The 72,089-nt window shown below is 32.2% G+C and overlaps 1 protein-coding gene across 1 annotated transcript; it reads left to right on the top strand.

The window, feature by feature from the left end:
- The first annotated feature begins 23,736 nt into the window (after positions 1 to 23,736).
- On the top strand, positions 23,737 to 57,423 carry LOC106708411 (connectin). The gene is made up of 3 exons (XM_014499910.2): positions 23,737 to 23,777; positions 53,853 to 54,914; positions 56,817 to 57,423. The coding sequence occupies exons 2-3, from the start codon at positions 53,864 to 53,866 to the stop codon at positions 57,326 to 57,328; spliced, it is 1,563 nt and encodes a 520-aa protein (XP_014355396.2). The 5' UTR covers positions 23,737 to 23,777; positions 53,853 to 53,863; the 3' UTR covers positions 57,329 to 57,423.
- Positions 57,424 to 72,089: the final 14,666 nt, after the last annotated feature.

Genomic DNA, 72,089 nt, shown 5'->3' with positions numbered 1-72,089 from the left:
AATAATCGATAAAATAGGAAAATAATTATATTTTGTACTGAAATTTTAAATCGAAAGAAAACTTACATTGAAATCAAATATTACATAGATCCCTTTTTCTTTTATTTGAATTTTATTCACAAAAGCCTCCGTCATCAAGAGATGACATAAAAAGTGATAGATAGCTTAAGGCTTTCGATCTGAATTTCCAATATTTTGTGTGTAATCTATTGAATAAATCTTATATGCATCCGGTCCCTCGAAACCTAATATAATTTTATATCACCGAACATTTGAATGATTACTTTAGGTTAAGAAAACAAGATAAAGTCAAGTATTATTTTTAAAATTATTTCAACGTTAGGTTTCTAGGTTCTCTCTCTTCCCAGTATTCGTTCTTCATTTCATATGGCACTGACATACCTATTTCTATCGATCGAACTCACAATATAAGAGTATACGTTTTACTTTTAGGGTATATAACATTTTATAATATCATATCAGTTACACGGCTTAGGAAATTGAAAAACGATAAACGATATTCATTTGTTCATTTCTGCATGAAGAGTGTTAATAAGATATGATGTTCAGCTGAACTTGGAAAAACGACGACGGAGATATTTTTCAGTGTTATACGTTTCTCTCAGTTGGAGGAATTTGCCATGATTACCACGCTTGGCAGGCGGGTTGGCGAACGTAGTACTTCTCCACCGTTTTTATAAGGGACCTAACGTGACTGAGAAGAAGAAGAAGATTTCTCTTTAACACGAGTTTCTCGCTCAAGGAAGTTTTCAATCGGGACCGGACATTGACTCTCGCTTATAGAGTTTTTTGGCTTATTTAGGTTCAACTGTAGTTATTTATTGTCACATTAAATTACTGAATTTTGTAACCGCATTTTCACTATTAGTGGCCATTACTAAAACCACTCGATTAACGTAAAACTCACACAATAAAAACCTACATCATCGTTAATAAAAATACTTTTATGTTAATGTTTTCTTTTATGAATGATAAATCGTTGTACACTTACAACCCTTTGAGACGACAGGGAGGTTCTTTGTTACCTTTGTGGTTAACGATCGAAGTCGATAAAGTCGAACAATGTTCTATAGAGTCACATTATATAGTAGCGTACTACAGCCCATTTACCTTTAGTGTAACGCCAAGAAATATTTTTCATGAAATTCCACTGCTGTGTCGTTTTTAGTTCATAGTTTTGTCTCTGTTTCTTTAAAGAGAATAAGGTTGATACTATGTTTTGACGTACACGCACGAAAAAGCATGACTCATTGTCATGTTCCGTCAGAGACGAAATCGTAAGCGAGAGCGCGGAACAAACAATAGAAAAGCACTATCGGCCTAAGCTTTTTCAATGGTGTTGACATGTAAAATTATAGTACGTAAACCGATTTTTTGGACAACAATTTTTTTTTACAAATTTTTAGGCAAAAGAAACCCACAGATCTCTAATAATGGTTTTACAAATATGACGTGTGAATAGTTTAATGGGTTTGAATTCGCCTTAAGCTTATAAAATTTTAAATTAAGCAAGTAAAAAACTTTGAAAATTAAACTTATTATAACACCGCCCTAAATGTTATGCTACAAGTTAATTGAGTAAGGAATTACTTATGAAATCAGATCGAGGAAATCAATCTAGAGATAAGATATTGGCTTAGATAGAATAGTACTAAAAATTCTACTTACGGAAGCGAGGCTCAATAGAGAAGAGAATTTTTATTTTCATCGTTTCGTCGTCGCAGTTACAGCGAGGGGATTTTCAACTCTTTGTCTTTTTTTTTTTTTCAGCAACTTGCGTCGGCATAACTACTTCTCTAGAAGCAGAAAAATAACGAGCAAAAAACATCTTTCGAAGTGTACTTTAGATTTTTAAACCGAACCGAAATAAGGTTTTGGTTAGTTTAGACGAATCAAGTGGGCTGCGGTTTTTGGTGAAATATGTACATGAAATGGTTACGTCATAATTATTTTATAGAGTAACTAGTTATCGCCCGCGGCTCGATCCGCGCGGAATTAAGAAATAACTTGATATGTGTTCTTCTAGACTGTTTTCTATATCTATACCAAATTTTATCGAGATTTGCTGAACATTTGCATTTATAATATTAGTAAGATGGAAACAAGTTTATGGTAGAAAGAAGTCAGGAATAATAATTGATAATATTCATTTAAAAATTGCACCATTGGATATCTAATTTGCCTATGTCTAAGTGAAGATAAGTCATCTATACATGTTAAAAAAATTGAAGTGTCTGAATGTAATTTCGAAAAAAAAACATATTTCGTACACATGTTGATCTGTTTGCGTTATTAATAACGAAAAACCAATTTTAAAATTTTTACTGGACTTATACAGGAACGCTGATTACTTATTATTTTTTTTAATCTGCCCTGTTAAAGTTGCGGCCGATCGCTAGTTTACTCATAAAACAATTTTTTAAAGTATAATTATGACTCTTTTTTATTCAATTTTATAATATTTTTCTAATTAAGATGTACATCTTTTTATACACGATACTGATTTCATTTACATTTACTTGATGTATAAGAATCATGTGAATGCAGCTGGGTAAACTGATGTTACGCTAATGTTGCGAGACATTAATGAAAGACATGTCGGCGTAGTGAGCTTGTATAATTGAATGTGGGAATAATCACGCTCAAACTGATGGCCGGTGGCTTTAATTTTATTTACGTGCAGATTTTTATTTATTTACTTAAAACACATTTTAAGCCTCTATGTATGTATTCTTTATTATGTAATTTAGATGTTTTGTAATTAATGTACTCAGTTGATAAATACGCAACTAGTTTTATTATTAATATCGCTCTTATTTCTCTTCTCATTTGTTTATGTATCGTATATAGTATATGTATTTATGCATAGTAAAAGTCCGAAAACTGATCGCTACATAAAAAGAAATAATCATAAAAGATTTTTACCGTTACTGATCTATTTAGAAGGGCAACGGTACTTACACTAAATTGAATATTATTTTCAAATTATCCACGCGCAGATAATATCTTACTTCTTTCTAATAATATAAATACAATGTAATACATTATATTGTATTTATATTATTAGAAAGAAGTATTGTAATACATTATAATTACAATGTAATAAATATAATATATAAAAATTGGATGAATGTTTGTTTGAAGGTTTCGGAACGTCTCCACGGATCTTGATGAAATTTAGCACAGATGTAGAACACAGCCTGGAAGAACACATAGGCTAATTACTAAGTTTGTTTAATCCCGCGCAGACAGAATCGCGGGAAACAGCTAGTAAGGTATAAATACAGTAAAATAAAAAAAATCTTAGTACAACAAAACATCGGAATGATATACAAACAAGCCGATCAATTTGGAATTATGCTTCCAATTACAATTTAGCGGCGTTGATGGAAAAACTTTTAAGGAGTTCCCGAATACGCGAGAAGAGTTATTAGTTTACTGTCAGTCCAACGGCCACCGGATAAACTAGTTTCGTCTTGTGTCGGACTTTTATCAAATTTATACCGAACATTATCACGAAGAAATGCGAAATAGGGATAACTTATTTTTTGTCATTTCGTCCTATCACAACAGAAATCATAATAAAATCGAAAGGTGAGCATGTTTTTGATGTAACAAAAAATATATAAACGAGATGTCTGAAACCTTTTGGAATAGATAAAGCAAACAAACCAAGTTATCATTTTATGCAATCATATTGATATTTTAATACTTTTGCGACTAATTTTTTAGTGATGACTTATGTATTCTAATCATTCTCATCATCATCATCTCACTAGTCTTATCCTACTAATGTGGGGTCGGCACATAAGGTTGTACAAACCTTAAAGTTTTGGCTAAATTTTTTACAACCTCTCTATCATCAACCCTACTTGAGAGGAATGTATACAATGACACTACTTCGGTTTTTGATAATAACATTGCCAAACTACTGTATCTTTGGAATCATACTGTGGCATACTTTAAATCATACTATGACTGATCATATTATCGTTGCTTTTTAATTGATACTAAAAGTAAATTTATTGAAGTATTATAAATAAATTAATGCGATGTGTCGAATCAATTACTTTCGTAATTTTAATCAATTTAATGGACACCGAGACTATTAAAGGTATGCGTATCGAAAGCGGCTGCTGTCTACAACTGCCTGACGGACCATGTCACGGCTACCAGCCACGCGTCATTTAAAAATATTAAAATCATGGCTTATCCATAAAGCTTTGAATAATTTTTTGACTAAAAAAATAAAATAATTTGTGTATTCATTCTTTTTCAGTCAAATGATTTAGTTTAAACAATTTCTGATTTAATTAATTAATTATTTTAATTTATTTTTGAATTTTATGATAATGAAACAATTATTTGGTTTATATTTTATAGATTTGAATCTGGATTTAAAGATTGTCATCTTATTATTGATTTTATAACTTACTTTACATAAAATTGTAATGTATTATATGGTATTGAATATAATATTATAATAAATTTATAGTTCAGTTAAATGAATTGCCGATATCACGTGTTACAAGACTCGCCGAGATTAATAGATTATCTATCGTATGGCTGTCGGTATGCTTAATTAGTAGCCTCCGCCCATCTATTGAGATTAGCCGCTATGTAGTTTGTCAATGTCACTGACAAGCCTTTTCGACATTTAGCTAACTTACGTCGTTACGAAATGCTCATAAGTAACATAATATATGTTATATGTATAAGCATTATTTAATGTTTTCACAAACGTATAACGCTACGTGTGATAGTAGATTGTAGCAAAGTACTACGCCGTAGTAGTTAATCGTAGCTTTGATTTCATAACGTTTTATGGGGTTACTTACAAATTTTTAATATTAAATTCTAATGGTTTGTATACATATATTTTTTTTACAGTGGTAGATCCCGCAACAACAATATTTGTTGGGTGCACGTATGGACCGGGTCGACCGGAGAAATACCAAGACCACACAGAAGACAGGCGTGAAGTGGAGGCAATTCCGCGTACAGTCTAATCAGTGTGGTGCCGGAGGCCTAATTTTAGTCCAGGTTCCCTTCCCACACTTTTCTTATAAAGAAAGGATGGGAAGGGGAAATGAATTTGACGAAGGAGGGAACGCATATGAAGAGGATATATCCTCTTTCTGTGCATCTCCTCCTCTGTCGATTAAAGGTAGGCAACGCATCTGCAATTGCAGATTCTATGGGCAGCGGTCGCTTAGTTATTTAGGCAGATCCAGGTGACCGCTTGCTCGTGTGCCTTGTGATAAAAAAATAAAGGGCCCAGTTATAAATCATATGCGATAAATTATTCACGAAAGTCAATTTCCAATCATATTTATTTATAAAGTGAATAATTAGTGCATGAAATTTTCAATTATTTTCAAATTTAACAGCTACTAACCAAAATTGACTTGTGAAATATTTCGATTGGTTATATTAAATTGTTAGCGGAACAAATATGCAATAATAAATTGCAAACTAAATTGAATGATCTATTAAAACGCATAATACGAAACATTCCATTTCTAATGAAATTATTGCTGAAATTGAAATTTCATAATGTTGATTGACAGAATTTACATAGAATTATTCACCAATGCTTATTTACGATTCAGTTTCATTTCAGTATATGTTAAAATTATAGCATTATTTAAATAGAAAATTAATAATCAGTTCTCAACATTTACTGGAAATACTCTATTACTGTTTTGTTTTATTATTTTAAAAGTATGAGCAATTTTAAAACATTACGATTTTTTTTATTTATAATTTTAGTTATTTTTAAGTGAAAGTTGATTTTTCTGATATCGCCGACAAGGCGAAGCGACCGCTGCCCATAGACATCCGCAATTGCAGATGCATTGCCTACCTTTAATCGACGGAATAGGACACTCACAGAAAGATAATAATTCCCATTTCAATGCGTCCACTCCTACATCAATTCCACCTTCCCTTCCCATCCTTTACTTATAAGTTAAGGGTTATATGAAAAGGTTGTATAATTTACTTATTAATATTATACGCTTCAATCAAACTGATTACAGTAAACCTTTCCTGTTAGAGGCTTTACATATTAATTTTGGCTAAAACACTTTCCGTAATATTCAAAATTAATTTGGGACTGGTTTAAACAATGTAAAATTACCGTACGTTGTAATAATTAAGATTAAGTAATATAAAATACCCAACTTACAATCTCAACAGCGTACCGAACTAAATATGGATCTTCCTATTTATTATTTTTACATCATATTAAAACTATTTTAATAATAACTATTCAAAGAGTATTGGATAGATATAGAAAATAGATTACAATTTAACTACCAATATCCTTAGTAAAATTTATTTAGCAAAATTTCATATCTGACTAAAATAATTCTAAACTAGACAGACATCCTTGATGTTGACTAGTCTAATAGCTGAATGCATTTCCCTTATCTAACTGAATGAATACGTGAATAGTATCAATTCTCTGATACGCCGTTGCTCGTCACAAACGAACGTCGATATGAATATTTCGGACTACTGATCCGGAATAGAAACATGATACAACCCGAGGGTCTTTATGTCCATCCTATTTGTATGTAATATAGGAAAGTTTTACTACAAGTTGTTACTACATTGATATTAATCAAAGAAGTTGCATTTCAAGAATGTTTTCCCTCTCTTTGCCTATCTCTTCTAATCGTCATTTCCTTAACTTTATTCAGATGAAACTATTTTTGTATATAATATATAGAGTAATAATACACTTGAGTTTTCCGAAAAATATCTCCAATTGCATTTGCTTAGCCCATTTTTAACTAACAGAACAAGGATATTTCTTTATAAAAACAGAGTGGGAAGGGAAAATGTACCAAAATTAAGCGTCCGGCAAGCACACTCATTAGACTAAACGTGGAATTGCTTCCACTTCATTCATATTCTATCTTCTTGCACCCAATTATTGTTGTTACGAGATTTACCACTGTCAAATAATACAATAATAATAAAATACAGAGTAAGCATAGAGTACTGGTCCACCAACATCTTTATAATTTACGAAGTTTAATTTAAAAATATAGATTTTTCAGTGCAAGCTCGTAAATAAAGTAAATTAAGATTGTTATGTTAAACGTAAAAAGCCTCTTTACGTTCTTTTGACATTATTTATAAGAGCTGTTTTACGTAATAAATTGTTTTTGATACAAATAAACACTTATTTAGTTGAGTGCTGTTTCCCTAACGTCGTTTATTAACGTCAACTCTGTAAGATGTGACGGCGCAAAAAAAATTCATGACACGACACGGTTTATGCTAAAGCCTAAGTGCTTAAGTTGCTTTCTTGGAAATATATTTTGATAAATTTAAACATTATTAGAATTTACAGCGGAGCAGATATTCATACTCAAGATTGTTTTTAAATATTTAATCGTTAATTTTTGATATAACTCAAATAAATTATGTTAGCTATTACACTGTTTTATTTTAACAGTTATTTTGGGAAAAATTAAGCATCTAATGACATTTTACTTAAGTAAAATACATCCTCGACTGTACAAATAATATGAATAGGTAATATTACCTAATTTAATTATGTGAAGTTGTATGATCTTATCTCTAATAGGTCATTTGTGTTATCAGTTGAAGCATGCAAATTATATTAATTAGATTAGCGTCCAGTCATTCCTATTAGCTGTCTCATTAACTAATGTCTACATTTATGTTAACTTGCTATATCTATTTTACATAAATAATACCTTGTAGTTGTTGCTCGTGAATCCATCCACGCGGAATTAAAAAAGTATTTAATAAGTAGCCTATGTGTTCTTACAGACTATAAGTATGTTCTACATCTGTGAAAAATTTCATCAAAAACCGTTGAGCAATTCTGGATACTCGTCTTAGTCATGGAATGATCACGTTATATCTTATTTTACTCGTACTATACGTATGCATTATATTTAATGTTTTAAATGAGAATGTTTAGATGGATGAATGAATGGATATTTGTTAGAAGGTATCTCCAGAACGGCTCAACGGATCTCGATGAAATTTAGCATAGAGATAGAACATAGTCTGAAAGTATACATCGTCGACTTATTAAGTTTTTATTTTGTAATTTTGCACGGGCAAAAGCTATTTCTAAATTATTACTGAACTACCACTTGGTTTAATTAAACAATGTTAACTAAGCAACTCTGTGAAGTGCGCCCTGTCCGTCTTTGGTCCAATTATTTGCTTGTAAATGTACTTAGTGTGTGCACTTGCCCTGTTTAATTTGCCTTATACCAACACAGTTTGTGAACGACAGAATTTGACTACGAAGTTTCTTGTGTTTACTTAGTGTATTAAGTGTTTAAAACATTCTGTATGTATTATTATTCAAATGTTTGGCCACAAATACAAATTAAACTATGTAGAAGGTGAATAATCTAACGATACTTTATTATTTGGCATTGGAAAAGTTAATAGACCATAATATAAGAACTTGACACTTAAATAACGTTACCTTAATTTTAAAATGCCAACTCGACTGACTGTGTGCTATAGCGCCATCTAATGGCTGCATTTTAAAACGAACATTTAAAGTTTAATATTTTTAATTAAAACTTAGTAAATTGTATTGTTATAAGAAACTCTTTCTTATTTTATAATATACTCGAAAAAATTAAAAAAATACTTGACGAATCAAAAAAAATTTGAGAAAGAAGTAGAACTTCACTAATTGAGATGTTATAACACTCCGAAGAAGAAAACGAATCGAAAGCCACTCGTGAAAATCGGTATAGTCATTTAGTTTTTAGAACGTCACAATGGAATTTACATACATACAAACCCACTTACATAAAACAAAATTATATACGCGCGAAAAACATTACCCTCTTTGTCAATCGGTTAATAAAGAATTACACTGCGTTTACAAAGTCTAATGATATCGATATTATTAACATTTACATAGTTTTTAAACTTATAGCAATTTTACTTAGATTCAGAAACGCTGTATTTACTTTATTTTTAACATCATACTAATATTATAAACTAGCTTTTACCCGCGACTCTGTCCGCGCGGATAAACGGGATAAAAATTATCCTATGTCCGTTTCCTGGTTCTAAGCTACCTGCCCACCAATTTTCAGTCAAATCGATTCAGCCGTTCTTGAGTTATAAATAGTGTAACTAACACGACTTTCTTTTATATATATAGATATAGATGGATGAGAATGTTTAGATGGATGGATGTTTCAAGGTATCTTCGAAACGGTTCAACGGATCTTGATGAAATTTGACAGATATGTAGAATTTAGTCTGGAAGAACACATAGGCTATTATAACAGTTTTTCTTTCCGCGTGATCGGAGTCGTATTCGACAGTTAGTAACTGATACGTTCAATACATTATGTTACATGCATAGTTTTATTTACAAATTTAACTGTTAACCAAATTTTAACAAAACGTTCAATTTGCTAGTGGAACATTTAATGTATAAAACAGTTAACCGCCTCGTGAAAGTGTTACTTTTGTCTACAAATTGGTGTGTTAATTTAGTTTTGTATTTTTTTTTTGTTTTTGCTGTGAATGCTTTTGTTTTCACGGCAAGTGAACACGGAGTTAACTGGAATAGCTTCGGTTACATGGCGCTTATTTTATGATTGTATTTCTAGTAACTAAAATAAAGTATTATATTTTTTTTTTACTTTTTTTAATATGCTAAAACTAAGTAAAGGTAAAAATTAGTATCGTAATCTATATATATAAAAGAAAGTCGTGTTAGTTACACTATTTATAACTCAAGAACGGCTGAATCGATTTTACTGAAAATTGGTGGGCAGGTAGCTTAGAACCAGGAATACGGACATAGGATAATTTTTACCCTTTTTCTATTTTTTATTACGCGCGGACGGAGTCGTGGGTAAAAGCTAGTCTTAAATAAATATTTGTCTATTTTTTTTTTGAATCTTCAAATTTACCGTGATTGTTTTGAAGAGAAAAAATACTAAACCGTTTTGTTATCTTTCATAAACATCTCCACGACTCAATTACTAAAACATAAAACGAAGATCGTTGTTCTCTTTACATTTGCTACAGCGTAGCATCAATAACTTGCTACGTCGTAGCACTCAACAAGTGCTACGATGTAACGTCTTTTTGTCAATCGTTTTGTAGTAAATGTTGTCTAGTTTTGCTTGTTTTAACTTTCAGTATTTTAATTAAGGATTCAATGCTTATTTCCTATTTAGTCTTTCGATGCGAAAGTTTAGATGGATGGAAGATCTCGATGAAATTTGCCATACATGCAGAAAATAGCTTTTTTTTTAATTGAAAAAGCTAGCGCTTGACCACGATCTCACCCGATGAGGTGATGATGTTGTCCAAAGATGATACGTGCTAGCTTTGTAGATGCCTATTCATTCTACTTTGAAGGCCCCCAAAAGGAAGCTTGAAGCTTGGAAGAACACAAAGAGTACTTAATAACTTCTTTTTTTCAATTCTGCGCGGCCAGAGTCACGGGAGACAACTAGTTAATTATATTTGTCACTCACATTTTTTGTAAAAGCAAAAACTTTGCTCAGTAAAATTTAGTACGTACATTAATATTATGATAAATTCATAACTGTAACGCGAGGAACATTATTAAAAGCACCTTTAAATATAGGAGTAAAACAAAATTACATTGAAATTTACGTCACGTTACGGAAGGCGACATTACAAAGTACAAGTTAAATGCCTCGCTTCCAAACGAGAAAGCAATTTTGTAATCTGACATTTAAGTAAATACGAGAAAGATATGAAAGATATTTTAATATGGCTCGCTCAAATTGTACTAAAGAGCTACGATTATTATACGAAAACAGATGTACACATTTTTCATCTACATAAACAAAATAACCGCTTATTTTGCCTTTTAGAATTTTCTCTGATTTTTTTAATACTAAAGTATTAGTACTATATTGTAATTATAAAAAAATACTATTTGTGAAGAAAAAAATACGCTTAAATTTTTAAATTAGCTTGCAGTGTAATAATGTTACTGGTTCTAGGTTTGATTTCCGAAGGAGAAAATGATTTGTAAAGTAAAGATGTATGAAAATTGATGATACACATATCGAAAAAAATTTGCGATCACTAGCTGTTTGATTATTGTTTAAAAGTGTATATTTGTTAAGCGCAATATTTTTTTTAACTACAAAGGCATAATAAGCCTGTAATTTGATTTTCTAAAATATATACCATATGTCGTTTTACCTGATAAAGATATATTTTGAAATCATAATCAACTTTTGCTAATTAAATTTGCAAACTGTTTTTGATGTGTGTAATATTGGAAAGTTACGTAAACTTACCTACCTACCTAAGCGATACTACTCACGTTTTTTTACCTATAACTAAAATACTTAATAAATTTGTAAATTTATCCTAAATTGCTTAGGCACAGCATGAGTAAGTTAATGGATACTGTTAGGCAATTTAACCGCATGTGGTTTATCTGCCCATTACTTTATTTACGGGTAATATGCTATATTTGTTATTTATTATATACACGGGGGGAATTCACGAAACGCAATGCTCATAAAACTTATCACACATGAAACAGGATTCTTATATAGTTTAATGTCGTGGAAACAATTTAAGTAAAACACATTACACTTTTTGTATTAATCTTATTATATTGTAAATGCGAATTTTTAGATGGATGAATGGATGGAGGAATGTTTGAAGGTATTTCCGGAACGGCTCATCGGATCTTCATGAATGTTGGTACATTTGTAGAACATATTCTGAAAGAACACATAGGCTACATATTATGTTTCTCTTTTTAATACCGCGCGGACGGAGTCGCGGGTGACATTTAGTTAAGAAATAAAGAAAGAAAGAACATTACTGGTATGGGTGTATTAATGATCTTTCTTTAATAATACCACCGTCGATTATCTTACAACGACAAAGTTGCCCCATTTACATCTACTTAGCTGCGTTAAGCTTGATGTCTGACTTGGCGCTGTAGGTGAGATCGTAGACGCAAATGACATCGTGTTAACGAAACGACAGCCAATCTCCAGTCTCGTGGCGTAACACGTTCCAAACTTTAAGCTAATTTTATTCGTAAATCTAACTTTTAGCCGCGTCTCTGTTTAAGTAATGTATGTATTCAAACTTTAACTTGATATTTCTGTTGCCTATCATGTTGTCATAAATAATTTCTATTACTAATAACATATGTAATAGAGATACAATTTTATTTCTATATTTCATGGCTGGATTTCTTTCAGTTTTAATGTACATGTGCGTAGAAGACAGAACAATTGTGCTACTTACTAAATTCCTACAACTTTAATAGACAACCTTTAAAACCGTTCGAGGAAGTGCACGCAATTAGGATAAAACTTACTTCTTGACTGATGTAAGGAAACGCAGTCAACAGCGCGCAGTGAGCCTACTTCATTTAAAAGCTTTAATGTTGCCCATTTGAAAGACCACTTTTGTATAAAATATGGGTTACGGGGTCTATCGTTGTATGGAATATAAAGTCATATGAAGCAAGCGGAATAACTAGCACGATGTTCATCCATGCTGCTTACTTTTGTACTGTTTTAAAAGTATTGTCTTTTAAGGTTTTTTTTATTTTATTTCATATAAGTAAACGCAAGAATTACAACATTGCAATCTGTAATATTTATTAATATTTTAGATTTTTTGTATCGATCAAGCAATGTATATTTCGTTATACATTGCTTGTTGATTGATGTCACCGGCACAAAACCCTTTCAGTCGTCAATCAAAAATCGACAATCCATTGTTCTTGTTTATTGTCCATGAAGGATGTACAAAAAAAAATATTAATGATTAATCTATTGGTTATTTTGAACGCAAATTAATTCAAAAATTTTATTTTAAATATTTTTACGTAATACAAAGATGGTATTTGTTGCAATTTTATTTAAAATTTTATTAAAATGTCTCATGAATATTGTTTACAAAGAGAGAAATGTAAAGCTTTAATACTATACAGAATAATAATTTATTATAAGACGTACTTTACGATAGTTTCAAGAACATTATTTATGGTAACCATAATTACGTTGTCACTGTAGGTGGCGTTTTCTGTAAATGGCCTTTGTTACGGACGGCATAATGCCGTTGTCTACGCTCCACCGAGCCTTTACTTGTATTGTCAAAGTTTCATAACTTTAACAAATAACTTAAAGCAAAGTAATACTATTGAACTCTTTATTAAATTATCGTTTAGAAGCTGCTGTTTAGAAAAAAAGAAGAGATAAAAGCTTTATGTTAATATTCTATTAAGATTTTGTACTTTTATCTATTACTTGCAACCGCAAACTTGAAAATGTGTGCAATACCATGAAACACGGAAGACAGGCGTGAAATGGAAGAATTTCCTCTTTTCGTCAGTAAAGTGTGTGTACCGAAGTCTAAATCCACACCTTATGAAATAAGGATGGAATGTAGATTTTAGCCTGGAGACAGGACTTATAGGAAAGAGAAATACACTTTTCCTGTACGTCCCTCTCCTTTGTCCATTAAAGGTAGGAAACGCACCTGCTAACTTTTAATTTATTGTTTGAACTTGGTTGTGTGCAGTGCACTTCGCTATTATGGCGAAATTAGGCGTCCGATTTAACGTTTACGTGCCACTTTTTATAATAAAAAAAAACTTGAGAGGTGTCAAGGGACACCCGGATGGAACGAAGTTCCTTTCGATTAATTAGTGAAGGAACCAATGTTGATTCTATGAATAAAAAACTTAAGTCTTCACAAGAAGTACATTTTATTTCTATGAATTTTCGTTATATATTGTCACGTCGTTGCCATGGTGAAGTAGCGCTCATTCGTCGTTAATATACTTACTATAGCAAAAAGTGTCGTGACAACTTTTCGTAAGAATTTTTTCCGTCTAGCCCCCTTTCACAACGCGCGATAAAGAACTTCGTTCCAAAAGCAGTCTAACTATATTATTTTATCAAGGAAATCTTTCGAGTTTAACGTCTAAAAGGTGTGAACATGTTATAGTGTACTGTAGGACACTTGTCTTTTACAGTATAGCTTTTGGATGTAATAACGAAACTCATATTAAATAATATTTAAGCTCTCTGCTACGGGTTACGTTCATTCATTTTTACTCCCATATGAATTTTATGCTTAACAGAGTATTCAACGTCCGTTGTTACATTGAAAATTCGATTCTAAGTTATACGAATAAAGTTTATTTTGCCTTGTATGTAGAATGCAAGCTTGGAATACGCGCATTATAACTTACGCTATAAAAATGAATGTAATCCCTAGTTTTGCCATATAGAGTAATACTAACTTTTTATTTTCATTTACATAAACAATACTCATTTAAATTTTGTTCTTTAAAATGAAATTTAAAACATACTTCAAAATACTTTTTGCATCAAAAACATGTGTGGATGAATAATATTAAAACTGTTCAAATATTAAAATGGATTATATAATCAAAAAGTTAATTTGATTAACCTGAAGTAAAAGTAGTGTTTTTGGTTAATTTCTCCTTCATGGATGAAATACTTTACAATAAAGAAAGTTTTTTTTTTATTTTCTTAAAATAAATATATTATTAACAAAGTTCTTTTAGCCTGGGATTTGTTGTTAAATGCATTTTTGTAAGTTAAAAAATTTCCAATTCAAACAAAAGGAAACCATTCAAAGTAACTCACAAACAAAAAATGACAGAACTAATAAAACACTACCAAACAATATATTTTTGTAGATTATGACGCCTATTGTGTTAGAAAGGACAGAAGTATGTCGCGGCAATATATTATTTTATCAAACATTTCTTTCGCTCAACAAAATTTGAACGATTCACGCAAAAGAATGACGAGTCCACCATTACTTATTCGTAGCGTCGTCGCTCGGTCTGTGACAATACGTCGCCAAATAAAATAAACGACAAAACCACAATGTTAATATGATTCCTATCTACTTTTAAGGAAAATTTCTTATCTACTCTTCTTTGTTAGGACAAAAGAAATACATTTTCGCACTCGCCGTCATTTGTTTGTTATTTATGTTGGCGTTATTATGTTGGCTGAATATATGTTTGTCTGTTTTTACAGGCTTACGGCCACGTTATTGTAACATTTGCCGAATTCATGCTATGATAAAGAGTTAGTAGAAGATAAATATAGTGATTCAACACTATTCTGTGTTTGTTCATACTTTTATTATGTATGTTATCACCGATCATAGCATCAGTATAAAACAGTAGACGCCTACAACAACAACATCAGTTGAACGAATGGGTCGGTCGCCCATTGAAATACCACGAGCATACAGAAGACAGGCGTGAAGTGGAAGCAATTCCGCGTCTCGTCTGATGAGTCTGGCAACAGGCCTAATTCTGGTCCTCTTTCCCTTCCCACCATTTTCTTATAAGAAACGAAAAGGAAGGTGAAGTGTATTTGATGAAGGCTAAATGTCCTCTTTCTGTGCGTCTCCTCCTCCATCGGTTATAGGGAGGTAATGTACCTGCAATTGCGGATGTCTATCGACAGTGATCGCTTCGCTATTACGGTGAATCCAAGCCACAGGTTCATTAGCCACCTTATGATATATAAAAATAAATTGATGCACCAGTTTAGTTTCTTTTTAAAATATTTTTAACATGCCAAATAATGTATGTTTGTTTAACAATTTTGTACCTGTTTCATTCACTAATCGATCTGTCATTCACATCTGTAACGTTTCAATGATTAATTACGTTCCGCGTATGTTCCCTTTATTCACTACATTGTACAAATACGTGGTACAGATGAAATAAAATGAATGTTTAATTGATTTTTTTTGTTGTGCTCAATTTGTATTCTTCTTTCATCAACAATACATTTATTAATATTGTACTGTCAAGATAAAAATGTTTTATGTGCCAGTATTTTTACTTATAAGTTTTCTACGTTTTCTATTTCTTTTAACAAATGGTTACATTATTCATTATGTACTAAAATAATGGTGTTGAATGATATTTCGTAATGCCTCTATACACCTAATTCGCATATTTATTTTTATTTATAATATTCAAATATGTAATACTTTAATGTAACATTATTGGACATGAAAATTAAAAAGATAATGAAGTTTTTTTCTAATTTTATTTTACTGCTTTTTTAATTGTACACAGTATTGTGTAATTATGTCTGATAACATACAAGTTTTTCGGAAATGAAAACTCACGAAAACGATGTATTGTTTATTGAAATAATAGTTCACTTTAAAAACAAAACACTGTCAGTGAAATTAAAAACGTCGAAAGCAGATATCGTCTGTTCTCCAATGCTTTGCCGCTTCGATCAGAATCGAGAACCTTTCATTGAAGTTTATAATATTCATCCTGCATTTATGTGGAGATTTTAATAATTTTATTTATATTTAAACATAAAGATCCATTTAATTTAAACAATTTATAAAATAGATGATAAATTAATATTATATTGGAAGACATTTGAGTTGTTAAATTAATTAAAACACCGACTTAACCAGCGCCACTATCCTAAATGTTAGGGTACTAGATTACAGATCTTGCGATCTTGGATACGAATCCCATCATAAGTCTATTCTCGTGAAACATATCTTAGCACAAGATACGATTTGCTTACCTGTATTGTAAAGTAAAGCAAATGACCCGCATTTGTTGATTATAAAGATGTATGCTAGTCCTAAACTGGTTCTATAAGTTACTCGTATTTCTTTAGTAAGAAATACAAAAAATAAGCATTCCGTTTGAAGCTGAAACTGGTGCAATTCCAGTCTGTGAATAGTTGCAGTGAAATTAAAAAGCGCCAACAGCAGGCTAGTTTGCTGATACATTTCTGACGGCGTCGATTGAAATCGAAACTGTATGTTTCCCTTTTACTCTTTTCTATTAGTATTTGATGCGGAACTGTACTTAAAATAATAATTTGTTGTTTGAACTCCAAACTTCTTTCTGAATTCCAAAATTCTTGGTAAACACTCAAATTTAAACATATCTAAGACTAGTTAAAAAATCATCTTAGGACTGAAAGAAATCATGTTCACTTGATACAAAATTTTAACAATCTCAATATTACATTTAAATTCGCAATTTTAAAATATGTACTTTATTATAACGCAGAGTATTGTTAGCCTTTACAAAGTTAGTTTTAGTCGCGTCAAGAGAATTTTACCCTCTTGTTTTAGTTGCGTCATATTTCTGTTTGAATTAATTGTTCGTAATATTATTGTTATAATTTATCACCTGCATTTACTAAGCATTGTGTCGTTTGCATCTGTTATAGCTGTTGGAATGATTGGTTGCGTCACACGTACGTTGTTTCAAGCCTAGAATTTCAACTGTGAATATGTTGATGAGAGCGCGGAACCATTTTATTTGCGACTCGTTAATTGAAGTTTTATTTTGTTGATCGCTATTTTTTTAAACCAGTCGTATTGAGTTAACACGTCAATTTTGTTTTTTATATAAAATAAATTGTTTCGATTAAGTTATACGAGATTAACTTATACTAAAGAGGAGCGTGTGTTCAATATTTTTGTTAGTATCTTACTGTTTTAATCCTAATCTTTTATTCAAATCTTAAACAATCAATCCTATCTAGTATTTAGTGGTTTGTTTATTTATTCTAGATCATTCATATGCACTGCGCGTTTGAAATTAACTGCCGACATTATGACAGCGTCACCATAGGCGGCATCTCTGACAAATGACTTTTGTTACGGACTGCAGCGGGCGGAGTCATTGTCTTGCTCCCCGGCGCGACGTGTAATTAAGTGTCTAGATTTAATGTCTAATATACACTAGAATAAGAACATTACGTCACTCCAACAATGAAATACGAATTCTACTATAATTAGTGTTTATATTAGATTGATTAGTTATGGAATTGATAATTTTCAGGATAATAAAAAAAAATGTTTATTAATAACACAGATTCACTTGTAATTTAATGTTTAATGTATTTTTTGGAACGAAGTTCCTTATCGCGCGATCTGAAAGGGAGCTAGACGGAAAAAATTCTTACGAAAAGTTGTCACGACACTTTTGGCTATAGTAAGTATGTTAACGACGAATGAACGCTACTTCACCATGGCAACGACGTGACAATATATAACGAATATTCATAGAAATAAAATGTACTTCTTGTGAAGACTTAAGTTTTTTATTCATAGAATAAACATTGGTTCCTTCACTAATTAATCGAAAGGAACTTCGTTCCATCCGGGTGTCCCTTGACACCTCTAAAGTTTTTTTTTTTCATAACTGAAGTAATTATTAATAGCTTAATATCGTATATTTCGTGGGCAGAGGCCGGTATAACTCGACCTCGAATATAACTCGTTAATCCACTCACCCTAAAAGGGTCTGAAACTAGTCAGTACCTACACCGAAATACACGTGTGTTAAGCCGTGATCTATAATTAGTGTAGAATAATGTCTCATGTAGTCATCATTTTAATAACTTACGTATACGTATTTGTAACCGTGAGTTTCTGAGACCAAAATGCCCGTTAAAAACATATTGTTATCCGTGTCTTATCAAAGATTTTGTTTTTTGTTTGTAGATGTTTGTCATTGAAAACTATTAAATTATCTATTTTATCAGAATATTAAATAAATCAATAATTTAAATTAATATCATAATAAATAATATATCAAATATTATCATGTAAATATGCAAAAATAATTGTCCTATTAGTTAAATTCTAATCCAACTCAACTATCCAACTTTCAGGACAGATCTGACTTTGCTCAATTTGCTTGTTATCAGAGAGTTAGAGGGATTTTGAGAAGCAATTAGCAAACAGTAGAGTTTGATATATATTCCATGCTTGTGGTAAAATAGACGTTTAACAACTGAGTTTTGCCCTTTCTTATTTCACTCATACTATTCCATTTTATCAATAAAACATGTGAGTGGGTTTAATATCTGTTAAACCATTGTGAGAGAATATACAATCTTACTTATATCTTACTTCTTGCTAATACGAGTATAAAGACGAAAGTTTAGATGGATGGATGGATGTTTGTTAGAAGATATCTGCAGAACGACTCAACGGATCTCGAATAAAAGTCTGGAAGAACACATAGGCTACTAATTAAGGTTTTTTTTTCTTTAAATTCCCGCGGACGGAGTTGCAGACGACAGCTAGTAAACCATATAGTTATTTTAGATTAGAAAACAATTGACAAATCCACGCTTAACAATCTGTGATATCTCTAATATATAAAATTCTCGTGTCACAGTTTTCGTTCCCGTACTCCACCGAAACGGCTTGACCGATTCTCATCAAATTTTGTGAGCATATTCAGTAGGTCTGAGAATCGGCCAACATCTATTTTTCATACCCCCCCCCCCATTTTTTAACTGCGCGCGGACGGAGTCGCGGGTGACAGCTAGTATTAACTAAAAATAAAAAGCACCTTCTGATTGTATTATGCTTGTACTGGTAATAGGATTAGTGAAGTCTAAATGTCAACATACGAAGTAACGTTAGATTTGACAAAGGAAATTAACAGAGCTGTAACTGTTCGATACATTGCCTTTGTTACTTCGACGTTTAAACAATGTGGCTTTGAATTCGTTAAACGTTTGATCAGTGCATTATCACGACCACACAGAAGACAAGCGTGAAGTGGAAGCAATTTCGCTTTTCGTCTGATGAGTGTATACAAACGAAGAGGTAACATAGCGTATTGAGTTTTAATACAGTAATTTATTTTGTATTTTATTTTTATTATATTATAAGGTAACAGATGAGCCAGCGGCCACCTGAATTCACCGACATAGCGAAGCTAACGCTACTCTTAGCTTAGTTGGAGCACTTAACATAAATTTTTATCCATCTCCAACTACTTAAAAATTTGTATATCAAAAATGTATAAAAATACTTCAAGAAATTCCAGTAAGAAATTTAAAAAATATTTGTTTATTTTCAAAATATTCACACAAAGAGCAAAAACAAGTTTTTAACTTTATCTTTTGTTTAAAGTTTATTACAATGCCTTGTTTTGGGTAAACAAATAATAATATTTTAAACAATAGACTAATCTTAGAGCATTAGTATTGTTTCGAAAACACAAAGGTAACAAAGAACATTCGCAAAGTTTGAATTATATGAATTGAAATTAATAAACAGTAATTTGTAATATTTGTGAAAACTGCTAAAATTAATGACTGTCATAAAGTGGTAGATTAAAGGTTAACGCGCATTGCTCCTCGACGCTGCGGATTGAGGGGGATTTATATCTTTATCCCGCGCCATCCATCACGACAAGGCAGCGACTAGTGCCGCGGTAATCGCGAGGCGAAGCTGCGCGGAATGGGCGAAAAATTGACGAGTCGGCGTTAACCTTGAAACATGTGTTAAGAATATTAAGTGGCGATATTAAGTCTGTCTACCCGAATGTATATGTGAAGATAAAATCACACCCTTAGATACTTTATTTACACAACAATATTCAATTACATCATTCTTCCGTTACTTACCATAATGTGTATTATTTATAAAGATGGCAAAAATAAATATATATAAAGGCAATTTGTAGGGAGGTTTTGGTAGCGTTAAGTGTAAGTAGGTAAAAGCACACATGTATCAAGTCGGGTAACTGCATCTGACAAGGTGAGAGCGGACTGGAGTAGGGAATATGGACCGATTCTAAATAAACAAAGAGGTTTGCTCTTACTGATGTAAATCTCTGTAATGTCTTGAGTTCGTAATGTACTTTATTACATTTTGATGCTTGTTTTTCATGATGTAATTTTCTACGTATTTTCGTTATCTAGAGACGATAATTTTCCTTTTTGAAGGCAAAAATGGTAGTCTAGTTGATTTATATATTTATTAAAATATTTTTCGCAGTATTTATTTAAAGATTAGGAAAATAATCTATTTCCAAAGTAAAAAAATTAGAATACATAATAACTTTGTTCTAGTCTATTTTAAGTAAATAATGTTTTATAATTATAAACTCTAAATTTTTGTCTTCGTGAACAATTCGTGGAAATTACAAGCCACAAGTCAAAGAATGGAAAGAATGAAGTAATTACTGGAGCGGTCGCAGGCGCGGCGTTACGACGCAAAATAACCTCCGCCGAGGCACGTGAGCCTTGATTGTCACAGATATTCAACACCATTATTTGTATAAGGTAGGTGGTATAGTAGCTACATGTTGCATTCGACCATAAAATATCAAAGACAAGAATTTCGGAGATCTTTAAATTGCAGAGATACACATTTTTTCTTGAAACATTACTTATTAAGCACTATTTACATGATTTGGTTCCGCACAATAATTGCGGGATTTGCACCCTCAACCATGTAAACGGATATCAGTATCCAAACCCTTAACCACTAAGCTATTGGCGTTGTTGATTTTAATTTGTAATGGATATAGTTATAGTTTGTTGCACTTAACTTTTATACATGTTTCATTTAAATAAAAAATGGTGTCAAAACAAACAAAAGAAGCTCATAAACAATTATACACCCAGTGTACCTCGGTCTGAATCTCTGCTTGAACAAACTCTTCACGGCCTGAAAAATGGGAGCTCTAGACGACGCGAGTGAAACACTCACTGCAAATGAGACTCCTTTCATCTTGTTGTGGGGATCTCACGGCTTATTTACGAGTACACCGTAGACAGACCGTCTGTTAGGAAAAAGGATGTTCTCGTCCCAACAACCCATTCAAAATAATTGCACCCGGATAAAACGTCAAATGTGAATTCAAAGTTTTTTTTGTTTTATTAAATTGAAAACATACAAGTTTTCTGGTTGACACAGTTTTCTTTACAAATAAATGTTTATTTCTAAAAGCATTTGAAAAACCTGGAGATAGTGAGATTTTAAACGTGTGTTAATTACATGCAAAGAAAAATAACAAACATTTTGGAATTATAACTCTGAAAGTAACTAAAAATATGGAATGCTTTTGTTTGAAAAGCTTGTTCTGAGGGGGTTGGTTCTGAAATCATCGAACAACTCTTAGATCGTATTTCCATTTACCGGTTAGCCGCGCGACTGTCTTTTGTATCAAATCACGTATCTTATTTCCACTGGTGCGAATGCTGTACTATATGACAGCAGCGCGCGACCAGTCCCTCAACAAAGTGGAAATTGGTACTAAAAAAAAACTTGAGAGGTGTCAAGGGACACCCGGATGGAACGAAGTTCCTTTCGATTAATTAGTGAAGGAACCAATGTTTATTCTATGAATAAAAAAAAAAAACTTAAGTCTTCATAAGAAGTACATTTTATTTCTATGAATTTTCGTTATATATTGTCACGTCGTTGCCATGGTGAAGTAGCGCTCATTCGTCGTTAACATACTTACTATAGCAAAAATTGTCGTGACAACTTTTCGTAAGAATTTTTTCCGTCTAGCCCCCTTTCACAACGCGCGATAAGGAACTTCGTTCCAACAATGATAGATTCTCATGATCACATCGTTACCAAACCGTAGCAGTAAATTCGTATAACATTGTAAATGGCTGAGTAACATCAACTGTGAATAAATTTACCATCAATATAATTCAAAAGCCTGTAATTTGGTCGCCGTCACTTCCGAGCGCGCGACGCGATATACGGCACCTACTAATCTAGTTTACATTCAAGCAAACTATAGTCGGACTCTTTCACACATAGTATGAAAGACGAAGCTAGTTGCGCGCCGATATTGGAAATTTGATGTATCAACGACGAGCAAATGATGAGGATGCGATCCCAATAATAGATATTGTTGTAATATTATTTTCATAATAACTTCAATGTCTGAAAATGTAGAGGATATAAATTAATTTTCAAAGACAAAACTAAGTAAAAGTTGGTTTCTTTGAACAAAATCTCTGCTTAAAACATAACCCTGTCATTATCTTTGAAAAAACCAGAGATAACAATATTATTTAAATGGAGATTTTGGCCCTAAAAAACCCACAGTTATTATTCAGTTTTTTGATCAGATAATTTTTATTACGTATAATTGATATTAGACTGTTTTCATATCTGAAGTTGATAGATACGATACTATCAACTTAAAATATGAAAATTACCAGCAGAAAAAAATTATTGTACATATTAATATATCATGAAATATTTTTAAGAGCAATACATATTCTCCTCACTTCTATTTCAGACGTTAATTATATTAATACAATATACCAAATACGTCAATAATATTAACTAGATTAATAGGGTTAATATTGATTTACTAAAATATTGTAACAACGTTTGACGAGACGTATGACTAAGGTTTTTAGATTAATTCTTCGTTGGCTTCCGTTAATGTTAAAATTTACTCACGTAGTGTCGGTGACAGCTGGCAATATTTCTTTGTCCAAATTGTTAATATTTTCCTTCTGGCAATTTCGACATGTCGACAATATTGCTACATTATGATAGCAATAAGTTCTTGAAACGTAAAAGGAAATAGTTACTTGTTATAATATCCACTTAGTTACCTGTATTTTAATATATATAATATATATATGTATATATATATATATGTATATATTTTAAATTGTGGTAAATTATTAATATTAATATGTGGTTAACATTTTAATATACTATTAATTACCCGAGTTCTTATTAATCCCCCGGTTTTCACTGTCAATACTATTATTATCTCATATTTTTCAGTGAAAATGAAAGAGATGGCAATAATGTTAGGCAATGTTAAGTTCAAGTTATATTGAAATTTAATAATTTCATTTGTTTTTGTTTACAGGAACATCAGCACTATATTTCAACGGCCCTACTAAATCTTGGTAAGTTCTTAATAAATAACCTAATAAACTTGGGATGAACCTAATAATAAAATGATAGTTTATTATTGTACCTTACATGGATAGATGGGTGGTTGGATGGCTGGATGGATGTTTGTTTGAAGATATCTCCAGAACGGCTGCATGAAACTGGATGAAATTTGGGATAGAAGTAGAGCATAGTCCCGAAGAACACGTAGGCCACTTATTAAGGTTTTTTTTTAATTCCGTGAGGGCGGAGTCGCGGGCGATAACTAGTACATAAATACATACATACGAAAAACATTATCCTCTTGTTAGTAAAAAAAGTTGTCATCAAGTAATAGAAGCTATCTAATATTCCACTAACATTTTCAATCAACCAAAATTAATTACGAACTAGTCCGTAACGATTTCGATAGCCATTGGCCGTTGTATTGCTACGTTATTTAGGATTATGATGTGTTAAACATTCCGACCACATTCTGTTTCCATTGGGCAGTTCTGCGTTAGTATGTAACAATAAGTGATTAATTCAGATCATTTCAAATATCGTATTTAATGTAGCAATAAAATGAACTATGACTCTTTTAGAGACTTTAAGTTTTTAAAGTACATAAGAAACTAAGCTTCCGAATTCGGATTTCTGTACAGATAAAATTCAAAATGTTTGAAATCTAAATTATAGTTCTGCACGTTTAATACTCTATTACTAATCAAGTTTAATTCATACATGTATAATAATATGTCACCAAATGCAAAAATTTTTTCAGACATAATTGATAGTTCAGAGAAAAGCGCATCTTCACTTTCAACGGTACAGTTTTAACTGAAAAATCAGATTGTTTATACACGTGTAGGCAAAACTGTGAACTGTACAGTTTTACTGAAAGTAAAATTTTAACCGTTCAGTTCGACTGTTCGGTTAAAATTAAAGATTTGTAGCTGACTTAATACGTAAACGTTAATCTTACATCGAACAAAATAAAATATTTCCTTTACATTAAAGTTATTATATTAAATTTGTTATGAAATTTAATACTTAGAATATAATAATATCTGAAATTAATTGGGAAAACAATCTCAATTAATTTAGGTGCCGATATATTGTAAATAGACTAAGCGTTGAGATGGTTAACATTGTTTGCGTGGGTGAATCTCGCTAACTAAATTCAACGTTTCCGAGATCAAAATCCTCGTTTAAAACATATTGTTATCTCTGTTTTGTCTAAGATAATGACAGGAATGACGATATGTTATACACAGATAATTTGGTCTCAGAAACCAACGGTTAATGAGATACGTACTTGAGATATACATTTTAACGATAAGCAATTCAACTATAACTTATAACGTAATTATTGGAACGAAGATCCTTATCGCACGTTGTGAAAGGGGGCTAAACGGAAAAAATTCTTACGAAAAGTTGTCACGACACTTTTTGCTATATAGTAAGTATGTTAACGACGAATGAGCGCTACTTCACCATGGCAACGACGTGACAATATATAACGAGAATTCATAGAAATAAAATGTACTTCTTGTGAAGACTTAAGTTTTTTATTCATAGAATAAACATTGGTTCCTTCACTAATTAATAGAAAGGAACTTCGTTCCATCCGGGTGTCCCTTGACACCTCTCAAGTTTTTTATATATTTAATGTTCCCCACATGAGCAGGATAAAGCCAGCAAGATGACGATAAATATGCTTAATTTTTTTTTTACTTTACATTGTCTTTTTTTTACAAAAATACTTCTTAAATTAAGAGCTTGGTATCATTAAATATTAAGATCTACTAAGTCACAAAAAAAAAAAACATTAAATATTAAGAATAAGCCTGTAACTAGTCTTAATATCATGTACGTGACATAAAAATCATGTAGCAGCAAATGCCATTTGGAATATAGCCAAGTTTCTATGCCCTGCGGTTAACAGAAATCAATTTTGGAATCATTTGCTTTTATCGATACGTTATATTCTAGGTCACGTATTAAATTTTAATGTAATCAAACTGCTTTTGAAAGTAATATGTGAGTATGTATACCAAATTTTAGAAGAAGAAAAAATAGCGAATCTAATATTTATCGTTGTGTCGTTGTTGGTCAATAAAATTAATGTTTTACGTATTTTACAAGAGAAAACTGTGTGAAAATACATATCGGTAAATTATGAAACTTTTTTAAAGATTTCTATAAATGCTTATTTATTTTTCTAATTTTTATTTTGTGACTGAGTAGTCACTATTTGCCTTGAAGACACATTTCCAGCTTCAGGCATTTACAGCTCCAAAGCATTTCCAGCTTCAGGCATTTACAGCTTCAGGCATTTACAGCTTCAAAGCGTTACAGCTTCAGGAAAGTATAGCTTCAAAGCATTTGCAGCTTCAAAGTGTTTACAGCTTCAGGCATCTACAGCTTCAAAGCGTTTACAGCTTCAGGCATTTACAGCTTCAAAGCATTTACAACTTCAAAGAATTTACAGCTTCATTATTTTACTAATAAATAGTAACTAACTACTACTAATAAATAATTATCATTATATTTACTATTCCCCTTTTTAGTTGATATAATTAGGATAGTATTCGTAGATATTTTCGGACAGCAAAACATCACAAATACTTTCTAAGCAAGAGATAACGAGGGTAAAGATGGCGCGCGCTTAGCATTAAGTAGAAAGCGCCTAAACATATATATCACTAGGATTTATTTAACGTTAGACGTGGATTACGTAGAATGTAATTTGGAAGGAAAGTTCTTAGAAAATACAGTGAATGATTTTTAAATAATTTGTATTAGTAAAAGATGACAATCATTTTACCTTTATTGATTTATTTATAAGACAACACCAGTCTATATCACTACATTCCTGGACATATTAAATTCGAGAAGATCTTCTTCCCTATTGCCTTTCTAAGTATGCTTCATGATTAAATATTAACCTATTGGTAGGGGGCCATTAGTTGAAATTAGGCCGCGATTCATAAATTAAAAAAAAAAATATTCTTCTGTGTATAACTTCATCAGAGTCCCGGTTTTCCTTTTGCGGATTTTTTTTTATTTAGAATAATCTATATTTTGTATAAAATATTTAATCTAACTCCACTCTTTTTTCTCATTGGAAATATCTAATTGGGTTAATAATAAATAACCTAGTTGGCAACCTCATTATTTTGCATAATATAAAAAGAAAAAAAAATCTCTTTAATCATAACATATATGCCCACATCGTTCACAGATTAACCGAGTATATAAAAAGGTTAAATGAAATTCAACCTTTGAGTAAACGCTGCAAATAATCGCCGGCAATATTTGTTATAATTCTTATTTTACTGAGTAAACTGTGCCATATGTTCCGAGAAGTGTTTTTATGTTCTGCCATTAAATATTTATTATGCCAATAAATTACTTTTCATATAATTCAAAATAAAATTCTATTACCGGAATAATATTGCAGAATATTATTTATAAGAAACTAGCTTTTACCCGCGACTCCGTCCGCGCGGAATAAAAAATAGAAAACGGGGTAAAAACTATCCTATGTCCGTTTCCCGGTTCTAAGCTACCTGCCCACCAATTTTCAGTCAAATCGATTCAGCCGTTCTTGAGTTATAAATAGTGTAACTAACACGACTTTCTTTTATATATATAAGACTAGCTTTTACCCGCGACTTCGTCCACGCGGAATAAAAAAAATAATAGAAAACGGAGTAAAAATTATCCTATGTCCGTTTCCTGGTTCTAAGCTACCTGCACACCAATTTTCAGTCAAATCGATTCAGCCGTTCTTGAGTTATAAATAGTGTAACTAACACGACTTTCTTTTATATATATAGACTAGCTTTTACCCGCGACTCCGTCCGCGCTGAATAAAAAAAAATAGAAAACGGGCTAAAAATTATCCTATGTCCTTTTCCTGGTTCTAAGCTACCGGCCCACCAATTTTCAGTCAAATCGATTCAGCCGTTCTTGAGTTATAAATGGTGTAACTAACACGACTTTCTTTTATATATATAGATATGGAGATAAAAATGAGCAGTATATCAGTTAATAATAAAATAACATATTTACTATATCTACAGAAGTTATTTATAGCACGCTCCATGCCACGTCCATTGTTTCGTATGAAATTGAACTAGCCAGGCGAGTCATTGGCGCTGAAAGTATCAATTTGTATCAACATTGATGAGTTTAATGATTCAAGTACGACTAAATTATAGTTGAAGGAAAAAGTCGTGGCTTTGGCATATTAGAGAATAGACGTGGATTAAGTCAGTGAAATTGTTGGGCTTCGTTTTGGATTGGAAGAAATTTTCCAAGTTAACGGCCAATCATCAGCTCTACAGAGGCCCTAAAAGAAGAAGTTCCGATTGACATCCCTCTTTTTATCCCAATATACGTAGTGTGACCTCTAGATCAATTTTGCGTGAAATTGATCTGGAGGTCATACAACCTCTTCCAAGGCCTTTTTTTTTTTTTTAAAGTCTGGAAATGCATTTACGCACCCCTACGCCGGGCTGTGCAATGGCGTAGGGAGTGTGGGACTCGCCGGCCGCAGAAGGCGAACAGAATACCCACTAAAACCAGACTGCCCTCTGACGCGTTACGGCGGGGCCACGGGAAACGCGTTAGCTTACTTCCGTGACCCCGCCTGCGTTTGGCCCTAAGGGGCCCTCAATTTTGAGGCGTGGGGAGAAGGGCAGCAGCAAATTGCCGCCTCCTTCTCCCCACTCTTCTGCGCCGGAGCGGGGGCGCTAGGGGATCCCCTTCGCGCTCCCGCTCCGTCTCCTCCTTCTGCGATATGACAGTTTCGCAGAAGGAGGAGACCGCGTTCCAAGACCTCTCACTTCCAAACATGGCGCGCACGACGCCGGGAAGTGAGAGGTCGCCGCCTATCGCCACCACCAGGGTGCGGCGCTCTTCTGTCCAGGCGCAGCACACTTCAAGTGTGTGCTGCGCCGTATCCTCATCGGCGCCGCACCCGTGGCAGCGCATCGTCTCTTCCCTTCCGATCCGACACAGGTACCGCCCGAAACAGCCATGTCCGGACAGCACCTGTGTCAGTCGGAAGGTAAGGGAGCCGTGGCTCCTCCCACACCACTCCGGGAGCTGTGGGCGTATGGCCTCTATGGTGCGCACGCCATATTGGGCGTGCGCTAGGCCACTCGCCCAGAGCTCCACGGTCGTCTTTCTCCTCGCCTCCCGGGCGCGGGAGAGCTCCTCTGGCGACCTCTTCCAAGGCCTACCACTACCGCTGTAATCCTCCACAAACATATTTAAAGTTCTCCTAACTTTTTATTTTATCAATGGTGCTACTTTCAGAATTTTAATATCGTTTGTATAATTATTTAATTCAAGTTAACATTATTTGAATTAAACTAGTATGGGTAATGATATTTAACATGGTGCAACTAACGCGCGTTACAATTCAGCCTGCTAAGTGCTTTATAGTCTTGGAACGTGACCAAGCCGGCGAGCATATTTCACACGAAGCAGTATTGTTTCATGAAATTATGTGAAGAGGTGTGCGATTACCACTGTATAAATTTATTCCGTAGAACCATTTTCGCATAAAATATACGCTGATATTGTCATTGTTATGTTTGTTTATAGAATAAATATTACTATAACGGGTGTAAATGGAATCACAACAGACATGACTACAAAATAGCTGAGTTACAATTACTTTCTGAGACTACAATCTTTGCAGAAACATGTCGTCATCCCTGTAATTATTTTTGACAAAACAAAGATGATATTTTATTTAGAAAGGAGATTTTGGTCCTATTAACACATGGTTAGTAATCAAAGATAACATATTATGCCTTGACAAGATGCTTTGCCTACCATTTAGCAACGGAGCGTCCTATCCTATGCTTCCCATCCTCTGTCAAATCCGTCCAACCCTTCCGTTGCTGTCCTTATAAGAAAAGGGTGGGAAGGGAAAGAGGACTTAAATTAGGCTTGGAGGCCTAACACACTACTCATCAGACAAAACGCTGAACTGTTTCTACTTTACGCCTGTCTTCTGTGAAGTCGTTGTATTTCAGCGGGCGTACCGGCCAAGTCGTGCAACGAATGTTGCCGCTGACGAAAGCCATATTTTCGGGTATTCTTTAATATAATATGTTAAATTAACTAATATGTTTTAAATTACGTTAAAACAATTGACGACGTGAACCATTAATAGTGTACGTGCTGCGCTATTAATCCAGCTAAATTTTCTAGCTTCGAATATTAAACTTTGCACCGTATTAAATCAGGGGTTTATTGTCAAACTATTTGGTGCGTCGCCAACTCGCTTGAATTAGAATAACTATATATCAGAGCCTAGAAAGGTTAGAGGTGGCGTAAATCTTTTAAACTTATTGTTCACTTTATCCGTGAATACGGCAGTTTCTTTGTGTTAGTGGTGCATCTAAAAATAAATTGTTTTCCTTGATATTGCTTTGTTTTCATTTTAGTGCATAAAATAACTTAGTGTAAAATGTTTATTATTTACTTTATTAAATTTATGTAAACAATGTAATCCGGATGGGATTTTATGTAGACAACTAGCTGGTGCCCGCGATTCCGTCCGCGCGGAAAAAAAAACAGAACCATTAGTTATGGGTTCTTCCAGACTATGGTAAACATCTGGGCCGAATTTCATCAAGATCCGTTTACCCATTCCGAAGATACCTTCAAACATCCATCCATCCATCTAAAGTATCACATTTATAATATTAGTAAGATTAAACATTAAATTTTAAAATTAAATGATATTTATTTAATTTTTCTAACAAAATATGGTTATTAAGAGATGGTTAACGTATATAAAAAGTTATGTCCCATTAATACTAACATTATAAAGAAATATTTGAGAAAAGCATACAAAATATGTATCGAATTAACTCAGAAACAACTGAACTGAAACTGAAATTTCAAACATTTTGTAAAATTATGAAAAGTAAATCAATAAAGCTGGCTGGAATAATAAAAAAGATAACAAATTAAAATTAATATTTATGTGAACATTTTTAAAGGTACAACATTCTAATACGAGTACAATCAAGCACACAAAGAGAAAAAACAATCCACTTTATCGCTAAATAAAATGTTATAATTTTGAGTATAAAAACATGTTCGTGTACAAAGATTAAAAAAGCCTCTTCCCCACCTTTGAATAACTCCCTTGATGTAAAGTATTTGCCAATCAAGTTGCCCCGGGGAGCCAAAAGCTTACAAAGTTCATAAAACATGGCCTTTATTATGAAGCTTTACGAAAAAAACATAAGGTTAAGATGTACTATGAAAAACCAGAAGGGGCACAATTTTATACTTTTCAAGAGACTTTAGTTTTAGTTTCAGAGATACTTTGTAAAGATTATCCTAAGAAACGACTCGTGATAAATTCAATGTCTTTTTAGTCAAACGGTTCTTTTACGCTGTGACGTTTCTTTAGGATTGGTCATTTATTTTTTATCCGTAATCCATTTTGCATTATATTATCACCGATAAAAAATACTTTGATCTTTATATGGAACACGAAGATCCCACAGTAACATAATAAAACGTATTACATAAAACAATAATACAAATTACGCATTTCTACACTGCCACTTCTAACATTTTCTGCTGTTTTTTTTTCCAAACGACGCATAACGTTATGCTTCGGTCCCTTGGGATCTCTTAGGTGTTTCAGTTATGATGGGGTCTGTGGTAAGTTATAGTGAATTAGAATGGCAGCCGGCTTCCGAATGAAAAAATTAACAGACCACTTTAGTAATGACTTTTAATACGTACCGCCTTATGAAAAAAGTTAAGCCAGGCCTTGATGTAAAACGACTTCTCTGAACGTATTTCGGGTAAAGGAATTATTTTTAAAATGTTCTGAATTTAATCTTTTGATTCAGAAATTGAAATTGTTTGTAAATAATTCTTGTATATTGTTTGAAATCATATTTATAAATTACTGTAATTTGAGTTTTTTTGGTGAGAGGTCTTTTTACGGCATAACAAAAAAAACTAAAGCTAGATCAGATCATTCAGCCAGTAAAAAAGTATAGATCTACAAAGGTATGACCCGATGGACATAAGTCAAGCTAAATTACGACTAAATTACGATAGCTCACTGGCGAGTTAAAGTCAAAAAAGCATCAGAAGATCCTCGTCGTACTATATTGTCGTGATTCTACCCCACTTCTACTGACTCGGAGAATACCCAAATTTCGGGTTGACTAGGCCATAGTCAACCACGCTGACACAGTGCGGTAACCCGCAACTAACGTTGACCTCACACATATCATTGAATTTCTTCTCAGATATGTGCAGGTTGCATCACGATGTTTTCCTTCACCGTAAGAATGTCGGATAAATGTACATATGTAAATCAAAAATCGAAAAACACATTGGTACATGGCGGGATTCGAACCCAGGACCTACAAATTACAATTTAAATGCTTAACCCCTGAGCCACCGACGCTCTACATAATACATATGTCTAAATACAATTTAATTCGCTTTCTTATATTACGAAGTACTCGCAACTTTATAAAGCGTATTTTACTTTTTGCTTCGTTCATGGTTTTGACGTTCTTCAGTAATCCTGTAGGAGAATAGTTAATTACTACGGCAAAGTTCCTTTATAATTAAAATCTGGTTTTATCAAAACAAGAAAAAGACAACTGAGTTTTTTAATTTATTGAAAAAATAAATTGTATAAGTGATTAATATCCATTCGATTTTATATTTTAATTGTTAGTTTTAAAAAAATGTCGCTAAACAAATTTTACTAGGAAATCTAATAAACCGTTGCATATAAAAAACCTATTATCTATCTGCACGAGAAAAAGCATTTAGTTCACTTCGTTTTTATTTTTTAGCCGACTTCAAAAAGAAGGAGGTTATCAATTCGACTGATTTTTTTTTTTATGTGTGTTATCGCGAAACTCCGCTCCTGGTGGTCCGATGTTGATAAAAATTATTTTAATCGAAAGGAAGTGCTTGCAGGTGGGTCCCTTTTTTTTGTTTTTTTTTTTAAATAACTAGAAGACTAGTAGACTTTGAATATAGCTTCAAAATTTGTTGCGAAAATTAGGGACATTTTTGCTTTCAGCGCTTACGTAGGCTAAACTATAGGACCTACATAAAAATGATGTATGGCGAATTGTAGCTCTGTAAAGGTGCTAAATAAAAGTCCGCGATAGCATATATCTATCTTTTATAGTTTTCTCACAATAACCATTTGTTTTCTTTAGAAACATTAATTAAATTCATGCCCTATTTCCGACGCCATTATTCAAGTTCAGTATTAACCCTTATGTAAATAAATATGTTCATTATCAAGAGAATTTAATGTAGATTTTATTTGCAATTGAAACTATATCATTCTGTCTAATAGTTTAGGAGATATCGTAAGAATAAAATTACGCGGAAACGAAAAATGCTACATCGCGTTACAATGAATAGCACAAATTTGCTTTCTGGGCTTACGTAGGTCAAACAATATGACCTACATTAAAATGATGTATGGAGTAATTATAGATCCTTAAATTTGCTAAATAAAAGTCTTCGGTGGCATATATCTATCATCCATGGATGTCTCACAAAAACCATGTTATTATGAACAAACTTCGATTAAATTGCACACGAAAAACAGCGTCGTAAGCTTACGGCGCTATTATATTATATTCGATATGAATCCTTATCCAAATAAATATGTTTGATGGCTAGAGTATTAAATGCAGATTACATTATAGCCTTTAAACTATGTAATTCTGATCAATAGTTTGGAAGATATTAAATTATTAAAAACTACGCGCATTCGAAAAATGCTACTGCGGCGCGCGGCTGGACAAAATTAAAGGCACGCTACGATGTATTAGTTCGTTAATTTTCAATTTGTATACCGATTTTGATAATTATTTCATTGTTTAAAGGATAAGTGGTTATCTGGTGTATTCTAAATTAGTTTTTGAATTGAAGTACACACATATCAAATAGGAAAGTCCTTTTCTTTATTTGTCTTATTTATGTCCTTATACGTATTAAGGAAATTTGTAATTGAACTTCAAATTCACTAAAAATTAAGAAATAAAACAAACATTTTAAGAAAAAAAAATAGCCGACTTCAAAAAAAAAACTATCTCAAACAAAATGCGCTCAAAAGTAACGTAAAAAAAAAACAATTTCAAACAAAATGCACTCAAAAGTAACATAAAAAAACAATTTCAAACAAAATGCATTCAAAAGTACCATAAAAAACAATCTCAAACAAAATACACTAAAAAGAAACAAAATAATGTCATGAAAACTTCTTTCTTTCTTTCCTCTCTCTTTCAAAAACCCTCTAAACTCTAAAGAAAGTTCTCTTCTTTCTTGTAACATGTCTATATTGTATAATTATTGTTATTTTGGAGTCGGTTTCGGCCTAAGTAGGGACATAAACGTAAGTATATCTCAAATATAAAATGTATAATATTATATTTACTTCGGCCGACACCGACTGCGAAATAACAATAATTATACAATATAGACATGTTACAAGAAAGAAGAGAACTTTCTTTAGAGTTTAGAGGGTTTTTGAAAGAGAGAAGAAAGAAAGAAAGAAGTTTTCATGACATTATTTTTATTTACTTTTTACTTTTAATGGGTAATATTGGCATAGGCTTTGTTTAAAATAAATAGTGTTGATGTCTAACTCACAAAACAATATTGAGCAAATATTTTTTTATCTTTTAATTTATTTATTCATACGTCTAAAGATAAACTAAGACTACTATGGTACCGCAAATTAAATAAATGTTATTGAAATGAATTTAAAAGTACCAAAAATTTTTTAAACATGTGTCTAATATTACGTGTTTTTTGTATCTTACTAATATTGTTAATGTGAATATTTAGATGGATGGATGGATGTTTGAAGGCTTTGTCGGAAAGGCTACTATTTTATTTTTTTTAATTCCGCGCGGACAGTGTCGCGGTCGACAACTACTATATTATAAGTTGGCAAATAAGGCGGCCACCGACCGGTATTCGCCGTAATAGCGAAACGACCGCTGCTAATAGACATCCGCAATTGCAAATGCGTTGTCTACCTTTAACCGACGAAGGAGGAGAGGCACAGAAAGAAAATATTTCCCCTACATATGTGTCCCCTCCTCTATCAAATTAACTTCCCCTACCCATCCTATCCTTATAAGAAAAGGGTGGGAAGAAAATGAAGACTAAAATTTGCACAAAGACTAGTTATATAGGTATTTTACTGATATATGGTACTTACTTATTTTACAACTAAAATTTCGATTAAAAGTATCTATAGTACCAGTAAAATGCACAAAGCACGTAAAAAAGGACTGGTATCTCTATAAATATAACTCATTCTACACACGAAAGCCATAAAATATTAGTTACGATAACAGTTACGTTACCGTTGGGATTATAGCGGTTAATGCGAGAAAAGGAGAAAATTTTATATGGGTAATTCGTGTTGAATTAAAAATATATATTATATTTATATTTGAAATATATAATTATATTTGTAATTAACAAACAATGTTTATATTTGGAGTTAAAATAACCTAAAAGAATTAATTGTGTATCAAATACTGATCTATGTAAACACTTATGATTCCTACGAAATGCTAAGTAATTGGGTATACTCTCATTTCATTGACCAAAAGTCCACAGACAAAAAAACCGAAAACAGAACGGTAATTTAACGTTTTACGGTGTTTTAGGAACACGTTTTTATTTCCTAGAAGCTTCCAAAATGTTTTTTAGGGAGACGTTTTATTTTACTGTCGCCACTCCCGCTTTGTTTTCGTGTTTGTCATCCTCTATTCGTGAAATATATAAGCCTATTTTTTAAAATAGTAAAATAGGATTTTGTGTCCTCAACAATATGTGAAATCTGAAATCTTCGGTTACAGAAAACAATTTGAGTTTCTCTCATGAAATGCAAAATATTTTAAAACTTCGAAATTAAACTACTGTCTAATTTTGTAGGCAATAATTTTGTAGGCAATAATAAAATGTAAATAGATTAAGAAAGAAATTTACTACGAAACTAAAATGAAATCTCTCGTTGATAATACTTGGATAGCCGGTTTCTGACGTAATATAAAATATGGCCTCATTAAGTTGGTATTTTAAGATGTTATCTGCAATTGTTGGTCGTTTGTTTGCTGTTTTACAAAAAAAAATGTTTCTTTATTCTTTGTCATTCTTATTTAATCTATGTTACTTAAGTAAAATCAGAAAACACTGGAATATGTTCACTGGATCTATGAAATACTACGACCTAATACAAGATAGGCGTAAAGGATAAGTTTTTTAGCATATATAGTCTAAGTATATTTATTCATCTATCTAACATAAAGGTATGGAAATGTTCGACTCATTATCTAGTCACGAAAGTTTGGATTATGGTTGAACTGCGTTTTCGCTTTGTTAAACTTCAGACTCACATTGCCGAAAACATCAAAACAATAGAGTGACATTAATGCAAATTTCAACTTTGTTATTATCTGATATTTTCAAGAGGAAAATTCTTACTTAAGTAAAACAAGCGGTAAGTATCAAAACTGAAACGGTTTACAGTTTGAGAGCCGTTTAATTATGGCTCGCGTTTATCCCTTAAAGTTGCGTTTTAGACTTAAAGTGTTTTCTATTATACGCTACGAGAGGATACTCGGGAAGCACTTAATGTTGAGCCCGTTAAGTTTGTTGTTACTCCTTGCTCGCAAATGAACTGAACAAGATATCTTCATAGTTTCATAAATTGTTTTGAAGTACAAAAACATTAAATTTTTCCAAGGACAATATCACAAAGAGTTAACTCATTGAAGATGGCTGATATTAATTGACTAAGTAAAAATTAAATTGCATGAAGTGAATAATGATAAAATATGAAAGAATATAAGTGAAAGAAGCTCTATGTTCTAACTTATTGTATATGCATTTCCAGGAAAGAATCCTTCTTAATCATTACTTTATTTTTCTTTATCAATTTTTTAATGAAGGTGTTAAAGTAGTAATTACCCATAGTTAACATTATACTCAACATTTTAGTAATAAAATAAATGCGAAAGTTTAGATGGATCGATGGATGGATTAGATGGTATCTCCATAACGGTTCAACGGATTTAAATGAAATTTGGCACATATGTAGAACACAGACGGAAATAACACATAGATTAGGTATTAAGTTTTTTTTAGTTCGGCACAAACGGAGTCGCGGGCAAAAGCTAGTAATAATATATGAGTTCAAAATAGTTCATAAAAATTGGTACGCGATTTCCAAGAATAAAATATATGGCTTTATTTATTTATTATTTAGCTCAATAAGAGAACCATTATAAAATTAAAGCATTTAAATGGTCAATAACGTAATCCCTTAGTACATGTTAAGTGAACGACATCTACCTACACAACGGAACAGTTAGTGTAACCGTTAATTACTCTTAGGCGACAGGTAATTATCACCATGTTTTCGTTTATCTTACGAAGTTAATATAGTATGTACTAATCTTCCATGCATCTCTATCAGAAGTGTTTGGATCACACTCTTCTTACGTATATCTTTTTTCACAAAATCTGTCAATACTTTCTATTAAAACTAAATATAATGTACAAATATTTATTCAACGAAGAACTGCATTATCGTACTACGTTCAATAAACTGAACTCTTAGTAAGAAATCAAAGCTTATTCAAATCTTTTCCGTGAACGATTTATTCCGTATAAATGAGGGATATAGCGGCCAAATGCGGATATACCGAATTTATTTCATCTGATCTGTGACGAATTGAGATATGAATTCTATTTGTGAGTTTGATTCATATTTTCTTTGTCGAAATAAATTCAAGATCGACTTTACATAAAGGACATTTTGATGAAGATGCAGAAACCTTTCAATATTGCTGTCGAAGATTTTTTTTATTGGAAGGATAAAACATTTACATACATTTTGTCTTTGGATTTAAATTTGGAATGTCTGGTGAATATTGAAGCATTTACTTCAACAACATTGTGATTTTTATTGACGCTTATAATCAGACTTAAATTGACATTTGATCATCTGTCTTTGATGATGTCATTCAGACCATTGATCCTTTTAATGACTATATTTTTGTAAATTTGTATTTAAGTAAATTCATGTACTGTTTTTAATTAACATAAGATATGTCATGAGTTAAGAAAGTTCAACCAATCGTTTCTAAAAAAAAATACCATTGTATATAAAATATAGACTCGCTCAAAGTTAAGGCAAAATGTTTTTTGTATATAAAAAGGTATTTGATTGAACCGAATCTAATCCACCTAAAATAGACCGAATCTAGGGTTAGTTCTCTCAGGGATCCTAATAAAGAGCTTAGGTTGATCTAATTAAGTAAAGATCCAACTTGCAGTTCGTTAAACAAATAATAGCTTTAAAACTAATCGATGACCTCTAGTCAAAGAAATATTTCTATTCAATATAAAATAATTGAAGTTTCTATTCAATCAATTTCAATTCAATTATAGAATAATAGGCGAAAAACTGAATAAAAATAGTTTTTTTCTTTTCATTCTTTTTAAAGAATAAGATAATAAAATTCATGGGCAACTTCTATTTGACCACTAGAGGTCGTCGGAGTCGAACATTACTCACACAGATTAAAGTCATACGAAAGAAAGACGACAATAAATAAAGCGCATAATCGTTGAGGTGCGGCGGTGGCTCAGGGGTTAAGCACTTGACTGTAATCTGCAGGTTCTGTGTCTGTGTTCGAACCCGCCATGTACCAATGTATTTTTCGATTTACATATGTACATATATCCGACGGTCTTACGGGCAGTGATGCAACCTGCACATATCTGCGAAGAAATTCAAACATATGCGTGAAGTCAACCAACAATGGGCCAGCGTAGTTGACTATGGCCTAGTCACCCCTAACTTAGGGTAGACTTAAAGACCCTCATTGGGTACGTTTAGTGAGCTCAGGATGATAATTTATGTGAAAATTTATAAAAAAAATATTAAGGCTGCGAGTATTTGTTCTTTCATTAAATTCCGAAACATCTCAAATGTCGACTCCTCGTTCCTTAATTTTTTTTGCTTACATAAAACCGGTTAATGTTCCATTTACTGGTTTTATTAATTAAATTTAATCTCGTATAACCTGTTTCCTAGTCTATATCAGATTACTTCTGATTCGATAGCATCGATTAGCTGTTCCATTAAACAGTAGGAGGTGCAGTGAAATGGTTCATTCCGTATGATTACATTCCGCGTAATTTCTGTCCGGTTCAAGTTCAAAATCGAGATACTAATGTAAAATAATAAACCATTATTTAAATATTTTTTAGATGCAAATCTCAAGTGTCTTGATTGTTCTAATTGTAAAAGTAGTTGAACGAGAGATATAAATATTTAAAAAAAAATAGGTCTAAAAACTTGCTATTAAAAAGCTTGATTAACTGTTGGTTTCCAAGACCAAAATCTATGTATGAAACTTATCTTCACACCTGTGATTATGTTTGACAAAACAATATAACATTATATTTTAAACCGAGATTTTGGTATAAAAAACCTACGGTTAAAAACACATTGGTTAATTTTTTTAAATATTGTTCTCTGTCTTTTTACCACAGATATTAAACCTGCTACGTATTTTAAAATGTGTTACGGAAATTATATTTATCTAACAATGTACGAAACTCGAATAAAATTTCCCCATCCACTTTCAGAGCCTAAACAAATGTCACGCCACGATTACAAGTAAATATCTTTGGCAAGGCAAATGTCGTTTCCTGCCAAAATTGACACTTTATTTCCTTAACATGTTTTTTTTTTTTTATTAAGGAAAAATGACAAGCTTTTTTCAATAAAGAAAAAATAATACAATAAACAAAATTATACAATAAGAGCAACATGTAACAATAGTATCTATAAAAAATGTTTTTTACATTTCATGTTTCGAATATTTGTTTCTAATAAACATAACTAAAAGGGAATATTTTATAGCGTACATAATCGACAAAAGACACGAGCAAACATAAAATTGAACATTAGAGGAAGTAACGCGTTAAAATATTGTTTACTTTTTTACTGTTGTCACTAAGTTTTGGCAGAAGCTTTCTTTTCTAAAGCCAAATCTTTCACGAGACATATTTTATTGCCTGTTTTATTGAACTCTATTTTTTAATGTTTACAAAATAGCAACTCAAAACAACGTTTAAAATTTTGTAACTATGTTATGGCGATATAGTATAGTCAAAATTAAAAAAAAAATAATCGCTAGTAAACTAACTTTAAGCTGTAATAAGACAATTTACAATAAATTTTAGATGTAAAAATTATACTCAGTCCTGATAATCATGTCTAAATTATCTGTGTTCCGTATATACTGCCTTAGTGGTCTTGTAACGACTGTAATAAAAGAGTAAAACGTCAAAGCTCTTGACTTGGTTTATTTCGAAATATGGGTGTTGTTTGTATATTGATATGAAGAACTCAATTTACGTAGAACTTCCGGGAAGAAATACGTCCGTCCGTATGTACATATACGCTTTGTATTACGTGTAAACTAAACCGGAGACCCAATTACGACTAACAAGGTATTCCATCATAACTCTAGCTGAAAGCAAATCTGCATCTTAATTCTTTACTTAGAAATGACGTTAGTTCCTATTCATACATATAATTCTGAATACGAAATTGTGGTCTTATATAACATAATTTTCCTTACTATGAATTCCATAAGGTTTGTTTATTTCTAAACGATCGAACTACAAGACACTTTTATTAATATTGTTACAATTTGTTCGTAAGTTTACTTTAAAAAAGTCACTTGTTTCAAATACCTTCATTAAAAAGATTACATAACTTTAAATTCAAATAACTCACTCCGTTCTTTTATATTCCAAACATATACAAAAGTATTGTAAAGTTATTTGGAAATAAAATCGCCCACATAAAAAGAGTAACAATTGACTACTTTAGTATTTTTTTACGTAAAGTATGAACTAATTTTGATCAAAGCCGTTGAAATAACAAAGATTTTGGACATCATCCAAAAATTAGTCAACCGCCAATTTGTCATTCTACAAAAGCACTTATCGCAAACGCTAAGCATTTTACGAAAGTTGTAATTTATAGAAACCGCTTCTTTTAATCTGTTAAAAAGAACATAAGTTGTCTTTTGTAATGAAATATCGAATTTTTAAAACGAAACTGCAATTTATGGAAAACGTTTTCGTTCTCGCTGCAAACGTTTTAATCTTCTTCGACAGGAGATTATTTTTGTGGAGAAATACCTTTTTAAAAATAAACAGTAGGATGTTATTCACATTGCCCTATATTCCGGTTTGATTTTGGCTACATTATGTCTGGCTAAAGTCTAAATAGATGGTGCTTACGTGTCCCAAGACACTAAGGGAGTCCCTTTTGTGTGAATTAAGTATAGGATACATACACTAAGGGCGTGTTTAAGTATCTACTTAAACAGTTATTACCGACAATGAATGCTGTTGTAAAACAAACATTATTTATAATCTTAATTTGAATATATGGAAAATATCATGATTTCCTATTAAAACACTTTTGTATCTAGACCAAAAACCAAGAACTATAATGTCAGAAATATTATAAAAAAAAAATACAATTTAGCGTCGAACCTTCATCCTTTAAATACCGCAACAATTAGCTGACTTAGTATGGAGGACATTTTATTAAAGTCCGCATGCGCTGTTCAAACTTTTTAAATGAATTATCTACATGCAAATTTTTACCTCTCAGAGAAGTTTGTTAAAATTTTATATATTTTTTTAGTATTACTGATATTATAAATGCGAAAGTTTAGATGGATGAATGTATGGATGTTTAACGTAACATATCTTCAGAACGGCTCAACGGATTTCGCTGAAATTTGGCATAGATGTGCATAAACACATAGTCTACGTTAATTAAGTTTTTTTCAATTTGCGTGGACGGAGTCGCAGGCGACAGTTAGTGTTATATAACTATGAATTAAATCTTATTTTGAGCAACCCTTATGACTCATTGATCAACATCGATTGAGTCAAAGTCAACCTGAGGTCAAATGGAAAAATATATAAGTATAATTTCATGAAAACATTTCCCACCTGAATTGGTTCCAGTAAATATTTTGCATGGCTGCTATAATTTTAACTTATATCTAAGCAAAATTTACTTTAATAAGTCTATAAAACTACTAGTTAAGCGTTTCATATACATCTAGGGTTATAAAGCGTAACAAGATCAGAATGAAACTATTTCCTCACCGCGTTACTTAATGCCGGTCGTAAAGTCAGATGATAACTCCCAGGGTGGCGCTTCGTGTTCCATTTAAAAAGAAATACAAGACGTCGCTCCTTTTGTATTACTGAAGAATCGTGACAATTTTGCGACTCTTGTTTTGCGTTTGCCGCAATGCAATGTCGCATTTCAATGGTTAAACTCTGTCTGTTGAAAATGTTTAGAATTGTAATTGGGTTTTAATCTCTACTGGTTAAAAATACCTATGTGAAAGATACGTACAACATATGTTTCAATGCTAAAGTTTAGCGGTCTACTTAAATTTCCCCCCTAATAAGTTAATATTAGATAATGCGTTAACACTAATAATAATTGGCCACGTTAATGGAGGTCCGTGATCTCTACCTACCCCTCTAGGTTACAGGCGTGAGTTGTATGTGTGTGTATTTTAACACTTTAATTTTGTCCTAAGATTACAGGAGAACTATCTGTATTACGGGTAATGTTTTCCTATTGGACCGATTGAGTCCATAGAATCCAAAAATATCTAAAATGTTTAAAATTCCTTCCTGAGTAGACCATAAATGATATGAAATGCACAGTTTTATATAAAATGCACACAATACAGTACACACCAACAAAATTTTCTATCCCGGTGGCCGTAACTCAAACAAAATTATAGTATCTCACTAGCGCTCTACTCTCGTTGGTAAAAAAGTATCACAAGATCATTGTCGTACTGTAGCCTTATTGTCATGTTTTCTATTATACGACACTTTCTATGAGTACATATGTATGTTTTACATATTTTCTATTAGAACCGCGAAAACAGCGCCTCTCTCCCAGTTCAGATATTCATGACGACGAGTCAGAGACGACACTTACGTTCAAAAACGCAATTAATAAAATGAAAAATCATGAATTTGCCGAGTTTTTCTATATTTAACTTTTAGTGTAACTAAAATTACTGAAGTGTTCTTCTCAAATTTATTTATTTTTCGTGAAAAAAGTATTTATTTGGTGTTAGAAATAACATTAAAACTTTTTGTTATTATTTTGTGCAATACTTAGTTAAGATATTAAGATGATTAAAATTACTAAAATTGTTTTATTTTCTATGAAAAATATCTATACAAAAAAAAACACAATTTCAAGATCACAAACGTTATTCTCCTTATAAATAATAACATTTATTTAGCAACACAATACTATCTAAGAACCGTATAAAAACAAATCCTAAATATAAATCTATTCCGGGTCCATATATGAAAAGCGTTCACGTTTAAGTAGAAATTCCTGTCCCTACAATACAAAACACATCGGATTTCTGATTGAATTTCCGTTCCAAATGATTTACTCGGCATAAATAAGGGATTCAACGTCCGAATGCGGACATTGCAAGTTTCTTTCATCTCAGCTGTGACGAATGGTTATATGAATTTTGTTTGTCCGCATTTTCCCCTTTGTCCCTTTTCAAGTGCTTTAAAACAGGTATAACAAAATGGCTCCTACGTAAACTATCCTATGTTTGAAACGCAAATTTTGCAAGACAAAACTATAAAAATAAATACAATTAATCACGACACATTTAACCAGAACATGCAGCAGGCAACCAAAATATACAGTTCTTATTTCGAACGTTACTTTCGAATTAACACAGAAATTAGTATTTGTCAAGTTAATTAAAAAAGACATAAAAGAGGGGGTAATCTTGAGGTCCTTTAAGAATAACTAAAATACCATTTTCTTAAAGATCAACAGAGCATCTCTAGTGCGTCTGTCCATGGGCGTCGTTGATCACTTCGGGGATCCTGCAGCTCGTTTGCCCCCCTCACTATAAAAAAAAATGGGAAATTGTGGCTTACGATAGTCTACGTAGGAGCCATCGAAATGTTAATGAGATTTGTTTCTAACTTGTGTGTAAGTGGATCACGTTTTGATCGTTTGAACTTTGTAAGCTTATGGTTGTCGGTTTAATTTAATAAGGTGTACGGTCATGGGTTAATTTGTATAATTTAAAATGTTCCTCTTGCTCAAAACATTAAAGTTATGCAAATATTTATCACTAGGAAACGGCTGGGTTATATGTGAAGAAAAGGTTTGGGAAGGGAGTGAGTTCAGATGTGACGGCAGATATGCAGATGTACGCATGTAGAAGTAGTATATATTGTGCCGACCTTCCTTCGGGAAGAGTCAAAATCTTACTAATATTATAATTGCGAATGTTTAGATGAATGGATGGATGTTTCTTTGAAGGTATCTCCAAAACGGCTCAACGGATCTTGATGAAATTTGGCACAGATGTAGAACATAGTCTGGAAGAACACATAGGCTAATTATTACATTATCACTACGTTACAGTCATGAAATAATTAAATTTCACTTGATAAAGCCCTATTTAATTTTCGATTCTACCAAAGGCTAATCGTATTTGCACGCTGTAATTAATAGATAACCACAGCGTGACGTTAATTAAACAACCAATGAGTAAAGAGTTCTGCGGGGAATTGCGTAATTAGTGCATTGTGATATGAGGTAGTTTAATGTGAACTTAACAGTGAATTTTTACCGCCCAAACAAAATCAAAAAAACGAATCGCCACATCGCTCATAATCTTTGACAAAACAAAGAACAAAATGTTTTTTGTGCAAATATGCTATTCCCAATTTGAATGTCACTAATCGACAGTTTAACTATTGTCAAAGATAATGTTCCGCAAATCTCCACGAGGAAGTAGTGACGTCATATTGCTGTCCCCTATCTGAAGACTTCAAAGTTTTATGATACTATTCATTTTATTTCACATAGTATATAGCAACAAGCTTTAACTTAGAATTATCTACATCTTGCATTGTGAGCAAGTGGTACTATTTTAATTATAAAACGTAGTGCTTTTGTTCGTTTAAAACTAGTACTCCAGGAAGTTGTTGACTGTCCTGTTGTACATGTATCTGTCTCACTCTCTCCTGTTGACTGTAGTAAAATTATAGAGTACATTTTTAACTCGTGTACTTTACACCCGCATTACGTTGTATTAATTAATCCGTTACATGAGAACGGTCGTCCGCTGTCGCAGTTCATTAACACTGTTATAAAAACGTGTAATTAACATAGCATGTATTTTATCGTTGGCATATCATAAACAAGACAGCTTAAGAAGCTTTATTTGCTTTTACACGTTTGACATCAATGATAGCTCTTTATAGACAACATGATTTAGTATTTAAAAACAAAAATATAACTGACTGACTGATATCTCACTAGTCAATATTGGTTCAGTCGTCTAAGCTTAGATCGTCATTAATAACTTATGTACTAACCCACCCTAAATGGGTGGATAAGTTAGGAAGGGGTTAGAGATTAGACGAAGGAAGTGTAGCATAGGACGGGGAAAAATTCTCTTCCTGTGCGTCCCCTTCTCCGCAGATGAAAGGTAGGCAACGCACCTGCAATTGCGGATATCTATGAGCAGCGATCGCTTCGCTATTTCGGCGAATTCAGGTGGCCGTTTGCTCGTTTGCCACCTTTTTAATATAAAAAAAATAACACTTATTACCCTCCAATTAGTGCAGATGTTTATTGACGCAGACTGATAAAAATTAAGGGCGATACATTGGCTGTACAATTATTAACAATTTTAATGCTTTTGATCTATACAATTATATATTTTTCCATGTTGTACTCTGATTTCCTCACATGCTACGTAAGTCCGCATTTCACCAGAGTCTAATTAAGTTTGAAATGTGACAAGGGTTGAGCCTCGCACGCTACATGCGGTACTTAATAAAGAATCTCTCACTACGACGCCGGATTTTAGACTTCAAACATTGTAGTGAATATTGTAGTACGGTTTATTATTACTAAATAAAACATAGTTTAATTTTTATATATTATAAGGCGTTAAACGAGCAAGCGGCAACCTGAAGTCGTCAAAATAGACACTGACCATAGACACCCGCAATTGCAGATACGTTGTCTACCTTTAATAAATTCAGGATGGGACGCACAGAAATAGGATATTTTCTTAACTATGCGTTCCCTCCTCTGCCAAATCCACTTCCCCTTCCCATCACATTAGGTCTCCGGCATGCACATTAATCAGACGAGACGCGGAATTGCTTCCACTTCACGCCTGACTTCAGTGTGGTCGTGGTACTGTACCCGTCCCATTCGTGCACCCAACAAATATTGTTGTTACGGGATCTACCACTGTTAAAAATATTTTTTAGACTATTAAAAAAATAGAAAGGCCAATGAAAATTCTGATATAAAATGGAAATCTAGAAATATAAAATGAAATGTATGACAATATGTTATGAGTATATCGCAGGACAACACATATTTTTTCTAGTTAGCCCCTACTAAAGTTTCTCGAATCTAACTAGATTTAGAACGAACTTTAGTTTGCGCGCGCATTCGGAAGCTCTGCACACGGAGGATTACTAAAAGAAATAAATCAGATTCGTTTCGTTAGTTGCTTCTCACGTCTGCTACGGAATAGACGTGTTAATAAATAAGAAAAGTTTATCGTTGAAATGTTAACATTGTTTTGTTTTTAATACAAGTGATAATAAAATGTGGTTTTGTATGGAATTTATTTGTGGTTGTAGGATGTTATTAACACTGAAAATAAGTAAGTATTTATTTAATAATTTGTTTGTAAAAATTATTATTCAAAGATTACTGTAACAATTTATCACACTAAGATTGATCATAAAGTATATTTAAGAAATGTTTTTGTATTTTCATTTTATGTAATTAGAATATTGCGTGCCCACGAAATTAATTAGTATTTTTTTTTCTTATAATGTTACCGTACGACTTTATTACGTTGCTAAATAAATATTAAATGTTTTTATTGATTAATTATTCAGAAATAATACTATTATAATCTTACTAATATTATAAATGCGAATGTTTGGATGGATGGATGGATGTTTGTTTGTATGTATCTTCAGAACGTCTTAACGGATCTTGATGAAATTTGGCATAGAGGTAGATCATAGTCTGGAAGAACACAGAGGCTACTTATTATGTTTTTTTAAACTCCCCGTGGACGGAGTCGCGAGCGACAGCTAGTGATAATATAAAGATACAATGAAATAAGAAAATGCAGTGACCAGAATTAAGTTCCCTTCAGTGTTACCAATTACATTAGCTTGTATAAAAATACTTTTTTATTTTCGCAACAACACTTTCTGGAATTAGGGTCGGGTTCGTGCCTATAACATCATTACTTGTCAATTTTAGGACTAAATAAATTTGACGAAATACGAGTCGTGGTTGTAATATATTGGTTTACGGATTAAAATCTACGTACGAAGTGAAATATATTCAAATAGTACGTTTTGTTGTGATGAATAATATTGCCTGATAGGAGGCAAATTTACAAACACTGACTTTCATTTATACAGGTTGAATTGCTTATTAGTGTAAAATAAAAATTTCATTGATTCTGCATTGTTTTTTTTATTTTCCAATTAAAATGAAAGTCGAACGATAGAGTATTAAAAACCATACATGAATTTAAAATAATACTGAGTGAGGTTTTGTTACACTACAATTTATTTTTTACTCCGCACCCGCTATTCAATTAAGTGTTCTTTGTGTAAATTAGGTAAGCCTAAACTGAACATTGAAATTTTATATGAAACATAAAATTATATGAATACTATAAAATTTTGGATTTTGATTATTTTCTTTCGCAAGGAAAACATTGTGATGCAACCTGTAGATTTCTGCGAAGAAATTCAAAGATATGTGTGAAGTCAACCAAATCCAGCGTGGTTGACTATGGTCTCGTCACCTAAAATATAGATAAGCTTATATAGCTCCTCGTTAGGGACATGATAACGACGATGAAATGAAATAAAGGAAAATGTGATGTAATTTAACATTAGCTTACTGTATATTTCGACTCTTGAAGCACTTGTTTAAAATTATATGGTGAACTCTCACCTTCTCTGAAAAAAACAAAGTCGACACTATGTGAGAATAAAACTGTCATGACAAACTGTAGAATTATCGTGGTTTACGCAAGTTAAATATCAGGGCCAAGTTAAATATAAAAAATGGACACAGTGTTTCGATTATATTCTAACTTGACAAATAAAAACGTACTTATAACGGAAGCAGGTTTGTTGATATACATTTAAGTGTAAAACATACTCTTTTACAATCACGTTGACATCCATAACATCAATCACCGGCAGTCAAAGGGTTAACACACGTCCTAACTATACTTATTGAAGTATAACAGTTAATTTAAGATTTCTTCGTAAGCAGTATGAACTTTCAAGCCATGACATGATCATTCGTTAAGTATATGTTCTGATAATTAATGACCCTAGTTATTAAAAAATCCAAGATCATATCACAGATTATGTATGAAACTTTCTATGGAATACACCTTTAATATGGATTCCAAGTTATTTTAGAGCTTGAATCTAAGTTATGTTCCTAAGTTACTTGGTACTAGCTAAGCATGCTTGGCGCCCAGCCACCTTATAAGCTACTATAAGGTATCTTTCCACCAGCTAGATTAGAAACTGTTTTGCAAAGTATATCTTTTAGAAATAACTACATATTTTTCTCTAAAGTACTAAATTATTTTTACATTATGAATTAATCTTAATTCAGATGAAGACAAAATATCTGCGTTAGTTATTTCTATCAGTAAATTATAAGCAAGATGTTTGTATGTAACGAGTAAACTCACAAACTACGGAACTTATTTCAAAAATTCTTTCTTCATTATAAAGCTACATTATCCATAATTGACATAGACTACATTTTATATTAAGTTGTGTAAAATTTAAAAAGTGCCCACCCATGCAAAGCCACGGCAGGTCGGTAGTGTATTTACAATTTTTTTTTCTTTATTGATTACAAATATTGAATTAAAGCCTAAATAGTAGTATAAACTTTGATCTTACTATAGTGCAACACAATATGTAAATAACAGCTGTATCAACACGTTTGAAAATCCCTTTGAAGGGTACATATTGCCGCGGCTCGAACTGCGCGCGTAATTCAATGTATTTAATGACAGCGTCGAAAAGCGGGATATAATCCAAATGAGTACAGAATAATTAATTATACATCAATCAATTCTATAAAAGCGGAACTTTTTTTTAATTTATAATTAACTATACTCTTTAGAATTTCCAATATGATGTGATTTTGAAATTCTTTTGAAATAATCAGTAGAAAAATATATTAAAGAGTGTAAAGTTTATTAAAAACATATATCATCAGCTCACTATACATCCGAAGGGCTCGGAACCTACCCTAAGTTAGGGGTGACTAGGCCATAGTAAACAACGCTGGCCCAGTGGGGGTTGGTTGACTTCACACATAACTTTGAATTTCTTCGCAGATATGCGCAGGTTACATCACGATACTTTTAGAACATCGGATAACTGTACATATGTAAATCGAAAAACATTGGTATACGGATTCGTACCATGGACCTGCAGATTGCAAATTAAGTGCTTAACCCCTGAGCCACCGACTCTCCCATCAATGAAAAACAATGTTCCAATGGGAAACATGGATGTTAATTACCATATTATTCATAAGAGAATTAAGCTCTTACAAAGACTTTTTTAGAAGTTATAAGTTTCTTATACAAGAAAATATTAGATTCACCAAAAGTCCTAAAACTATAGGAAACGCGTTAGATTTATTTTTAAATATCTCTAGAGAATTTCCGTTGCTTTCATGCTTTCTATTTATACATAACAGGAAATAAAAGATATTTTATAGATTTACTTCACCTTTTTTCAAATGGATTCAAAACACATTTGATTAAAAAAAGGGATGAAAATTCCATGTTACACTCTTGTAGATATATCGTAAAATATTTTTTTTTATTTTATTACATATAATGTATATGTATACAATAGGGTGTTTCAATAATAAGACTTTTTTTTTTTAATGGTGTCGAAAAGTTGAAAGTACACATAAAAACAAAAATTTTAGCGCCTAGTAAAGCCCTTAATATTAATATTAAGGTTTGCCTCTATTCATTCGTAATTTTTCTATTTAAATAACACGGGAAAACCTTTTTTTTATTTTAAAATTTTAATTACTTTGGATTGGCTTGTTTGCGCTACATCTCAAAGCAAGGGTCTATAGGAAATTTCACGCTCTACAAAAAACGTCTGATGGTCAAAGTTCCTCAGATCAACCGTTTCAAAGATATCTGCGATCAAAAATAACACTAATCAAAAATTTCAAATATTTTCCAATAAAACTGCAAAAAAATATCATACCCTATATTTATCTTATTTTTTTCTGTAAAATCACTTGAATTTTGTTTGCTTGAGACGGTTAATTTTTTTTTTTGCTTATTTACTCAATACGTAACTCACAAAAAGCACAAATACATATAAATATAAAGGTTAAAAATATCAAATAAATGATTTTTGGGTTTATTTTATGACAAATTTATTTAATTTTCCACCGAATACTAATAAATTTTATTGAACAATCAATTTTTTATAACAAAAAACAATATTCAACAACAAGTAATAAAATTTATATCTAATATATTTACGCAAATTAAATTAATAATATAACGGATTTAAAAACAATCAGTATCAATGAAGAAAGACAATGACGAGAAGATATAATAAAGCGTTAAAAGCAGAGCAACAAAGTGAAGTTGGTACCGAACGGCCAGTCTTACCAACACAGAGCTTATTAGCTACACTACTCAGATCAAACGATTATACTACTTTTGTCGACAGAGCTAAATAAAGCTCTGTCGAATTTTTTGAATGGAAAAATTGATCAAATTTTATAGTTGATTCAATTGATTTAAAATATTTACATAAATTTTTTATTATTTTGAATAAAATGCAATGATGAGTGCTTGGTTAGTTAATGTAATGAGGAACTTTACATTTTCTTCTTACAAAAATTTATGACACATAAAATAAATTTGCTATAAAATAAACCCAAAAATAATTTATTTGATATTTTTAACCTTTATATTTATGTATTTGTGCTTTTTGTGAGTTACGTATTGAGTAAATGAGCAAAAAAAAAAATTACCATCTCAGGCAAACAAAATTCAAGTGATTTTACAGAAAAAAATAAGATAAATATAGGGTATGATATTTTTTTTGCAGTTTTAATGGAAAATATTTGAAATTTTTGATTAGTGTTATTTTTGATCGCAGATATCTTTGAAACAGTTGATCTGAGGAACTTTGACCATCAGACGTTTTTTGTAGAGCGTGAAATTTCCTATAGACCCTTGCTTTGAGATGTAGCGCAAACAAGCCAATCCAAAGTAATTAAAATTTAAAAAAAAAAAAAAGTTTTCCCGTGTTATTTAAATAGAAAAATTACGAATGAATAGAGGCAAACCTTAATATTAATATTAAGGGCTCTACTAGGAGCTAAAATTTTTGTTTTTATGTGTACTTTCAACTTTTCGACACCATTAAAAAAAAAAAAAGTTTTTTTATTGAAACACCCTAATATACAACCATTTTAATATCAAAATATTCGTGGAATGTTTGCTAACATTTGCTGCCTTGTTTCTAAAATTCAAATTAACTGAGTGCATATTTCATAATGGCGCTCTAGTCCGAACTCTTTTTGCATAATGCCTTCCAGCACCTGTTCTTAGTATTGTTGTATTCGTGTTAATTCCATTCAGAGGTGTTATTCTTTTGTTTTATAAGAGTGACTTACTTCCACAGTCAGAGTATTTTACTACGCAAGTCCAAGAATATACAAGAAAAACTTTTGAAGTAATTATTAGATTCCACAATAAAATAACGGCATGACATGACAACTAACTATGGCATACAATATACCAACGTCATGATAGTGTGATATTAATCGAAAAATTACTGAGAAAAAATTAAATAGTGCGTTTTTAATAGTAATTCTCAAACTAATGAGGTTTAGACACAGAACAGTTAGTTACATCAAGGTAAGGCACACTTTAACTGTCCTAAGAGAGATTTGCAAAAATGTTGTAAGGCTTAAACATTTTGATACGCGTAACGATCTCTTGGTTGAAAAATTATAGGTAAAAGCAAAATTATAAGTGAGTAAGTTATTAATTTTTAGCACAATCTATGAATTGATGATGACAGCAATGATGTTAATGAACGATGTAGTAGATCTTAAGTCTCTTTGTGTTGTAACCCAGTTTACAACTTTGTAATTCAAATTCCACGAGCGCATTATGCCATAAAGTCTCGCATTACGGAGCCATTGTGAACTCAGTTTTAAGTAATTCAAAGTGATGCAAATTTTTAGTTCACAGCTTTGTTCTACGCTTTTAGGATACGGTTATTATATTATACAAAAGAGGATTAGGATAAAGTCATCTTATTGATCTTTAACAATGGTAGACGCAAGAAACAACTACATATGTTGCACGAATTGGTCGGCTCGCCCGGTGCAATACCACGATCACACAAAAGACAGACGTGAAATAGAAGCAATTCCACATTTCGACTGATGAGTGTGTTGCCGGAGGCCTAATTTTAGTCCTCTTTTCCTTCCCAACCTATTCTTATAACTAAAGGATGTAGAAGGAATGGTGATTTGACGGAGAAGGTGGTGCATAGGAAGAGGAAATATTATCTTTATGTACTTCCCCTCCTCCGTCGATAAACGGTTGGAAACGCTCTCTATCTTTCTTTTATTCCTTTTTTATTTTTCATATCATACAATAATCCAGCTTGGAAATAATTTTATTATGAAGTCTAACACGAATTTAACAATATAATGTAAATTTAAGCCCTTTGTGTTATCGTTGCTCTGTTTAATATTCACTTGAACAAAACAATCGGTTCAGCGATGATATCCGAACCGCATTTAATTTATTTACGCCACGCCTGAATAGAGGTTTACATCCCAACAAAACACAATGAACCGCACTGCGGAATTTTATAACAAATATAAATTTATTTTTAAAATAAAAATTAATCTACTATTTTTTTTAACATAAAATGTCAAGTAAAATCTTTTAAGTCAATTTTCTTATAAGAAAAGCTCGTCTCAGCTATGTTAACTCAGATAAATTATGTCAACTTTTTACTATATTCGCAAACTTAATGAATATCTAATTGACATATGACGTACTTTTTATGAGAAGAATTAAAAAAGTGCAAACATAAAATAATATGTTAAAGATATTAATACAAACACAATTAATACAAAATATATTTGTATTTATGAACTACTTTATTTTAAAATTCTGTACTATTTTTAAAGCCTTAAAATAGATTTAGGTGCTAATATTGAGGACGGAAAGCCGATGTACTGATTACTAGCAGGTCACTGGTTTTTACATAACGTTAAACTTTGTTGCTTTACTGGCTTCGTAGTTTCAAATTTGGAGGTGCTCGGTTTGAGCCACCTGAAACTGTTAACGCCATCTGTTGTCGGATATATTCAATATACATATTTAACTGTGTGGAATGTTCAATATCTCTTGAACATAATTACTGACGATGACAGAATTATGGAATCTCGTTTATTATTTACCGCTATTTCATTAGACATATACTAATATTAAAAAGATTTGATTGTTTGTTTGCATTGTATAGGCTCCGAAATTACTGAACCGATTTGATTTTTTTTTACTGGAATGTATCTGGGTGCTATAGGTTTTTTAATTCCGCGCGTGCGAAGTTGCGGGCAGCTGCTAGTTGTAACTGAAGACTTAGGATTTGGTTCACGAAGACTTTAGAAATGCAATACGTTTTTAAATATCAAATTGATAAAATATCTTTCCATTCTTAATACAAAATTCATTGTAAAAAGTACACTTTGTATCTTTGAAAGAAACTACGAAAGTTTAATATGTTTTTCTTTGTTACAGATTAAATCAAAATGAAGAGACGAGTCGCGGGCGTAATGTACATCTTGATAACGATTGCGCTGGTTAACGAGATGTCCACAGTGCACGCCAGAGACAACAATAAACGACGGACAAAAGATAAAACTGGGGGCTTTCAAAAGAATATTTGCGACATCACCGATCGTGACTCTAAAGTCCATTGCTATTGTGAAAACGCGAGAGAACCAAGGAACGCATCAAAAGCGGAATGCTGGGTATTCAACGGTGGGATATCGCCCGACGATTACATCTGGCAGAGCTTCGCCTCGCAGCCCACTTTGCAAACTTTATCGTTCAACGTTCGCGTCGACGGCGCGCTAGGTTACGTGCCTACAAAGGCACTCCAATACTTACAAAGGCTGCGAACTATTAACATTAAATATGGAAACATTGTTGACGTCACAACTTTTGCTTTTGCAAATTTAACCAACCTAAAGGAGGTGACTCTTTCCCAGAATCAGATTGAAACATTACAACAGTACGCCTTCGCGCACCTGCCTAATATAACCATGATAAACCTAGAAGAGAATATGATAGTTGAAATTGGTAGGGATGCATTTTTCGATCTCCCGAAATTGCAAAAGTTGGTGTTAACAAAAAACAATATATCCCATATTAAAGATGGTGCTTTTCAGCATACGTTCAATTTGCTAGAATTAGATTTGAACAGAAACAATATACAAAATTTGAATAGACATACATTTGATGGATTAGCAAATCTTCGAAGGTTGGATCTTCGACGAAACCATATATTTAATTTGACAGAGTTCACGTTCGCTGAGTTGTGGAACTTGCAAGAGCTTCTCCTGGGAAAGAATGACTTGAAGTATATATCGGAGAGAGCTTTCGATGGCTTGTCTCAACTTAGAAAGTTATCCCTTGACGATAATAAGCTCGCGGCGCTGCCTTCCGGTTTATTCGAGGGCGTGCGAGGCCTCAGTTCACTTGATTTACGCTCCAACGAACTACACGCCCTAACTTTCGACAACATCAAGCCCATATTAGACAACTTGAAGCCACAAAACAGCAATTTGCTCGTTGAAGGTGAATATTTAATACCTATCCGTAGTGTATGATGAACTTGAGACACAATTTGAATGTTTTATTAATGTCAGCACAACGAGTTAGGTGGTACACTTACTAGTTTGTGTATTACTCCTAAGGGTGTATTGAAGCTCGATTGATAACAACTTTTGTCCAACTAAATAGCGGCTTGTTTTTTTTAATGAAAGATATTTTTTTTCCACAGTCGTAGAATTCTTCCAGTGGCTATTTTCCAACATAACAAAAGAAAAATTACCTATAGGTATATTAAGTTTTTCTTTTTGTTTGTAAAGTTATTGTAATTGTTCTTTTATATTTACAATTAGATCTTATTTATTAAAAATATTACAGTATAATTTTTAATGGAACAATTCTTTGAATACTTATTAATTCCGTGAAAGTATAGTGCTACAAACGTTCGTGTGAATTTTTAATTTTAATGTTGTTCGCTGAAGCGAATATTTTAAAACTTAAATGAGAAGCGTAAAAAGCTTCTTGTATATGTAAATTTTATAACAGACGTTGTTTTTATTTAGTTCGGTTACTGAATTTAACAAGGAATGTTATAGTTATACAATGTTTTAGATTTTGTGATATTAATTTTGATATTTGATTTTTTAATCAAATTAAAATAGTGAACCTTATTATTTAATACTCATAAAAATATCAGAAATAATTTCCACAAACTCATAACAGAATTAAATCCAATGCGCAAACAATTAAATTATCAGTTACCGAAGAGAACATAGCCGTTTTTCATTATTATAATGATATATTGACCGAATGTCGGATCAGGTTTCAAATAACTTTCGTAAAATAAAATGTTAAAAGACCAAGAGTTCGTATTGTTCTCACATGAGAAACGTGGATTACTTGTATTTGTAACAGTATTCGTTTGTAACGACCTAAACTTGTCTTTCTCAGTAGACATATGTTGCTGAGGTCTACTTTCCTGTGTCCTTAACCTTAACAAAACTTATTTCTTAATATAAGGTTGGTTAGAGAACATAAGTAATTTAATGAGAAGTAAAGAAAATAGAGGAAAGTTTATAGAGTATTGCAACGAAGTAGGAAATAAATTAATAGAAAGAAATAAAACAAAATAGGAATGCTGTCGGCCTTAAAAAGAAATAAAATTAAGCTAGTTGTTAAAATTATTGCACTGTGATATTTTATTTTACATTTTAACATACAGACATAAGTTACAGCATTATCAAGTAAATTTTAAATTATATGTTAGGAAATTTAAGAAAATTTTAAACTGTAAATAGAAAGCAAATTCGTTTATTTTATTTTATATATAGCATTAAGTTTTTAAATTAGTACTAAGAATGCATGTTATAGATATAAGCAACTAGTGTAAAAAGTTTAATGATTATAATAAAAAGAACCATAAAAGTCTCTGGCTTAAAACACGCCAGGGGGAGAAGGAGAGGGCGGCATAGCGCCGCCCATAAAAAAAAAAAAATATATAAGGTTGGTCGGCTCGACCGGTGAAATACCACGACGACACAGAAGACACGAGTAAAGTGGAAGATATTCCGCGTTTCGTCTGATGAGTGTGCTTTCCGGGGGCCCAGTTTTAGTCCCCTTTCTCTACCCACCCTTTTTCCTATAAGGGTAGGATGGGAAGGGGAGGTGGATTTGGCAGAGGACCGGACGTTTGGTAAGGGGAAATGTTTTGGACTAAAGGTAGACAACACATCTGCAAAAAATCTATGGGCAAGCGTCACTTCGCTATTTTCGCATATTCAAGTGGCCGTTGTTCGTCCGCCATCTTTTACTATAAAAAATGTTGTGTACCCTTTTTTTCTTTAAAGGAAACATACAGCAAAATATTGTATGTTGAAATTTTAAATATCTTTTATTTTTCGTTTAAAATGTATTGCATTCCATTCACAGAAAACAACTTCGTTTGCGACTGCCGACTGAAATGGATGCATTCACTGCGAAACGATACAAAAAGCCAGAGCACTAAAGATTCACTCGAGAGCGTCACTTGCAAAAACGATCCGCCCATCGTTAGTTCCGCTTACAACAAAATGTCTGCCGCCGACACCAATTTGGATTTCAACAAAGAAATACTACATGCTGGTATAACTATCGAAACTATTGATAAAAATAATATAACAGACAAAAAGACGACCGCTGAAGATCTATCGAAGGACCATATGAATGATATTCTAGCACCTTCTAAGAAAGGTGTTAAAAGAACAGTATTGAAGATTCCACCCGAGGCATTACCGTGTCCAGTAGAAGTTCGAACGACAACTGAAATAATCCCATACATGATAGACCCAATTATACCAATCCAAAATGAAATGAAAACTTTTCGATTCCACGATATGAATAGTGGCAGTAGACTGTCTGTTTCCATTGTATGGAGTATGTGTTTTGTTTTTTTATTTACATAGAATTTAAGTCAATTTAAATGTGGGAGATTCAGACTTTATCTTATTCAGGTGAAGTAGTATGTGACAATCGCCTTCATTTCGTCATCGTCAATTATGTCAAAATTAGCATGAGATTTTTGGTGTACTATACGAGCGATAGGGGAGCTTCACAAATTTTAATACAAATTTTGTCGATGACGATACGATGGCTATTGTCGTAAGTATTCATGCTAGGCCCACTGATGGTGTATAGCACTGAATAGTTGAATATTTTTAAAATTGTTAATTATTACATTTATTTATTATGTTCAACGTATTTATTTTATCGATATTAAATTAATTTATATTTATTTGGTACGAGTGAATTGTTCAGTATTTCATAAACATATGTGTAATATTGTAAAAAATACTAGTTTTAATATTAACGTAAGTTGCTCTGTTATAGATTATAAAATAGAAATAGTCAATATATTTATTTTATCATTGTCGTTGTCGATGTTGTTTTAAATATGTATGAAATATATAAAAGCACTTCATAGTTAATATTATGCAAACGGTAATTTTATTACACTTTAAATTATTAATTAAATTAAATATAGATACAGACATTTATGCCCTAACCTGAATATATATAATTTGACTGAATCATATAGTTAACATATAAGTATAGATTCCAACTACACGAAACACTTTTACAAAAACATACTAATAACCATCTTACTAATTACCATCTCTTTTATTTCCTTTGAAAAAATTGTGACATCAATATATACAGGATGTTTAAGTAATGGAAATTCAGGGTCAATCGATTCAAAGACTGTATAGATCAGTGTTTCCCAAGGTGGGGCGTATGCCGCCCCACCTGGGGGACATTTGGATTTAAAGGGGGGCAATTCGGAGATTTAAAAACTTAAGGCTACATACTTACAATGATAGCCAGTGCTAAAAAGTACGTAAAAACGTATTAGAGACAAAAATCCGTTGCATTTAAACTATTTATGTGTTTTCGTGTTTAAACATTTTCTATAAAATTGATCTAGTCAGCCAAAAGTAGTATTTAATTATTTCTCTAACATTGTAAATTTAGGCTTCGAGAGAAATTTATTTCTAAACAAAATTTATAAGCAGGCAATAATCATGTTCATCCTGAAAAATGGGACATGGATCCAAAAAGGTTGGGAAACACTGGTATAGATATATTGTTGTCTCGGATTTTTCAAAGAGAATGTAAGGGATGGCAGTATATCGAAAGGTCAGTATATTAAATCGATGATTTCGGCTTTTTTGTATTAAAAGATACCTTTTAGTTCAGTTAACAACATGCACTAAACAAATTACACATTTACAGGTGTAAATGTTATTTTTCTGCTGAAGTAAAAAACCCTATGCGGCCTTTTTTCCTACATGGTTTAAATTTTGAGAACCTCTCCTGTAAAGTTGTCAATTTGCATATTGACCCTTATTCGTAGCCATCGAATTAGTACAACTATAACTACATGCAAAATTCATAGTTTTATTAAATTAGGATGTTATGTTAATTTCAATATATCTCGTATAAAATATGATAAATAAAATTGTTATCACTGATAACGACCCGATGCAAAGAAAAAATGTAAGTCTAAACTTTAAATAAAATACAGTCGAACCTGGATGAATGATAAACCTATAAAAGCAAGATTCATTGTTCGATACCGGACGAGGTTTAGGCTAAGCGCCATCTGCGCCCGGCCAACTCAAGCCCGGTGAAACTGTAAATGCCTCCTCAAGGCAAACAGTGACTACACAGTCACAAAAAAAAAAGAAAATATCGGTACCGATGGATGACCGTTATAAGCAAGTTAAAGAAAAACCTCTTTAACCGAGAAAAAATATCGTGGTCTCTTAGACTCCCACTTATCCAGGATCGAACGTATTATATTTTATGAGTTTTTATACCAGAAAAATGTTAAATGGTTATAGCAAGTTTTTTTTCTTTACCTCCTTTTTAAACACTGTTTTATTACGCGTCAATTGTTTTGTTTATTTCAATTAATGTACTATTATTAACTAGAAATAAGGTATGAGCATGATAATTAACAACAAATAAAATAATAACCAAAAATATAATTAGGATTTAATGTGAAAATACTAAATCATTGTTATTTGCGTAAGTATTATGAATTAATTAATTTGTAAATTAAATAATTTGATTCCATTTAAATGGAAACAAAATAAGGGTTACTATATCAACCCTTATTTTGTTTTTCTACCTATATGTACATTCCAATTTTTTATTTAAGCTTTATACTAGTTTTTAATAAAGTAATTTTTAATAATTAAACATTGAAAAATTCTATAACTAATAAACAAAGGACAAGTGCCCATACCTTATAATGGTCCATCTTTACTTCATATGTTCAAAAAAATTTAATGTTAAACACTGTATAAAGTATTTTGTCGAGGCAATTTTGTATGAAATATAAGTAACATAATTTTCACTTATTGTTGTTTTATTTATTAACTAGCTGTCGCCCACGACTCCGTCCGCACGGTATTAAGAAAAAACTTAATTAGTAGTCTATGTGTTCTTCCAAACTATATTCTACATCTGCGCCAAATTTCATCGAGATCCATGCAGCCGTTCAGGATATATCTTCTAACAAACATCCATCCATCTAAACATTCGTAATTGTAATATTAGTAAGATAGACTCTGCAAAATAAAAAAATATACTATTATGAAAAGTCGAAGTGTCAATAAATGTCAATGATTAAGTAACCTATCTATTTGACATGGTACTTTGTGATCATTCAACCATTCCTTTTCCCCAGTAAAGTGAATGACTCAACTGAAGTTTAGTGAACCATGACCGACATTTTTGTACGATACGATACGTGATAAAGGAAAAAAGCTTACCACGTTATGTGACCAAAGAATATCAAAATAATAGAGTTGTACATATGCGTTACTAACCTCAAGTAGGATCGTCAGAAGTGATGGAACACATGTATTTGGTACCACTCTCATCATTTTTAATCTCTTTATCTCACTGTGTTTTCACCAATCTGCAGTGTGCCAGCGTGGTTGACTATATCCTGGTCACCTCTGACTTAAGGTAGGCTCCGAGAACCTTAATACTGAAGTATATTGTGCTGATGAGGAGGGAGCGTTACTTCCAATTGCAATGCTTAAATGTAAATCCCGACACAAGTTTAACTTTATTCAAGTTAAAATTGAACCAATAAATAGTTTTCATTTGAAAAAAAATTACAAAATTAAGTACACAGAAGCTTCATTTAAAATTATATTGTATAAAACGATTTATAAATGAAGTAAATATTTCGTTTAGTAAATATAAAATTAATAAACATTCTTCAACATCGATATTGTTTTTCAATATTACTACGCTTGCTCTATTAATTCGTAAACAAACAGCTTAACAACTTTTATCAGAAGCAATATCAACCTATTAGTATTACTAGTTTAAAATTAATTTAGTTTGTGGAACACGACAGCACATTTAAATTATAATTAGGTAACACTTTAATAAAATTATTAAATCAATATAAACATCATTAACTATTATTTTTAATCACTAAGATTTTAAAGGGTGTTTCATTTTTAACACAGAACAAAAAATGCATAGATTATATTAATTTAGAGTAACCAATTTGATAGCCTAGTTCAAATCCTCCTTTGAAAAATTTTGCCTTCACCAGAATACCGTGATTGACCAGAAGAAGAGACATTTACCAGACTGCAATTAATGTCCAGAGAAAGTGACACGAAAACAAACGAACATCGTAAAGTAGAAATAAAATACAACACAAGGGAGAAGAATCCCAGAATGTAGCATTGCAAGGTTTAACTTAATTCAGTCTCATAGAACTCCATCAGACTTAGTCCGTATTATGCAGCTTAGCAAACATCATGGTCGTGAGCTTGCAGTGGTTGACTCGTACTTCAGAAGTTTGTAACTGCGGACAAGTGCTGTGTTGCCAACTGTCAAGCAGCTGCGCTAATACCGCAAGATTTGCATTATAAGTCTAAATAGTACTGAGTTGTTGATATTTATTGCACGTAATTATTTGCTTTATTGCTATGTATTATATCAAAATAAAAAGATTTAATGATACGATTTGATAAGAACCTGCAATTTTGTGTAGGCACGTAAATGTACAATACATTTTTTTATTTCATAAGGTAGCAAACGAGCAAATGAATTTACTTCATCCGTACCTATTAGAAAAAGCTGCAGTCGTAACTAAAATCGAGTGACATAGGGACGTGAGTTTCTAAGAATTTTCCTAATCCTCCCCAATGGAACGCCCTAAATAAATCTATGAGTTGGACTTAATGAGATTTATAGAGCAGGGGACTAGAATTAACATACTGACAACGCCACTTAATCTTCAAAGGATGAATACGTTTCAAATTGATGCGTTTGAGTAGAAGTGATGGGATTTATCCGTTATAAATTAGGCCTAATAAACGAGTGCGTTACAGGATTACAAGGTAATTTAATTGTGACGCAGCTGAGACAATAAGCCTCTCGCTCCTTTGCTCTTTCTATACATACAGATATACGAAGTCAATAATTCCTCAGTATTTGTTAGATACAATTTCTGTCACATTGAATATTTAATTAGTTACAAATGCTTATTTATATATTATATTTATCAGTCGTAGATCCCGCAACAACAATTTTTGTTGGGTGCACGAATGGACCGGGCCGACCGGTGCAATACCACGACATCATAGATGACAGGCGTGAATCGGGAGCAATTCCGCGTTTCGTTAGATGAGTGTGGTGCCGGAGGCCTTATTTTAGTCCACGTTCCCTTCCCACCCTTTTCTTATAAGGGAAGGATGGGAAGGGGAAGTGGATTTGAAAAAGGAGAGGACACATAGGAAGAGAGTTTTTCAGTGCGTCCCCTCCTCTGTTGATTAAAGGTAGGTATCTGCAATTACGGATGTCTATGGGCAGCGGTCGCTTCGCTGTTTAGGCGAACTCAGGTGACAGCTTGCTCGTTTGCCACCTTATGATGTAAAAAAATACATATATCCGTATCTAGAAAATATAAAAACAGGTGTCTAAAATCTTGTTTTTTTTGCGATATGATTGACGAATAATATGTGACTGTATAAATTAAAATAAACGATGAATAATATTTTCCTTTCATACAATGGAATGGCTTTCGTATTTTATCGGATAAATCAGATTGTATAGATCAAATCCCTGGTCTTTTTAAATGCTTGTTAACAAATTGCCTATAAGTCACTAACCTTGTTACAGATTATCGATGTTTAACGGTAACATATTACGTTTTTGGCAGAATGGTAGAATTAGCCTTAGACGCTATATACGGTACACTCAGTGTATACAGTGTTTCTGTGTGGACACGAATGTATCTTGATTCTCCCGTACATTTGTAAATAGTACAGACAATGTCTCAATTCTGTCGTAGTCTATTCGTATCTTAAGTATTAGTCATTTTGGTCTATAATTAAAAGCAGTTTCATCAATGTTTTCGTTAAAACTTTAACGCTTAACATCAAATATATGCGCTTAATAAAGTTTATAAACATTTCCGCTTTGAAGCAAACACCCTCTTTGTTTAGAACAGTGATAAACTAAATGGGATCGAATGTCGTAAGTAGGGTCACTGACGTATTGAAATCTAGTCACCCGAACACTCACTAGCCCGAACCTACTTCACTTGTCTCTTCTGCACCACTGACTTCACAAACTTTGTTACTACAAACGAAATACGCTTTTATTGTTTTCGACACAAAGTTCAAATTTTGATTTATAAATTCTTGATTGCTTAGTCGAGGCGTTTAGTGTAGCATCCGATTAGAGCCGCAGTCTACCGATTGTCATTTATCTAAAATAATTAATTGTTTTCTGTTAAAATGTAGGAATTCACTAATTGAAATTAACAAGAATTTTATTAGGTTATTTATTTATGCTTTTATTATTTTTTGTTCTGTTTTAAGTATCTTTATAAGATGTTTAGTATAATTATTTATGTAAATTAAATTAAGCAAAAATAAATCCGTTGCATTACATGTATAGATACATTATATTATTATATTAAAAGGTGTACAAAGATTCTGCCAAATTAAAATCCATAATCCATGCTTAAATCTAAAAGCGACGGGTGTTATCTCCCTAACATTAATGCGAATGTTTAGATGGATGGATGGATGTTTGTTTGAAGGTATCTTCGAAGCGGCTCAATGGATATTGATGAAATTTTGCGCAGATGTAGAACAAAGTCTGGAAGAATACATAAACCACTTATTAAGTTGTTTTTACGACGAAGTAGCGGGTGACTGCTAGTGTTAGAATGAATAAAATTAAAGCTATTCTCATACTTCATATTGTAATAAAATTTAATGTTTTATTTAATAACATGTTGTATTATTATAATTTGATTAACTTCTTATTCAGCATTCATAGCAAATAGGTAATATCAATATTGAACGCTACACGGAATACAAAATACGCTATAACGTCAAATATAAAGGTAACATGTTTACACAATATTCTCGTTCACTTTTATGCTTCGTTTTATTGCCTTGCGATGTTTATTTTGTGGAATATTCTGTCTTACAATTACTTGACATTTAAAAAAAAAAACTTACTAATAAATATAAATGCGAATGTTTGCATGATTGGATTTTTTGCTAGAAGGTATCTTCAGAACGGCTGTCTGGAGATTGCTGAAATTTGGCTGAGAATTGGCCTGAAAGAACACAGAATAGATTACTATTTTTTTTTTTTTTTATTCTGCGCGGATTGTGTCGCGTGCGGCTGCTAGTATTTTAAAAATGTCAAAAAAATTCTTACATTCAATGAAATAGTAAGAAAATATGCGTTATTGTTTCTTGTAGTTACATAAAGTCTTAATTATATTATAAATGCGAATGGACGGATGGATTGATGGATGTTTGTTTGAAGGTACCTTCGGAACGGCTCAATGGATCTTGATAAAAATTTGCATAGATGTAGAACATAGTCTGGAAGAACACACATAGGCTACTTATTAAGTTTTTTTTTAAATTCCGCGCGGACGGAGTCGCGAGCGACAGCTAGTTTTGTATAAATAGACATACATCTTTGTGTAAATGAGGTTTTACTGATCTTAATAATGGATCTCAGAACATTTTAGTTTATCTAAGGTAATTAACGTTTAGATTTATTCGCTACAAATGTAACAAAGTTCGCAATGGCAACCGAAAAACATGATTTGTCCCTTAGAAGTGGTTTGATCCGCTTTCGTACATAGTGTCATTAAAATAATCTTCAGATCGATATAAAGGACCAATTATTGGGTTCAGCCGTAAGATGTATTCTATCGAACTAATACGCAAATGTCTTTGTTTTTTTACATACTATTGTACAAACATTACATTATTAAGAATATGCTCCAAGTATAAGTTTTCTGAGTTTCTTTTGTCTAAAAAAAAGCCTGGTATATTATGATTGTTGTACAATTTCGCACAAAGCAATAGTTTTGTTGGTTCAAAACAGGTTATTGCGTTGGAAGCTCGTATCAATAGGAATGTTCGGCTGAGCTTTGAAATAAAAGCATGAATTTGAAGTACCCTTTGTGCTGGTGGTGGCTCTTTGAAGTTAAAAACATCACCTAGGTAATAATATTTATTAAACGGAATACTTGAAAGAAATAAACACACAACTCACGCCTGTACTCAGAGGGGTAGGCAGAGATCACGGACCTTTTTTTGGTGTGGCCAAATGAACCTTTTATTAAAAAAAAAGATGGGAAGGGGAAGTGGATTTTACGAAGTTTTGAACGCATAGAAACAGTAAACATTCTCTTTTGTGCGAACCTTTATCTGGCGATTAAAGGTAGGCAATGCATCTTCAATTGGGAATGTCTATCGGCAACGGTAGCTTTATTGTTTCGCCGAATTCCCTTGACCGCTGCTTGCTCAAAATGTTCTTCCAATAAAGCTCTAAGTCTTAACAGGTCACGCATATATAAAAGTTTATCAAGTAAAACTATAAATCTCTATACAAATCTACTTTACCTGTACCAACATAAGCTTTTCTTATTAAATACTGGTCAAAAGTAAAAGTTAGATAATCCATACGAATTGCTAAACTTACAAGTTCACCGCTACTCCGGTCATAGTGAACTAATGAGATAAGTTTCTCATATAACTTATAATCGGAACCAATGTGATATAACTATAACAGATACGACACGAATAGGAAAAGTTACGATTTGATATTTATTATTAGATAGTATTGTTAATTACTAACGTTAGTTTTCACTGTATACAGAAATAATTTTTTTGTATGAGTTTAAGGAAAACCAATTTAATTGCCAATATCATAAGAGGATAATCTCTTATCTTCAAGATACGAGCATCCTTAAAGGCCAGTAACGCTTCTGCAGTTCCTCTGGTGTTGCGGATGTCTATGGGTGTCGTTGATTATCTCGGTCTATCCACCGCTCGTTTGTCCTCATCTCTTATTAAAATAATAATAATAATAAATGAAATATAATTAAAGATTTGTATTTATAAATTCATACCATTCATAGTAAGTTTTTTTTTGTAAAAGAAGGGGTAACACCAGAGGAACTGCAGAAATTGAATTGTAGATTGCACTTTTTAATGGTCAACCATTTTTGTATTTAGAAAAAAAAAATTCTTTTTGTTTAATTAAAACAAATATGAAAACACAAATTGGCACTTTAGTCCCTTAATAAATAACTAAATTAGACGCACCATTTGCACGGTACGTTCCAATGACCGCAATTTCACCCTAAGTACCTACGCAAACGAAATACACTTACTTAAAGTAAAATCTTTCCAAGACATAAGGTCCAGTTAAATGAATATGTATGTCCCTCGTACATCTTTAATGAAATCCCGCACTAGACCTGTCTTTAGTTAAAAGTACTTTTACGGTAACCAATGAAATTTTCTTTGAATTTTAAGGTACGACATTTATTATTACTAAATTAAAATATCTTGTAAATTAAAAAATTGTATCATCTTGTTTAGGTATTCATTTTTATCATATATAAAACAAACAATAATAATAAAAATACAAACACATAAACATACACACATATACACAAGCACATACTGTATATATAAGTACCTATTTAAGACTTAGATTAAGAAAAGGCACTACCTGTGTTACACCTACCACAGGAGGCAGAGTCCTAAGAAATTGTATAATTTTGTGGATCAATATGTTATATTTATTTATTTATTTATCAATAAATACAAAAAGCGAAAAAATTACATCTTTATGTAACTTAAGTGAACATCAACTTTCCCGCATTTTTCAAATAAATTTATTTGATGCATTAAAATATGGTAATTACTCTCTCTTTTTTATTGGATATTTATATTGCTGCTCGGTGTATTGTAATACGACGTTTCCTCGGAATGATTGTGAATATGACGTTTTAATTTGCTTGAAGAGTCTCGTTTACGCATCAGCTGTTGACTGTTAAGTCGAGCTCTACATATTATAAAATGCAAATTAATACAAAAATATTTGGTCGCATTTTAACGTATTATTGAAATATAAACACAAATATTAGTAATTCGATGTTATGAATAATATCATAGTAATTTAGCTATACCAGGTACCCAGGAAAAGTGAATTACCTTAATATTACCATAATTGACATACAATTTAATTGTGATGTTTTTTTTAATATTATTCAACATAAAATTCATTTAGCCCTGGAATTATTTGTAGAAAAAATCGCAATATTTTGAATTATAGCTTTAACGCCATCTATTATCAAGTTAGAAATCATTTTCTTCAGACAAAAGGTTAGTACTACTTGAAGTATATGACTGTAGATGTCGCTGTAACTAATAAAATTCAATATTTACTCTTCTTTATTCATCATCACATCCTTATCATTATCCCATTCTATTATATCTAATTCATAAAAAATCATATTTGAAAAATATGTTAATCAAATTTTATTTTCAGGATCTTAAAAAAAAGATAACGTTTTTGCATACAACAATAGCCCTTCACCTTTGTTCCATTAATTTCCTTTGATAGTATTCAATTAATTTAAACTAGCTTTTACCCGCGACTCCGTCCGCGCGGAAAAAAAAATAGAAAACAGGGTAAAAATTATCCTATGTCCGTTTCCTGGTTCTAAGCTACCTACCCACCAATTTTCAGTCAAATCGATTCAGCCGATCTTGAGTTATAAATAGTGTAACTAACACGACTTTCTTTTATATATATAGATGTACACCAATACATAAGAAACATGTAAGTAATAACTAGGCAAAATAGATTTCCGTATTTTCAATCACAGTTATATACCTTCCCACGTAATCATTATTAAATTTGATTATACTATGAAGCGTGTTACAGAAATCCAATATCACTAAATTAGTGTAACATGGTGAAATACATTTGTATATTAAATTAAGGGTTTAATATGTACCCAGTAAATTTTGTTAGAGAAAGCCATCAAAATATGCTTCGGGCTATCCACTCCCCTTTTCTATAAATCCAATTTAGAGTAATTTGAAGTCACTCATCAGTTTATCATGTTTATTATAACAACCCTACTTCTAAAACTCAAATATCAAAAATGTATCAAATTATATATTTATATTATATATTATTATTATTAATGGCCTTAAGTTATTTTTTAACATGAATTGATGTTACAACAGATAAAATTATTTAATCGTTATCGTATCATTTAAATAAAGGAACTCGAAAAATGTTTGATGACAGCAGGTATTATTCGCAAAGTTATAACAAGTTCATACTAAGTTGGCACATAAATTTAAAAGAACGATTTAAAACGTCGAGATATGAACACAAACTTCGATGGCATCGTAAGTTAGAATTGGATTTCAGTTTAAAATTTTGGTACCATAAATAAACACCAAATCTACATCGACGCCTGTCTACGACCACGTCTACAAAAACGTCTACGGCCACGTATCCGACTATATCTACTGAAAAAACTGAACAATGAGGAAAAGTAAAAACAAAAAGGCCACTTAACCCCGGAACTGGTGTTGCCGCAGCAACGTCTACGATCGCATCTACGACCACGTCTACGACCACGTCTACGACCACGTCTACGACCACGTCTATGACCACGTCTACGACCACGTCTACGACTATGTCTACAGCCAAGTCTCAAAACCACATTGTTTTATTTGCGGCTTTAATATCGTGCCAAATTTTGTTTCTCATTTAATCTACGAGTATATTACACACAATTGGTTAAACATGAAGTTTTAATCTTATTCGGGAATGGTTTTACAATCTGATAACTCATGTTTATTAACGAGCCGCGTCGACACATCGGACGTGTTAATGCAGATATTCATATTTAATCCTTATCGAATGTTATCTCAGAGTGTGGATACGTTACGCCACCGAAGTCTATCCATGTTTCGATAAACAAATCAAAAAGTCGAGTTTAAAACAGCAAAAACAATTAATTCTGCTTCTACGAATCTCTTTATTTCCAATTCAACGTAATTGATACAAATTTTGAGTTTATTATAAAACTAGTTGTCGCCCGCGACTGCGTCCGTGTGGTATTAAAAAAACAATTAGCCTATGTTTTGTTCTAGACTATGTTCTTTTCGTTCAACCGTTCTGAAGATACCTTCAAACAAACATCCATCCATACATCCATCTAAACATTCGCATTTATAATATTAGTATAATTACTTACTATGTCTCAATCCTTCAAGAAATCTCCGTAAAATAAAACAAATTTACTTACTTATTAATGATACGAAACAAAAAGCAGTGTGCGTAGCTATAAATTTCCTTAAAAGTATTCACTCCAGACATTAGGTTATTTAGGCCGACAATTTAAAAACAACACGAGGTCTCTAAGGGGCTGTAAAAGATCCAATAACGTTACAACTTGCATCCCGTTTTATTTATAACGACGTTTTTGGAACCTTCTTTACATATATATTACTCTGAGTACACTTAATCTAACGATAAGTATATACATAAAGTACTTTTAACCAACTGAAACTGAAAAAAGTATGTTTAAGATACATATTTGAAGAACTTTATACATATTTTGAACCTTGAATCGTGTATCCGATCTCTTTGGTAGACAAAAAGTTTTCATTCTGCCAAAGAGGTGTCATACTGGCCACTAAGACCTTAGCATTTCTAATGTAGATAAGGATAGATGAAGAAATAGTAGAATAACGTGAGAAGTCGTACATTTAACAACAAGATGTACTGATATATATGTAATTTGGTTTTGTATTAGTTTATTAACAACGACTTAGGTCATAGAGTGACTGACCTTGGGTTTCTGAGATTACAATCTCCGTTTAGAACATATTATTATCTCTATTTTTTCAAAGACAATGACTGGGATGATGATAAGTTTTATAAGGAGATTTTGGTCTCAGAAACCAACGTTAAATGACATAAAAAGCAATGACTAAATAAAAATTCTCTTAATGTAGCTTTCTCGTACTTAATCTTTTGCAAGTAGCCTTCTTTGTTGAAAATTTTAACGAACGCCTCTATTTAGAAAAGTATATTAAAATCGATATTGTTTTAAAATAATAAAAATTTCAAATATGAAATATGACGTATAATTTATGATATTTTATTATAGAAATAAAATTCATATTTTCAATACGTAAATATGAAATTTTAAAAGATAAATCATTCTCGGAATGTGCACCTTCTTCGATGAAAAATTTAATATTGGTCAGCCAGCATTTTATGATGGTATTTGTGTATTAAAATATTTAAAGTATGCATATTTTTTTTTATAAGAGAAGTGGGAAAAAGAGCAAAGGACCGCCCAAAATTGTTTGATCCGATGCCCATGGACATCCAACAACGCCGACAAGCAACGCCAGAGGAGTCGCCAGAGGTGTTGCCCGCGTCCGTATTAATTACTTGAATGATACCCTACACGTGTCCCCTGGGTTGTGCTAAACGAGCAACAAATCTCGGTGGTAGGTTCGACGCAGTCTTCAAGGTTACCACCCATCAAGCAAAGCCTCGCCACCAAGCGACTTCTGTCGCGTTCCGGTGTGATGTTTGGTGAAGTCTTATAGGGGTTGTGTCCGGGCCCATCTTTAGACCACATCATCATCTCATCGGATGGGATCGTGGTCAAGCACTAACTTTTTCAATATAAAAAAATGCGTTGCTGGCCTTTATATTAATAAGTTTGTATGCTGGAATCTCCACTGACTAAACATCTGTAAAAATCATATTTTCATCCTTATCGATACTCTTTGAAAAAAAAACTAAACAGCAACATTTTTTACATGTTTTTCGGCAGCAAAAAGTCACAGGAACAATTTGTATTCAACATCATCTGAGTAGACTGAAACTTTGAAGTCATTTAAAAGGATTCCGTATCTAAAAACAAATTTTCATCAATTTTCTCGCTCTGTTAGTTTGTTCACTCTAGTGTATGGAAAATTTAAACTTTTGGGTCCCGAAGTGAATATTATGTACCAAGCTGACGTCCAACTTTCGGGAACCTCTATTATAGGGGAGTAGCAGTTACAGTACACACGCGTGCGTTGTCCGAATTTAATAACTATTATGATCGTGGCTTCCATATTAATAGCGCTTTATACGAGTATCGTTTGATATCTGAACTTAAATCCGCACAAACAAGTGATAGAGTTGGTGAAAACAGTCAAATTATAAATGCATTTGTTTTTTTTTTATAGTAAAAGGTGGCAATCGATCACGCGGGCACCTGAATACGTCAAAATAGCGAACAACCTTTGCCCATAGACTTCACATTTGGAGTTACGTTGTTTACCTTAATTAAAATTGTATATTATTTAGGACAAAAGAGGGATATGTAGATTAAAATAAATTTAAGGGTTCAAGAATTGAACATAGATAATATTTGAGATACTGCACGCTTTAAAATCGGCAGTCTTCACTATGAAGATCTAAAGATATGAATAGATGTACACGTACCCGCATTATCCAAAAAAAGATACAGATGTAGGTCATCATCATCAGCTCACTATACGTCCCCACTGAGAGGTTGGGAGCCTACCCCAAGTTATGGGTGACTAGGCCATAGTCAACCACGCTGGCCCAGTGCAGATTGGTTGACTTCACATATATCTTTGAATTTCTTCTCAGATATGTGCAGGTTGCATCACGATGTTTTCCTTCACCGTAAGAACGTCGGATAAATGTACATATGTAAGTCGAGAGTCGAAAAACACATTGGTACATGGCGGTATTCGAACCCAGGACCTGCAGATTGCAAATCAAGTGCTTAACCCCTGAGCCACTGACTCTCTCTTGTAGGCTTACAGATGTTGGTAATCATCAATTATTATATTACGGATTTATATTGCGGTTAGTAAAATATAAATACAGATTATTATCGACATATCAAATTAGTTATCGAAATGTTTCCATTAAAATATTTATACTATGTTTTTATTCTATTTAAGATTACTATTTCCAAAGGTATAATATCCGAGCTGCTGGTATCGAGTAACAATAAATATTTATTGCAGTTAACGTGCATTCGTTTCTATTCGTGGCGGGGTTTAAAAAACGCGAAGCACTTTACAGCGAATTGTAACGAGAAATTTTATGAGCACAAGTTGTGTAATCCGGGTTATAAATTTATTTAGAGTTGGCTCAGTGCGGTGTTATTTACAATGTACGTCGGATAACGTATTTAATATGGCATAGTTTTTTTTTAAATAATATTTCGACCTTTTTAGGGTTCCGTAACTCGAAAGGAAAAACGGAATCCTTATTGGATCA

This window comes from Papilio machaon, chromosome 14, assembly GCF_912999745.1.
Source record: "Papilio machaon chromosome 14, ilPapMach1.1, whole genome shotgun sequence".
Lineage (NCBI taxonomy): Eukaryota > Metazoa > Arthropoda > Insecta > Lepidoptera > Papilionidae > Papilio > Papilio machaon.
This window is presented reverse-complemented; position numbering and strand designations above follow the sequence as displayed.

Bases quoted from the DNA above. Each gene is read 5' to 3' on its own strand.
- LOC106708411 (XM_014499910.2), top strand. From the start codon at position 53,864: ATGAAGAGACGAGTCGCGGGCGTAATGTACATCTTGATAACGATTGCG. The intron at 54,915-56,816 runs GTGAATATTTAA...TTCCATTCACAG, and splicing joins CAGCAATTTGCTCGTTGAAG to AAAACAACTTCGTTTGCGAC.